General features: G+C 36.4%; 2 protein-coding genes across 2 annotated transcripts; both read left to right on the top strand.

Annotated features, from left to right (window-relative positions):
• Nucleotides 1–35815: 35815 nt before the first annotated feature.
• Nucleotides 35816–39609, top strand: LOC149818555 (peroxidase 4-like). Its single transcript, XM_089985005.1, has 4 exons — nucleotides 35816–36019; nucleotides 36668–36859; nucleotides 37344–37509; nucleotides 38962–39609. The coding sequence occupies exons 1-4, from the start codon at nucleotides 35816–35818 to the stop codon at nucleotides 39351–39353; spliced, it is 954 nt and encodes a 317-aa protein (XP_089841131.1). The 3' UTR covers nucleotides 39354–39609.
• Nucleotides 39610–53084: 13475 nt separating this feature from the next.
• On the top strand, nucleotides 53085–64349 carry LOC149818554 (uncharacterized). The gene is made up of 2 exons (XM_089984167.1): nucleotides 53085–53424; nucleotides 64041–64349. The coding sequence occupies exons 1-2, from the start codon at nucleotides 53095–53097 to the stop codon at nucleotides 64125–64127; spliced, it is 417 nt and encodes a 138-aa protein (XP_089840293.1). The 5' UTR covers nucleotides 53085–53094; the 3' UTR covers nucleotides 64128–64349.
• Nucleotides 64350–72089: the final 7740 nt, after the last annotated feature.

The raw sequence follows: 72089 nt of genomic DNA, 5'->3' as shown, positions 1-72089 counted from the left end.
GAACTCTGTTCTATTTCAATACTTGTTATTGTTTTCACTGTTTTGACAAGTTCTTTCATTTGTTTTTCAGAAAAATACCAAAAATCTAGAGTTTCAGTCCGATCAGAACTCTGTCCCGGAGTACTAGTCCAGTCAGGAGTCTGTTTTGAAGTCCGTTTTTATTCCATTTTCATTTATTTTCATTTGTTTTAAAAAAATCAGGTCATTTTACAGAGTCCAGTTAGTTCAGGACTCTATTTCAGAGTTCGGTCGAGTTAGAAATCTAACCCTGACTGTGTTTTCTGACTCATTTTACCATTTTCTGATAAATTCTTTTAAAAATTCTTTCACTTGGCTTCTAAAACCCAAGATCTCAGAGTTCTAAGAGTTCAGGACTCTAACCCGGAGTTCCAGTTCGCTTGAGACTCTGTTTTCAAAAATCTTGAATTTCAATTATTGATTTTAACCCCTTTTCAAAGCTGTTTTCATTATTTATTTCAAAATTTTCAAAAAAATCGATGTGGGCCCACTCAGTTAGAACCATATCTAGAGGAATTCTGACCCAATTAGAACCCTATTCCATTTCAAAAAATTTAAATTCAAAGTTTACTTTTGAATTTTTTTTGAAAACTTTCTCAATTTCAAGTTTTTAAATCGTTGTTTTTCAAAAACTCAAGTAGGGCCCACTCGGGGTGGCGCCATATTCGAGTAAGTCAGGGCTAGACTAGGGTTAGTCAGTGTCTTGGTGAGTGTTAGAGGTTTAGAAGAGTCAAAAGCTATTTTAAAAACTCATTTTGAAGTTTGGATTTTAAAACTAGTGTTTTTAAAGGTTTTTAAAGAACTTTAAAAACCCAAATGTAGAAAATGCCAAGTGGCATCACATTTGAGGATTTTCTAGAATAGGCTAGGGGTTAATTACGCATTATTTAGGATAATTTAGACTAGAGGTAGAATAGTAACTCCACCCAAAAATCGCCCCCCCTTTAGAGTCCAAAATTTCCAAAATTCCCAATTTTTTAAAACCTAAAAAAAAAATCTATAAAAGGAGTCTATAGGGGGGACGATTTTTCAAGCTCTCTCTTTGGCAATTCTTGGAGCTTATCTCTCCTCTCCAGCCCTTCCTCCATTGCAGCAACCTCATGGTAATTGTTTTTTTTTAATTTTTAGCTTTTATTTAATGTTTTTAATAGTTTGAAATCAATTTTAGCCATTAATACCATCTATTCCATGGATTAAACCACGGATTCAAGTCCAAGAACCTCAAAAGAGGTTCAGAAAAGTGATCTAACTCTGTTTTATGGTGTTTACAGGGATTCTAATTCATTAAAATCAATTTTAGTATTGGTTTTTACATTATTAACCAATAAAACATGTGATTTACCCTTTTAATGGGCTAAATCCATGCTTTTAAAGGTAACATCAAATTACAGCCATTGATTCCCTAAGTTTTATTTATTTATGTGTTTGTTTATGTTTATTACACGTTTTACAGCATAGAAGTAATTTTTATTTTACTGTTTTATTATTTATTTTAGTGTTTTTCATTAGTTAATGCATATTTCCTAAGTTTCTTAGATTTCTGTGTGTGTTTTAGTTTAGAACAGAAAAGAGCATGCTGTTTAGGATTAAAATATTTACTGTTAATTCTTGATTTTTTTATATGTGATACATGCATATGTAATTGAAATACTGTAAAAAAATCAGAGTTTTTGGGATTCGAGAACCCTGTCAGAAAAATCAGACATCAAATCGGGTTTTTAAAACTTTAAAATCGTTGTTAAAATCAAAAGGGTAACTTGCTGTTATGATATTTTTCTCATCCTATATTCGATTTGAAATCTATAAAGTGCCATGAATTCATATTGATTAGATCTATCGACTGTGAAATTTTGAGATGTTCTGATATATGTTTAGTATTTTTCCTTTGACAAAAAGTGTGGTTTTAAATTTAAAACTCGTTAGGGTTTACCAAAACCCTAATCAGACTTGTGTTGTTCATAGATCCAAAACCACAGATCCGATTCATGATCTGTAAAAAACGAGTATTGTTATTTTTCTGTCTACTGTTTAATTACAAAATTTCAAAAAAATTTGATTAAGTTTTCTTTTTATGTATGTATTTTTAATCTGAAGTAGCTGTTTTAACCCCTGTTAGGTTTGTTAGATTTTACTTCAGATTGCCGGAAGGGTTTCTCCCTAACCGGCGATGATTTTTCCAATCTGTAAATTGAGAAATCTTTGTTGTTCCTCCTAGTTTATCTCGGTAAAAATTAACAAGTTTTCATGGAGGATTGACCCCTGATTCAGGTCTAACTCTGAAACTGGTTTGTGACCTAGGTTAAAAATAGCTTATTTTAGGTTGTTAATGCAATTTTCGGATTAAAATAATGTCAAAAAATTATTTTTATGATTTCAATCTGAATTCAGAGACATAACAAGTGCAGGTACCAATTTTTATGAAATTTAGAATTCATTTGATGTCTAAATTAATAAAATTGCAAAACAGGATACTTGAAAGATCCAAAAACACTGATAAAATCACAATTTTGGTGATATTTCTTGATTTTCGTGCATAAGTGTATAGTTTTAGGGTTTTTTCATGTTTAGAATCATATTAGGATGTTTCATGTTTGATTTTGTGCTTATTTCAATCATAAATCTCAAATTTTTATCAAAATCTATTTCAGAAAACCCTGATTTCAAGGCCATAGTCTTGCTATCAGGGGTAATTTGGTCATTCGACCTCAATTTCGAAATCCCTAACCCTAGTTTTCACATTTTTAAGCATGTCATATCATATTTAGTTTGATTTATTTTCATTTGAACCTCAAAACTTGTATTTTACCAAATATCTTTCTGAAAACCCTGATTTCAAGGCCATAGTCTTGCTATCAGGGATATTTTGGTCATTTTGACCCCAATTTCAAATTTTCAAATCTCATATTTATTATTCATTTAGTTTTATTTCATATTTTATTAAGTTTATATCAAGAAATCATGGGAAATGGCATATGTCTAGCAAAATCCAATAATTTCTAGATATTACTGGATAAATCTAGAAAAGCCAACATATTTTCACTAACCAGTTTTTCTAGTTTTGCAGGAATATTGAAGACTTTATTTTCTTTTATTTCCTGTATTTAAATTTGATTAGTGATGTAAATTATAATTAATTTTGGAATAAGAATTTCAATTCCTGCATAGAATAGGATGCATTGCATATAGTTTTAAACTTTGATATATAACTGTTATGCTTGTCATTCATGCACATTCTTTATAAATCCACTATGGTCTACACGAATGGCACGTGCACTAGCTCTTATGGAGTTGACAAACTTGGTGGAATTTGTATTTATGGCCATAGTCAGAATACGAATGATACCCAGATTTGTAATCTTCGTATTAGCTACATTCAGCCTACACTCTTAGGCTAACTTCAAAATGCACTGCATTTCTCAAAAATACAAAAAGGATTTTCTCAATTCCTCAAAATCAAGTCTTTCAAATCCATATTCATTCATTTCATTCATTTGTAAATTCCAATTCCAATTCCAATTCCAAGAAATTGATTTTCTCAAAATTTTCTAAGTCTTACTCAGAAATCGATTTTCTCAAAAACATTAAGTTTTTAAAGGATATTTTAAGTATTTCCCAAGTTCCAAATTCGATTTTCTAAGTTATATTTTCAATTTCAAAGTTTGAATTAAAAGAAATCAAATTTTTCAAAGTTATTGGGGGGTTTTCTCAGAATCGATTTTCACAAAATCCTTATATTTCTTCAGAAATCGATTTTCACTTTCTCAAATACAATATCTCAATCATGATTTACGATTTTCAAAGAGTTTATTTTCCAAATATTTTCCAATCTTTGAATCAAACATCATGTTTTCAAATATGCATTTTCAGAAATTCATAGCACATGCCTGATTCTTTGTGCATTTAGAAATTAGAATATGGTTTAGACAACTTGAACAGAGCAAAGCAGTAGATTGATCCTTGGTTCAATTACCCCTGGTAAAGGCGCCAGAAATGGTTGAACCTCGTACCGACAGGCGAGTCCCATTCTTCGGAATTATCCCGCATTTTAAAAATGAAGGCGAGTTATTTTCAAAATCTTTTTCAAAGGTCAGTTTGACTCACAAAAAGTAAAAATTTTGCGATGATAACAGGAACATAATTATTCTTCGGACCCAAAATGGGTTGGGTTGGATATTGGATTTTAGCTTTAGGAGGATATGATCAAGATCTAAAATCTGTTTGGGTCTGATCTTGACCCATTTTGGTTTAGAACTGGAGCTTTATCCGAGTCTGATGAGGTCTAGTTTGTGTTTGGATCTAAAAATTCTGACTAAAATCAATGAATTGGGCCTTATTCAGAGATGGGATCCCTAGACTGGACCTAAAACTAGTATAAAGTGACTCGAAACTGGACCCACAGGATCCGAAATGGATATGATATAGGTCAAAACCAGACCTACAACACCCAGATATGAGCGATAATATTGGGAGTCAGGTTGGTAACCGACTTCTGACATGAACCGGTTCGGTCAGTCAAACCACGAGTTACCCATACCGCATCAGGAAACCACAATAGGGTTTCCTAGTGCGAGAAGGGTGGATGTTGGACATTGTCCACCATCACCAACACCATCGGTGCCCCCGACTAGGGATAGGCCTCTCCAGTCTGTCCCATCTAGCGAAAACTCATCAGATGGTGGCTGGCCACCGGCGGAAGCGTATATAACCTTCACAAATTTCTCAAGTTTTCTTTGATAGAAAAAGGGAATTTTATTGATGATGTGGCAATTGTTTTGGCATTTAGTTTGATTTATAATAATCACCATTTTTGGTGAATTATATTGACAATTATTTATATATTATATTTAATTATCAATGATATTTAATTGGTATTTATTTAATTTAATTGTTAAATTGATTTAAGGATTTAAGAGAGAGGATGGATCTAAATTATTGTCCAATTATGAGATTTGGAATTTCAAAGTTTTAAAATAGTTTATGGGTTTGGATCTCGGAGAGGATCTAAGAACTTTAACCCACATAGTTTCGTGTTTGAAATATCTAATTGAAGCACATTGAGATCCATTGGATCTTAAAACTAATCAGGTTTGGATCTTGGAGGAGATCCAAGAGAGTTGACTCACATGGGTTTAGGATTAGATCCATTTGGGGGACCCGATCCAAATATACAATGAACTATGTTTGGACCTAAGTGGGAGATCCAAATTAGTCAACTCACATAGGTTTGTTTTGGACCCAGTAGATCTTGAAGTCATTTGTGTTTGGATCTTAGAAGAGATCTAAACGGGTCAACCCACACGGGTTAGTTTTGGATCTAATTCGAGTCGATCCACAATTTGGATCCTTAATCTATTTCTCTTCTTTTAGATCTTTATTTGGGTTGGGTCTGGAGTATAAGACCTAGACCCAACTCAAATGGATTGTACACACATGAGGATGGTGGGTTGAATTTGGGTCCAAAGAACCAAATGGGTTTTACACAAAATCTCAAAACAATTAAATCCCTTAAAACCCTTACCAACCCACTTCTCTTCTCTTATTTTTGTCACCTACCCCCTCTCCCCTAATTCAAGCCTAAAACCCTATAAATATCCCCTCCCAACTCTCAGGTCACTCTCATGTCATGCACTATATCACCCTCTCATCTCTCTTATTCTCTCCCTCTCTTGATGTATGGGTGTCGACCCACACCCTCACCACTGTCTCCACCTATCGATGCCGCAGCACGACCACCCGCCGACACTACCTCCTCCCTCTTCTGATTTTCTACATGCACCACCCAACAACACCCTTTTTCTCCTTCTTTTGGTTCCTTGCCGACGCTGTAACACAACCACCCATTGGCACCACCTCCTCCTGCCTTTTTCTGGTGACTACACCAACCAGAAAAGGTCGCCACTTTGATGACCTGCCTCCCTTCTTCTCGGTCATTTTGAGCTAGGCTCAGCTCAGTCGAGCAGCGCTTAGTCCAGTAGAGCTAAGGCTGACGATGGGCGCAACCCCAACACCACCAATGGCTTGTTCATCCCCATGTTGCCTCGATTGGAGCTCGACAGAGCTTGACCCTCACTACTGTGATGTCACCTGCCTTGGTGCCACCTTCACCTGATTGCGGCTTGGCCCAACCAAGCATCACCCTCGGCAGTCCTTCTTTATCCATTGTTGCTTCATGCCAGTAGCCACCTCCACCTGCAATCGTACCATCGACGGTGCAAACCATCACTGCCTTCACTGCAACCTCCTCTACCTCTTCCAATATGGGACCCACTTAGAAGGTGCTAGACCGCATGCACTCTCGTGCATGCAACATAGAACCTGAGGCACATGCTAGTCCTCACCTGTGTTTAGACCATCGATGAGCATGATCCATATTGTGCATTTCAAAAGGAAAAACCCTATAGGTATTTTCAGGATTTTTTGCTTCTTTTAAAAATGCATTGATTTTAAGGAAGGAAAAATATGATGGTTTCTATATTTGTACGATCCTAATATGTGTATGGTTTATGTATGTGTACATAAATATATATAGTTTTAAAAATATGTTTAAATATATGTATTTATATTTTAAAAATATACATGTCTCATGTTTTGATTTACGTATATATGAGATTTCTTGTTATAAAAAAAATATGCATGCCTCGTATTTTGATTTATGTATGCATGAGATTCCATGTTGTAAGAAAATATGTGTCTCATATTTTGATTTATATATGATGTGATTCTCTATTATAAGAAAATACGCATATCTCATAATTTGATTTACATATGCATGAGATTCCCTATTTTAAGATATGCATGTCTCATATTTTTAATTACATATGCATGAGATTCTATGTTTCAAAATATGCATGTTTCATATTTGTTCATTTCATACATAAGTACATATACATGAATGAAAAGAGTTTGAGACATTGAATACAAGTTATAAAATATATACATGTAGCTTTTTGATATTGTGAAATATTAGTTATGTGTGTTCCAAGTTTCGAATATTGCGTATACGAATATTACATATTTTTAGACATTAATATGTGAGCTTTAAGTTGTTCAAAAGCAGGTTATTAATATATATGCATTTGAAAATTCTGGATTATTCTGACTTGTGATATGAGTGTTAATTAATATAATTTCAGAATTGTTCGTATAGAATTTTTGATATGCCCATGTTGGTTTTGTTTTAAATATGAATGTATTGATTTTAGGAAAAACCAAAATGCTCGTAGTGGATGACTCTTGAAATTTAATATTATATATGGCTACTTTGTTGTATTGATGTATATTATGATATGCTTTACTACTATGTTATATAAAATTATGTATGAATTGTGACTCGTATTGGAGCTTGTGGTTCAAAGAAACAGACTAGTGCCTTGATCATTTAAATTACATAAGTGGCATATGAACTATTATTATTTTTGTATTATAAGACATGTGAAGCATGCCTGTATACTTTGGAACTCATTAATGAGTTGGGGTTTTATGACAACTTCGAGGTGTGAAAATGCACCAAGTTATAGAAAACACATACACACTTAATTTTTTGAATTGCCTTAACAGAAAAGATGCTCAATCATTTTAAAAACACCAAAGCATATTGAATGGGTTATGATAAGACACAAACATGAGAACCTACCCATAATGGATAGATGATGCCTGCCGGTATGAGGTATATATAATATGTTAAACCCTTAATAAAATAGAGCCAAATAGCCCATTCATACTTGGTTCTTACTTGGAGAGATGGTAGGTGGTACAAGCTATGATGGACACTATTATTAATTACTATGATTCTCGAGTGGTAATGACTCGACGTCTCCGGTCATCGAAGTTAGAGAACAGAGCTACCAATAATTGTTCTAAGTGGTAAATCCCACAACTTCTGCAATAAGTTTATGATACATTCTTGTTTATCTCGACCTCTAGGGAATGCTCTCTCGATCAATATATTGTCCCCTTTAAAGTGGATTCAACTAGTCATTCGGGGTATTAAAATACATGGCATGAATAAATTCCTGAATGGCCTCAGTCTATCTCTATATTTTTGTCCTATAAGTACCTGCAGGTAGGATAATATCAAATCAAAGATCTTATATTCACACTGTTAATTGGAATAAAAAACATGCCTTATTTATACAAATCAGCATATCATACAATTGCATGTTTTATGGCATTTATTGATGTATATCATATGATTGAATGCATGATTGTTCGTTATATATGTGTTAGTTCTTTACAAATATGTGACCTTATTGTACCTACCAAACTGGATGTAGTTTGACCGCTTATCATTTTAAATAATGAGTAGACTGCTTGATGCTTAGAGGTGTTACTTGTTATCACTACAAGAAAAATATGGATTAGCAATGGACGCTATCCGTCGCTAATCTATCGCTAACGTGTTTAGCGATGGATTTGAGATGGAAAGTGTCTGTCGTATAATCCTAATCGCTAAAATGCGACAGAATTTATCTGTCGCCAATCCATTGCTAATTAGCGACAGATCATGTCTATCGCTGATTCATCATTTAATAAGGACTGATTTGGTTTTGCAAAGAAATGTATTTTGTCGCTAATCCATCGCTAAAATTTAATGATGAATATATATTTGTCGCTAATGTCCGTCACCAATTCAGCAATGGATTAAATTTCATCACAAAATATCGACTGATTTAAATTAGCAATGGATATTAGTGACGGATAATATCTGTCGCTAATCTGTTGCAAAATTTTTAAAAAAAAATTAAAATATGAATATCGAGAGAAATTTCTTGTTATACAATTTATATAACCTATGTATAAAAAATAAAGTACACATAAAAAATATATATACAAAGCAGGTGAAACAAATTTAACACAAGTTATAAGTTAAACAAATTTAACAACCCAGTACAGTCATTACCAAGTTCTAAGTAGTTACAAGTGAACATATACAAAGAGTTTTGTTTGAAACAACAATCTTAGAGAAACAAAATAAACACATGAATTTAATCCTCGCTAAGATTCAGGGCATCATCCTCTTTATTGTCTCAATCTGCCCCTCCATCCATGCCTCCATTAGCTCTTCTACGTTGATCATCTCCAACATCCTACAAGAGAACCGAAATGTTAATATTGATAAACAAAATATAATGAAATAAATTATATGCAATGCACCTAATCTAATGCAATCAAAGTAAATGGTTGAATGACACATAGACTAGTAATAAAGTGAAGGAGAATAACAGAATTCAAATATGTGTTCTAAGACTGACAAAAAAAGTTTATAGTGATTCAATCATGCAGATATGTATTCTAAGGTTGTCAAAAAAATATCACAGTGATTCACGCATACATATAATGTTTATAAGGTTGTCAAATAAATGTGTTATGTATCACAATTATGCATATATGTGTTACAAGGCAGTAAAAAAAATTTCATAGTGATGAAATCATTCTTATATGTGTTCTAAGGTTGTAAAAAAACCTTCATAGTGATTCAATCATGCATATATGTGTTCTAAGGCAGTAAAAAAAATTCTTAGTGATTCAATCATGCATATATGTGTTCTAAGGCAGTAAAACAATTCCATAGTGATGAAATCATGCTTATATGTGTTGTAAGGTTGTCAAAAAACTTTCATAGTGATTCAATCATGAATATATGTGTTCTAAGGTTGTCAAAAAACTTTCATATTGATTCAATCATGCATATATGTGTTATAAGGTAGTCAAAAAACTTTCATATATGCTATATGTGTTCTAAGGTTGTCAAAAAACTTTCATAGTGATTCAATCATGCTCATATGTGTTCTAAGGCAGTCAAAAAACTTTCATAGTTATTCAATCATGCATATATGTGTTTTAAGGTTGTCAAAAAACTTTCATATTGATTCAATCATGCATATATGTGTTATAAGGTAGTTAAAAAACTTTCATATATGCTAATATCATGCTCATATGTGTTCTAAAGTTGTCATAGTGATGAAAGAATGCTTGTATGTGTTCGAACTACAAAAATAAGAGCATATGAGAAAGTGATGTGGTATGTATTACAAGATGTATTTCACTAGCTTGAGTATGCTTCCTTATCACTTGTTTAACTTTCATATTCTTCTTCTTCTTCCTTCTCATCTTCATCATCTTCGTCTTCTTATTCATTGGACGTCCATCCACTTGGTATATCATTTGGATCACATTATTTCATACGTATGCCATTGGACAATAGAGATGTGACATGCAGACCATGTGTGACATCGTGACTATAAGAGAAGTCATACATATTATCTGATTGATAGTAATCACCTTCTTCAACAATCTTGTCTTTCTGTAATTGATCATACTCGAGGTATAGTTTAGACCTCACCTTGCAAACCGTCCACCATTCATTTCTATCTGACTTTCTTGTATTCAGATATGAAGTATAGTAAACTTGTTGAGCTTGTGATGCTAATATGAATGGTTCATATGTTCCAAACCTTGATTTATGATTCACCTCCACAATGCCTGAGGCTTTGTCGACTCTTATTGTTGTGGGATTAAACCAATGACACTTGAATAAAGTTACTTTGTTATTTAAGCCTAAGTAAGTCAACTCCATTATTTCTTCTATAACACCGTAGTAGTCAAGTTCATTTTCATCGTAACTGCTACCCTTGACACACACACCACTATTCATCATTGACTTGTTTACGCCATAGTCTTTTGTATGGAATCGATAATCATTTACAATGTATCCGTTGTGACATTGCATAACTTTGGTCGGACCATTTTGTAATCACATATTCTTTGGTCATTAACATCACTATGGTGGACCTACACGCATAAACAATGAATGTAAACACGACCAATTAAGTAACATATTATTGTTTACACTGAAAGAATGCATATCATTGTCCTTACCAACTCTTTCAACCATGGTACAAACTTATTTTCACGTTCTTTTTGTAATTTTGAATCAGTGAGATGGGAACGTTCTCTTTGCAAACTCTAGATCAAATCACCTACACTTAACAAATAATTATATTACCAAACCATATAAGTAGAGAACCTAGTGTAACATTGTGATCATCACAAAATTTTTCCTCTCTAGTGGTTTCTCTCTCTTCCTTCTCTTTTCCTTTTCTAACCTCTATTTTCCTCCTTTTTGAAGGGAAAAGAATAAAAGAAAGAAAAGAGAAAGAGAAGAGAAAAGAAGAAGAAAGAAAAAGAGAAGAGGAATTCTTTTGCGCGGTCTCACTTGACCTTAATTTGAAAATATTTAAAAATTTAACTCGCCTCCGTTTTGAAAATTTTGCGGGAAAATGGAGAGACGGGATTCGCTCGTCGGTACGAGGTTCGACCGTTCCTGACGCCTTTACCAAGGGTAATCGAACAAAGGATCGAATCTATGCCTTTTGCTTTGCCTAAATATCATCTAAGAATTTATCCTAAAGATCTAAATGCACAAAGAATCATGCTTGTGCAATGCAAGGATGTATGCTCTTTTTGAAAGATGTTTTGAAAATTTCCAAGTTTTATGAGATGAACTTGGTATGGGAGTGAAGAAGTGATTGAATTTAACTTAGAACTTGAGATAGATCAGAGAAGTTCTAAGTATTTGAAGTAATCAGAGTTGGAAGAATGAATAAAAAAGAATGATTTAGAGCTTTAAAATGAAAGAAAATGAAGTTTCAAAATCAGAAATGGACTTTGAAATTAATCATGGATTTAGGAGAAGAAGAAGGCGAAATTTTAAAGTGATATTGAATTTGAATCTCAGAATGGATCTGAGAAAATCAAATGGTATTTAAAAATAGAAATGGATTTAGGGAGTTCAAATGAGATCTGGAAATGGACTTGGATTTGAAATCTAGATTTTGAAATGGAATTGGATCTTTAAAATGGATTTAAGATCTGGGATCTGAGGTCCGATGTAAAATTAGATTCTAGATCCTAAGATGGATTTGGATCTGAAGTCTGAGATCCAAAGTAGAATTTGAGTCTGGACCCTAAAGTGGATTTGGACCTGAAGTCTGAGATCCAAGAGGTGGAATCGAGTTCTGGGTCCTAAGATGGAATTGGATCTGAAGTCTGTGATCCAATGTAGACTTGGATTCTAGATCCTAGAATGGAGTGGATCTGAAATCTAAGATCCAAATGTAGAGTTGGATTCTGGATCCTAAAGGGGAATTGGATCTGAAGCCTGAGATCCGATATGAATGTTGAATCTTGGATCGTAGAATAGGTTTTGGATCTGAATTTGAGATCAAAAAAGTGGGGATTTATATTTGGAAATCCGGATCCAAGTTGGATTTAGGATCTAACTTTGGATTTGGAATTCCAAAATTTGATTTGAGAATCTTGAACTTGGAATATGAATTTCAAACTCAAATTGGACTTTGACTTTGAATTTTTGAATCTGGAATTTAGAAGATGAATCAAGAATTTCTAAGTTGGAATTGAATTTGGAAAAATGAATTTTAGAAATTGAATCTTGAATATACAGATGAATTTCAAAGTTAAATTGTACTTTGAATTTGGGATAGAATTTGGAATTTGAAATACAAGATGATTCTGAAGTTTCAAAGTCAAATGGGACCTTGAAATTGAATTTCTTGAATCCTTTTGAGAAATAGAGTTGAATTTGAATTTATGAATAGGATTTGACATGAGAAATGAAGGAAAGAATTACTTGGATTTATGAAAAAGAATTTTTTTAAAAATAAGATGCAATTCTATCCAAAATGATGAATGAATTTAAATATTTAAAATTGGATTTTGAAAAGCTATTCCATTCTTTAAATGAATTAAAATAAGATTGAAGATAAAATACATCCTTGACTATGGTCATTGAATGTATTATATAATAATCTATATTTAAATTCAGGTGAAGAATGAAACACATTTGGTGCTTTTATAGAATTTAAAATGAAATGAACTCTCAATATACCCTGACTATGGCCTTTGGTATATATTTTGAGTTAATTTTAAGTTAAATTCTGATAAAAGGAGAAAAATATTTAAGGAATATGATGAATTTTGAAAACGGATCCAGTGTGGATCCAATGTTATTTTATAAAAGATAAAAATCCTAAGTCTTGTTTACATCCTGACTATGGCCGTTGATGTAAATCATTAACTTAGGATTAATTTACCTCTTACGAAATGGTGCACGTGTCATTCGTGTAACCATTTGTGAGAATTTGAGAAATAAAGAAAGAAAAAAAAAATGCATGAAAAACAAGTAATTCATGATATTTACAATGCTCATTCATTCTATCTAAAAGCTGAAAATGTAAAATTTCTCATGATCATCTAACTATTAACTTAAATAAGGAATTTCTAAGCTAAGAAGAGGATTGCATTTTCCATGTATTTCCTGCAAAAGACGGAGTTAGCACAAGATAATAAGCAAAATATAGAAGGAGAATTTGAAATAATGCTATATTAAAATTAAAGACATACCTGGAAATGTCCATTCTGCTGAAGAATGAATACTCTAAATCAAAAGCCAAAAAATGTATACGATATACATTACGCTTAATGAGGAAGTTCATATAATACATGGGATATAGGATGTTGAACTGGAGACATACATACACACACATGTGTTTATATATATTTATATATATATGTGTGTATATACATATATATAGGAACATACTGTAAGAGGTGAATGGTAGGAATGGATGTAATAGGCAAATATAACTGGAAAGAAAATTGGCAGTGGATGATGATTCTGTTCTAATGAGGTTATCAAAAAAAAAAGAAATGATGTTGATGCCTATATTTATTCAAATGCATAACTCATGAGGTGAAGGACAGTATAGAACAATATATGATAATGCAAGACAGTATAATTAATTGATATATAATGACAATGCCAAAGTAAGGATGATGAGCAGGGAGGTGGTTGAATGTGGTTGGAGAAGAGGGGCAGTGGACATACCTTTGTAACCACATTAAACAGGGGAAAGAGATGATTCGGGAGGTTTATACACTCGATATGAAGGTTGATAGGGATGAAGTGAGACAACTGTGAATAAGTGGTAGATGGACATTGGATTAAGGCACAACAGAAAGAGACTGGGGTGATAGCTGGACAGGAAAAATGACTTATGATGAAGAAGACCCCAAATGGTGAGACTATCTCAGCATATGATATGAAATCCAAGTCTAAAAATGACATCAGATCCCAGTCTTTTAACTCAAGAACCAAGATAAGCTACATGAAGCATTTTCTTGATGTAAATATGCCATCTGGATATGGAGAAGTAGAAACAGATGTATTAGCTACTTCAGTTTCAAACACACAGTGCATTAATGTAGGGACCTCTGTTATTTCTGATGATCAAGCTAAATCAGATGTAGAAATTGAATTTCTGTGTGAATTATCCCACAGGGAAAGCTTCTCTGAGTCACCAGTTGTTACTTGGGATGAGAAGATTGAAGATGTGAGGCTTTTGCCACTAATTCAGGTTTCAATGTTCTCAAGGATGAGGGTCAAGTGACAGCAGCTGCCACAGCAGGTTTTTCTGCATTACATTCAGAAGGAAACTTGTTTATACCTGGAAATGTAGTTCAACATATGGCCTTGGTTGATGATGAAAATAAACCAGAGTCATATACTGGTGAAAGTCAGGATAATATAGCTAGTGAGCCAGACAATTACATGGATGCACTTAAACACCATGGAATCTGAAGGTGAGACAGACTATGAGTGTAGGATGAAACAAGAAATGGAATTCCAATCTGCTGGTAAAAAAAAAAAACTAAGGATGAAATCTGGAACAAACAGGCAAGGGCTCCCTCCTTACACTTCAAATAATCCTGTTGTTGTATCTGAGCGTTTCTTCCAAGTTGGCCCTCCAGATAATAATGTTCCTAGAAATCCTGCCCTTGATATGTTTGAAACCGGTGATGATCAGTAGAATAAGGTAACTCCTGTGAACCTTTAATGTAATTCAACTCATAGAGGGCCAGAAAAGATATGTAAGACATAAGCTAATGTAATTAATCTGATGAACTCAATGTCTAATCATGAATAACTAGTGAAAGTAAGAAAACAGGGTAGATGCTATCTAATTTATAAGAATGGAACTAATTATGTAAGTGCAGGATGACATTAAATAAAACCAAACTCATCGTTAAGCTTAACCATCAACAGGGTACTGCTGCCATAATGGATGAGAGAGTGTGAGCTATTCATGGGCTTTAGTAAAAAAAAAAAAAAATTATAATAGTTTGTCTGTTAACGCAGTTACAGTTGAACCCTGGTCTATTGTTCAAAGACCTCAGTAGATCAATTCTATTAGTCAGCTCTTGGCAGATTTACTGGATGAGCCTTGATGGACATACCACAAAATGAGAGTTTCTGATCGGTCAGATGTAATTCATTGACATTCACCATAGCCCTGAGATCTACCCTGTTTCATACCCAAAACTCATATAATCAAAGTTGGCTTTTCATTCTCACGATAGTAGCTGTTTAGGAAAGTCACATGCCTATTGACGTCTCCAGTTTTTAACTTTGAGCCTTCTGCAGGATTCATAATATGTTGGGAGATGCAAAAAACAATATATACATAGACGTTGGAATGGAGAAGGTGTATGGGCTGAGGAGGTTACGTGGCTGTAATATTACACAGGAAATGGCAAGTTTGAAAACCTGCGGTCATGACAAAGATCTGAGCATGTGGATGAAGGCATTTAAAACCCACGATGTAACAATTTGAAGCAGGGGAACATTAGGTTCAGATGATCCGATGCCATTGAGGAAGGCGTGAATGGTCATTACCTACAATTAATGAAACACACAGGGTCATAGCTGAACAACTTACCTGGAGATATGTCTTTGTAGCCACCACTCGTCTGGACAGGGAGGTCACGTCTATGGAGTTTCATCCAGATCACAAGGATATAGTTAGCCACACCATTATTCTTCTATGCCTTCTTATATACTTGACCTCTTAAACTATTTTCAAATTTCAGAAACGCAGGCAAGTTTATTCTCTTCTCATGACCCTATTTAGCCGAGAATCCATAACCATACCAAAAAAAAAACTAAATCATAGGCAGTTGAAGATAAATATCACATATCCCACTCCCCAGTACAGCTTTTGGGATTTTATGAATCATTGCACGACAAAACGCAAGTGAGAAATTAATCGAATAAACAAAATATTATCAGTTACTACTGAAATTGGAAGATCAAGTGTTGATATATATATGATCCAATATAACCCTCAGAGGTAAATAAAAAAAATTCTGCAGAAAGGGAAAATAGAGAACAAAGAGGAGGCATCGAATGGATTAACATTCGAATTATCTAATTATAAAGAAGATTTTTAGAAAAGAAAAACAGGAGATATGGGAATCAGAGATTCCGTTAATATTGCATTTCCATAAACTGAATTTGCTATATGCAAAATCAGGATTATGGATGATGCGTTAATGGGATATAGTAAGAGAAAAAAAAATCCAAAGATAACATATATAAAAAGAAAGAAAAACAGAACAACGAAAAAAAAAATGGAAGATCAAAGCATGGAAATCATGTAAAAGTGTAAAACAGTAGAAATATTGGAATCCGAGGGCTCTGTTGATGTTGCACAGAAGTAGATCGACATGGCCACCGGACAATTCGATGCTACTAAATATGCTTAAAGGGCGTGAACCCAGGAAAATCAGAAAGATCAAAATAGAAGAAGGATAGTACTTACAGTGGCTTTATAAGATTGAAACGAGAGGAGATTCCGTGAAGAAGGATTGATGGTAGCCCCTTGTGAAGGATGGCTGGATACTTGATTGTAATGGAGGACCGATTGCTGGATCTCAGGAAGGACGATGTGCTACTTACTTGATTCTGGAAGGATGAGGAAAAAAATGGATCGTGAGAAGGTGAAGCTGGATCAGAAGGTAATGGGCGAACCAGGAGGGGTGAGAGCGGATGCTTCGTGGATGCCGATCAATGCTCGCTGAAATCTCCTCCCCCCCATCTGGCTCGGATGCCTCGTTTTTAAAGAAAATTAAAGGCTCGGTGGTTGCAGATGGAAGGTGAAGAAGGAAGAGTTTGTTTGAGATCGGACGATGGAGAGAGGAGGGAAGAACGCGCGGGAGATGGCCGTTTTGCCATTTTCCCAAATTTACAAAGAGGGGGCTCCTTTTCTAAAGTTTTTTTTGTAAAATGGTTCAAGGTGAGTTTTTCGGCAAAATCTTCAAAAACCACTTATTTTTCTCGTAGTTTTTCCTAATTTTTTTAGTTTTTTGCATGATTTTTCCATTTTTTGTATTTTTAGAACAAAAATCTAAGTTTTTACATGAAAACAAAGATTAAACACTATTTTTTTTGTATTTTCTTGAGAAATATTTACAAAAGTATTTTTCTGAGAATTTCAGACCATTTCGGGAAATTTCTTCAGAAGACTGGGTTTGGACCCGAGTTTTTAGAAAATGTTCGAGTTTTTGAAGCTCGAATCGAGAAATACACGTGATGGATCCAAACGGATGTCGGATCGATTGTCCGAGCTATTTTAAAAACTATTTTTGGTATTTTCTATAATTTTAATTTAAGATTTGGACAATGAGACTCAGATTTGGATCTGGACAATGGATCCAGATTCGAAATCAATTTAAACATATAAAATGAATTTAATTTCAGTAAAACTTGAGAAATGAACTGGATTTTAGATTTAAAAATGACTCATTTGCTCAAAAAATGAATTTAGGGGCAAAAAGGGAATATTTAAAAGATTTTGAAAATTTTGGGGTGTTCACAGATGCCCCTCTTTGCTACTAAGCCGGTTGAAAGCCGAGCTTAGTGACAAAGATAACACTCCAAATTTTGAAAATGCCCCAGTCAGCAGATCTGAACTGGGTGTGGAAGAATTTATTTGAAACACATGGTTCTTCAAGTTTAAAACTTTATCCTTAAATGGCTTTGGGAAGACGAGATCCTCGAAAATGATATGATTGAGTAGAAAATGAGAAAATCGTGATGGGACAGGAGAGATACTTCAACTGAATGGGGTAACTCTTCTAGAAGATAAAAACAACGCTAGGTTGCACCAAAATGGATATTGAATATTTAATCATTTAACGACCAACGAAGTAGCTGGGACATTTCATTTAATCATTTAATGACCAGCGAAGTAGCTGGGACATTTCATTTAATCATTTAATGACCAGCGAAGTAGCTGGGACATTTCATTTAATCATTTAACGACCGGCGAAGTAGCTGGGACATTTCATTTATTCATTTAACGACCAGCGAAGTAGCTGGGACATTTCATTTAATCATTTAACGACCAGCGAAGTAGCTGGGACATTTCATTTAATCTTTTAACGACCAGCGAAGTAGCTGGGACATTTCATTTAATCTTTTAACGACCAGCGAAGTAGCTGGGACATTTCATTTAATCATTTAACAACCAGCGAAGTAGCTGGGACATTTCATTTAATGACCAGTAAAAACTGGGCCCTTTCATTTAATGACTTTTGATTTAATGATTTGATCTAAGATTTGAGACTTTCTGGGAGACAAACAGCACGAGAACTGAACTTGATCTTTAGATTTTAAAAACTTTAGCAAAATAACCAGTGCGAGCACCGGGTTTTTCCAACCGAGAGTCGGGAAGGAGATCGGCCTATTTAAGATATTTAGAGATCGAAGCAAGAAGAATGGCCGGGGTTTCAGGATTATCCTTTGTATAGACATTTGATGAGAATTTAGAAAGGAATGATTCAGGTTTACTCCTTGACCTGAAAGGGAAAAGAATATACATTTGATGAGAATTTAGGAAAAGAATGATTCAGGTTTATCCCTTAACCTGAAGGGGAAATGAAATAGACATTTGATGAGAATTTAGGAAAAGAATGATTCAGGTTTATCCCTTAACCTGAAGGGGAAATAGAAGATTTTATGAAGAGATAACCTGAGACTTGAATTTAGAAGGGATATGACGAGATTTAGAATTTATGATCTATGATTTAGATGGACCAGGTATGTGACGGAGGATATAAAAAGAATAAACTTTGAGAAGACAAAAGGATATAGAACTTTGAAAAAAATGTAGAATATTTGAGGAAAATTTGATTTTATTTTTGTAAAAAGAATTCTCACAGGTAGCATGGTTGCCCCTATGAGTGATATTCAGGATTATCCCTTATCCTGAATGGGAAAAAGAATAGAATTTAAAGAGATTTAGTGAAGGGAAATTGATATAAATCTAGAAAATCAACAAAGATTGACAAAACTTGTATTTACAAAAGAATCCTCATAGGTAGCGTTATTGCTCCTACGAGGGGTTTCAGGATTATCCCTTATCCTGAATGGGAACAAGAATAGAATTTAAGAAAATTTAGCGAAGGCAAATTGATATAAATCTAAAAAATCAATAAAGATTAACAAACTTGTATTTACAAAAGAATCCTCATAGGTAGCGTTTTGTTGCTCCTACAAGGGGTCTCAGGATTTTCCCTTATCCTGAATGGGAGCACCTCGGGCAATGAGGGTCAGGTTTATCCCTTAACCTGAGCGGGAACACCTCGGACAACGAGGGTCAGGTTTATCCCTTAACCTGAGCGGGAACACCTCGGACAACGAGGGTCAGGTTTATCCCTTAACCTGAGCGGAAACACCTCGGACAACGAGGGTCAGGTTTTTCCCTTAACCTGAAAGGGGTATGAGGTTTGATAAAATTTAATAGAATTGAGGAAAATTCGAAAAAACTTGATAAAACTTGATAAAATTGACGTAAACTTGATAAAAAAAATGAATGAAACTGATAAAGATATCAAAATTAACTGAAGATTTATAAGATTTGAGAAAAGGAGTTTTTCTGATCCTGCCTGCATATGGGATCTTGGAAGGAAAATGTTTATTTAAAAGATAAATGAGAAATCATTTTGGGGGAAGAAAATCCACCACAAGAAGAACGATCAGCGCGAGATCTGATCCTTTAAATCAAACATGAGAGATCATCATGAGGGTTAATTTTCGAAGGCAATGGTTTTGAAATCTAATTTTGAAGAAGAAGATCAACAATAGATCTGATTCTAAAAATAACAGTTTGAAATTGATAATAAGATCAATACAAGGGTTGATCTTTGAAGATAATGTTTAAAAACCAATCTTGGAAGATAAGACCAACACAGGGTCAATTTTTGAATATAATGATTTAAGACCCATTTTTGGAAGATAAGACCAATGCAATGATTGATCTTTGAATATGATGATTTATAACCCATTTTAAAAGATAAGAACAACGCCAGGGTTGATCTTTGAAAAGTTTTGAGATCGATTTTGGAGGATAAGACCAACGCAAGGGTTGATCTTTTGAATAAAAAGATTTGAAATCCATTTTGGAAGATAAGATCAATACATGGATTGATCTTTGAATATAAAAGTTTAAAATTCATTTTGGAAGATAAGACCAACACAAGGGTTGATCTTTCAATATAATGGTTTGAAAAACTTATTTTTGAAGACATGATCAACACGAGGGTTGATTTTTTGTCAAAGGTTAGACCAAGGAATATTTGAACTCCTTGGTCATAACGAAGATTTTTAAAATTTCATGACTTTTGAAAAAGCCCTCATAGGTAATATCATTTCTCTCATGAATGATGTCAGGATTGCCTCGCATTCTGAAAAAGAACGGGAATTAAAATGCCCCTGTATGGCAAAGGGAAAAGAAGCAAAAAGATATAAAAGAAACTGACATTTCATTGATAAGCAAAAGGTTCGATAACAAGACTGAATATTTACAAGAACTTCGAAAAGAAAGGATTCAAAAAGACTGGGCTGACTTGCCCCTACAAGATGACTAATCAAAAGGGAAAATGACAGTGCAGAAAAACTTTAGGCATCCTTAATTCTTTGAGTGATCGGGAAATGGCTCTGTCAGGACTGTTGGGCGCTCTTCTTCCTCGTCCTCTATCAAAATACTTCTATCAATGCAGTCTTGTATCATGTGCTTGAGGACGAAGCAGTGCTCTGTGTCATGCCCCGTTGCTCTATGGAACTTGCAGAATTGATCTTTGAATTTTCCCAAGATTACGGGAGGATCCGCTATCTTAGGGAGTTTGATCATCCCATGCTTTAAAAGGTAATCCAGAACTGCTTCCAAAGTTTGATCTAATGGAGTGAAGACTCGATCTTTCTCCCACTTGATGTACTTGGGCTTCTCTTGCAGATCACCCTTTTGCTGAAGGCCAATCGAAAGCGGTTTATCATTGTTTTTAAAGGTTTTCTCCTTCTGCCCTCTGTTCTGATCTATTCTCGGGCCGCTGCCACTGTTGTTCTTGTTTCCCTTGCTGTTGCTGCCAAGATTATTGCAGGAGGCATCAGCTGATTGAGCGAATTGCGCTTTCTTCTTCTGGTCTTGGACATTCTTGACTAGAGGCGTGCCCTCGTAAAGCCTGCTTTCTATTCCTGCTTCGAGCCATTCAGCTCGCTCAATTAACTTGCTGAAGGATTTCGCCGGGGAAGTGGTGATGAGGCTCTTTATGGGCTGAGAGAAATTGTTGAGGAACACCTGCAATGCGTGTTCCTCAGGAATGGGTACCTTCATCTTATTACAGGTGCTTCTCCACCTGTGAATGAAATCACCTGCCCTTTCATTCTCTCATTGCTTCAGGTTGTAAAGATGATTTAATGTAGGTGAGGCTTCAGTGTTGAATAAGAAGCGCTCGATGAACAGATTTACTACCTTATCGAACTCTCGTAGTTCGATAGGATTCACATGATCAGCATACCATCTGGCTGCTACACCCTCCAGACTGCGGGGAAAGCAAATGAACAGAGCCCTGTTGTCTTTTCTGAAACGGCTGCACTCTACAGAGAAGGTGGCTAAGTGGGCATTAGGGTTGCCAGTCCCGTCAAATTTGAGAAACTTGCAGGGAAGATTCTCCAGGTTATCATCCCCATCTAGACCATCGTAAAAATCTTCGCCAGTGTAGGTCTGCTTGCCCTTACCCTTGGCTTGAATATCCTTAATAGCTCGATTCATCTCCTTTATCTGCTTGCTCATCAGGTCCTCTGCTGGAGCCCCAGATTTGGGCTTGTTGACGGATTCAGGCTCTTCTGCAGCTATTTTTACGGACTGCCTTGGAGGATTCTGCTTGTAGACAATCTGCTCTTCCTCTTCCGATTCTTCCTCGACTGACTCTGATTCCTCAGAAGTAGTGTCTGGCTGTACCTTCTTCCTGATGATTCTGACTTGCTTTTTTACAGTTGAACCCTGGTCTATTGTTCAAAGACCTCAGTAGATCAATTCTATTAGTCAGCTCTTGGCAGATTTACTGGATGAGCCTTGATGGACATACCACAAAATGAGAGTTTCTGATCGGTCAGATGTAATTCATTGACATTCACCATAGCCCTGAGATCTACCCTGTTTCATACCCAAAACTCATATAATCAAAGTTGGCTTTTCATTCTCACGATAGTAGCTGTTTAGGAAAGTCACATGCCTATTGACGTCTCCAGTTTTTAACTTTGTGCCTTCTGCAGGATTCATAATATGTTGGGAGATGCAAAAAACAATATATACATAGACGTTGGAATGGAGAAGGTGTATGGGCTCAGGAGGTTACGTGGCTGTAATATTACACAGGAAATGGCAAGTTTGAAAACCTGCGGTCATGACAAAGATCTGAGCCTGTGGATGAAGACATTTAAAACCCACGATGTAACAATTTGAAGCAGGGGAACATTAGGGTCAGATGATCCGATGCCATTGAGGAAGGCGTGAATGGTCATTACCTGCAATTAATGAAACACACAGGGTCATAGCTTAACAACTTACCTGGAGCTATGTCTTTGTAGCCACCACTCGTCTGGACAGGGAGGTCATGTCTATGGAGTTTCATCCAGATCACAAGGATATAGTTAGCCACACCATTATTCTTCTATGCCTTCTTATATACTTGACCTCTTAAACTATTTTCAAATTTCAGAAACGCAGGCAAGTTTATTCTCTTCTCATGACCCTATTTAGCCGAGAATCCATAACCATGCCAAAAAAAAAAAACTAAATCATAGGCAGTTGAAGATAAATATCACATATCCCACTCCCCAGTACAGCTTTTGGGATTTTATGAATCATTGCACGACAAAACGCAAGTGAGAAATTAATCGAATGAACAAAATATTATCAGTTACTACTGAAATTGGAAGATCAAGTGTTGATATATATATGATCCAATATAACCCTCAGAGGTAAATAAAAAAAAATCTGCAGAAAGGGAAAATAGAGAACAAAGAGGAGGCATCGAATGGATTAACATTCGAATTATCTAATTATAAAGAAGATTTTTAGAAAAGAAAAATAGGAGATATGGGAATCGGAGATTCTGTTGATATTGCATTTCCATAAACTGAATTTGCTATATGCAAAATCAGGATTATGGATGATGCGTTAATGGGATATAGTAAGAGAAAAAAAAAAGAAAAAAAAATCCAAAGATAACATATATAAAAGAAAGAAAAATAGAACAACGAAAAAAAAAATGGAAGATCAAAGCATGGAAATCATGTAAAAGTGTAAAACAGTAGAAATATTGGAATCCGAGGGCTCTGTTGATGTTGCACAGAAGTAGATCGACATGGCCACCGGACAATTCGATGCTACTAAATATGCTTAAAGGGCGTGAACCCAGGAAAATCAGAAAGATCAAAATAGAAGAAGGATAGTACTTACAGTGGCTTTATAAGATTGAAACGAGAGGAGATTCCGTGAAGAAGGATTGATGGTAGCCCCTTGCGAAGTATGGCTGGATACTTGATTGTAATGGAGGACCGATTGCTGGATCTCAGGAAGGACGATGTGCTACTTACTTGATTCTGGAAGGATGAGGAAAAAGATGGATCGTGAGAAGGTGAAGCTGGATCAGAAGGTAATGGGCGAACCAGGAGGGGTGAGAGCGGATGCTTCATGGATGCCGATCAATGCTGGCTGAAATCTCCTCCCCCCCATCAGGCTCTGATGCCTCGTTTTTAAAGAAAATTAAAGGCTCGGTGGTTGCAGATGGAAGGTGAAGAAGGAAGAGTTTGTTTGAGATCGGACGATGGAGAGAGGAGGGAAGAACGCGCGGGAGATGGCCGTTTTGCCATTTTCCCAAATTTACAAAGAGGGGGCTCCTTTTCTAAAGTTTTTTTTGTAAAATGGTTCAAGGTGAGTTTTTCGGCAAAATCTTCAAAAACCACTTATTTTTCTCGTAGTTTTTCCTAATTTTTTTAGTTTTTTGCATGATTTTTCCATTTTTTTTATTTTTAGAACAAAAATCTAAGTTTTTACATGAAAACAAAGATTAAACACTAGTTTTTTTGTATTTTCTTGAGAAATATTTACAAAAGTATTTTTCTGAGAATTTTAGACCATTTCGGGAAATTTCTTCAGAAGACTGGGTTTGGACCCGAGTTTTTAGAAAATGTTCAAGTTTTTGAAGCTCGAATCGAGAAATACACGTGATGGATCCAAACGGATGTCGGATCGATTGTCCGAGCTATTTTAAAAACTATTTTTTGTATTTTCTATAATTTTAATTTAAGATTTGGACAATGAGACTCAGATTTGGATCTAGACAATGGATCCAGATTCGAAATCAATTTAAACATATAAAATAAATTTAATTTCAGTAAAACTTAAGAAATGAACTGGATTTTAGATTTTAAAATGACTCATTTGCTCAAAAAATGAATTTAGGTGCAAAAAGGGAATATTTAAAAGATTTTGAAAAATTTGGGGTGTTTACTAACATATTATGTATACTTACTTGATGTAGAGGTTGATCTCTGAGCAATTAAAAAGGATATAGATTTGTGTCGCGTCTTGCTCTCGATCTTTCAAGAGTCTTGACCGGCAACTGCCAAAGGCATTCCCAAGTAGTTTAAATATCGATAGTTTGTCAACCACAATAACTTGTTTTTTATTATCATTACGAGGTGGGCAAGTGTAACGTGTTGGAATGTGAGGCTTAAAGTACATAGATGAGAAATTTGAAATCTCTTCTAAAGTGTACGCCTCATAAATTGAACCCTCCACCCTTGCTTTATTTTGAACCTTTTATTTAGGTCAAACATGCATCTGTCAATAATATACATCTTATAATACAATAAATTTCCAATAGCATTAGAGAGAAAAATATAAAAAAAAAAATTACCTTTCAAATGGTTACATCCACCGATATTGCATAGGTCCACCAACCCTAAGTTCATATGGCAAGTGTATGATCACATGTTCTATAACTTCAAAAAATGTTGGAGGAAATATCTTCTCTGGCTAACAAATAGTAGTGATGACAGAATCATCTAGATTCTTTACCTCAGTTACTACAACTTTTGATGTACACAATGTTCTTAAAAATCGAATCAACTCGGATAATACCCCCCATATAGGTTTGTCTAACATATCATGGAATGCTAGGGGAATCAACTGTTGCATGATAACATGACAATCATGGCTCTTCAATCCATATAATTGTCCCTCGTCTATCTTCACAACCCGAGCAATGTTAAAGACGTATCCATCTAGAAATCTCAACTGTCTCAACCACTGGCAAGCCTGCTTTACTTGATCTGGTCCAAGCACGTATCTTGCCTTTGGTTTCAGTACTTTGCCATTATACTCTTTGAGTTTCAATTCTAGTCTTTTACATATAACTTTTAAATCCATACAAGCCTTCGGATTATCCTTTGTTTTTCCTTTGACATTCATTACCGTATTGAACACATTATCAAATACATTTTTCTTCACATGCATCATATCCAAATTATGTCGTATGAATAAAGTCAACCAATATGGTAGTTCTCAAAATATAGATTTCTTTGTCAAATTGTGATCCTTCCCAAATCCAAGTAAGAGCCTCGCACTACGGGCATCTGTCAGTGCATATAGAAAGTATCGCATCTTAAAATCTTTATGCCAGACAACCGTGTAAGTGGATCTTCTATTTCAGTTGTGCCTACTTTGAATGCATTCCTTTATCGTCGGAACGGATGGTCGCTGAGTAGAAATCGACGGTGACAATCAAACAAATACGGCTTTCTTCCATGCGTTAATCTAAAAGATTTTATATTCGTCATGCAGTACGGACATGCCAACCTCCCATGTGTGCTCCAACCAGATAACATACCATATGCAAAAAAGTCACTAATTATCCATAGAACAGCAGTCGTCATATTGAAGTTTTGTTTTTTGTGGGCATCATACGTGAGGACACCATCATCCCACAATATTTTTAGTGAATCAATCAATGGCCTTAAATATACATCAAGATTTTAGCCCGGAGACATCAGGCCAGGGATCAATAGAGACAAGAAAAGATTTTGACGCTTCATAAACAAGCTTGGAGGAAGGTTATATGGGGTAACAAATATTGGCCAACACGAGTATGGGGTTGATCTATCCTCAAATGGATTAAATCCATCTATACATAAATCGAGCCTAACATTTCTCACTTTCATTGTAAAGGTCTGATGAGTACGATCAAAGTGCTTCCAAGCTTCCGCGTCAACAGAATGTTTGATCTTGTCTTTATCATATCGAACTTTATTTACATGACATCTCATTAGTGTAGCTATCCTTGAAGACATATACAATCATTGCAATCTAGGTGTGAGAGGGAAGTAGCGGAGCGACTTCTATGATACTTCTTTTGACCTCGTGCTACCATTGCCCTTGTTTTTTGCTTGAATGAAGGATGCCCACATGACAGACATGATCTGCCATTTTCTTGATCTTTGAAATACAACATGCAATGATTTGGACAAGCATCTATCTTTTGATACCCCATACCTAAAGTGTTGACCATAACCTTTGCACGATATAAATTTTGTAGTAATTTCTCATCTTTGGGCAACATATTCTTCATAATAGAGCACAAACGGTCAAAACATGATTAGCTAAAATTATACTCGGACTTCAAATTCATTAGTTGAAGAACTGCAGAGAAGATAGTGTGACTCTCGCAACCATTCCATAGTGGCTCATCAGCATCACTAAGTAAATCATAAAATCTACTAGATGCATCGTTTGTTGTTTCTTCCTCTACCCCAGTTGATACATCACTAGGACCAATAGCAAAACCCAATTCTGGTCCTGGAACATCAAATATCAAATTCACATATGGATTATTGTGCACCACATCCACCCGTGCATCAAAATTGTTCCAAAATTCTTCACAATGAAGTGTCCAATTCTGATAATCACTCACAAAACCCTTCCTGTATAGGTGATGTCTAACAGCATGAGGTTCTACAAATCGATTGTTCTTACACATCGTACAAGGGCACCTGATCCGACCTGTGGGATCCACTGTACTGATACTTTCCATTGCAAATTCAATAAAATTGTCAACACCATCCATATATTCAAGCGATACCTCATTGTCAACTATCCTATGGTACATTCATTCACGATTTGCAGTCATTTTGTCCTATGATGTTACGGATATTATCCTAACCAGTTAAAAGAGAATCATAAGAATGCTATGATGAAGAAAATATCTAATTTATCATGCATTCATGGTGAATGTAATAATTTGATATATCACACACACAGATATATATATATATATATATATATGTGTGTGTGTGTGTGTGTGTGTGCGTGTGTGTGTGTGATGTCATTCAATCACAAGAACTATGATGCATGCATTGATTACTTAATTTTTTCATGTGCAAAACCATTCATTTGAAACATTGATAAATTATCGTTCATTTTCATGTGCAAACTCATTCATAACACGATACATTCATTTAAAGCATGTTTTCATGATATAATTTCACATGAAAGGCATAATCAAATTGAAAATAACTTCATGCAAGCATGGATACAGTCGCATCAAACATTGCAATACATTCAAATCATTCATATCAAAACAATGTCAAGCATGTACTTGCATCAAACACACTCCAATATCCCGCTAACTACTACCATGATTAGCATGGAATCCAAACTCCAAAAATAAAAACACTTATATTTTCATACATTAAAATCATGCTCAATATGATCTCTGAACTCCATCAAAGCAGTCCTAGATATCCACAACTAAGTGAGTATGTGAACAGAAAAGTGTTGCATCTAAGAAATTAAATAACATGTGATGTGCTTGCATCACTTACTCACCACGGGTATTTACCCGATTTGCATTGCTTTTGTCTTTGCATTTTTTCTTATTCTTTTTGTATTGCATTTTTAACCGCATGCGATACTTAGCACTAAGTATCGCGCAATTAGCTCAGCTACGTACCTGCAAAGCACAAATATATAAAACAATACAATACAAAACAATCTACTCACTTGCATCCCGTAAGACAGGGAGACAAGGAGGGGGCTCGGCCCCTCCCTGGCGAAAAAAGAACAGAAAGGGGGTCGAGCCCCTCCCTCGCATCCAGTAAGACAGAGAGACAGGGAGGGGGCTCGGCCCCTCCCTAGCAAAAAAATAACAGGGAGGGGGTCGAGCCCCTCCCTTGCATCCCGTAAGACAGGGAGACAGGGAGGGGGCTAGGCCCCTCCCTGGCCAAAAAAGAACAGGGAGGGAGACGAGCCCCTCCCTCGCATCCCGTAAGACAGGGAGACAGGAAGGGGGCTCAGCCCCTCCCTGGCAAAAATAGAACATGGAGGGGGTCGAGCCCTTCCTTGCCAAAAAAAGAATAGGGAGGGGGGCGAGCCCTTCTCTCGCATCCCGTAAGACCAAGAGACAGGCAGGGGGCTCTGCCCCTCCCTGACGAAAAAAGAAATGGAGGAAAAGAAAGGGGCTCGCCGATCGGCGAAAAAGGAAAGAGAGAGGCGAGTCGGGGTTACCTAAAAGGAGCTGGCGTTGGTGTCGGTAGACTAGAGAGACCGGAGTCGGGAGAGGGAGACTGGGTGAGGTCGGAAGGGGGTTGTCGGATGGGGCTTGCTGGTCGGAAAAATGATGAGAGCAAAAGAGAGGGGAGCGAAGGTGAGAGGGGGACTAAGTCGAAGGGGGAGGTCGACGGACGGCAGGCAATGGACGACGGACAGTGGGCGACCAACGATGGGCGACCAACGAGGGATGAAACAGAAAGGGAAAAAAAGAGGCTCACATTAGGGTTTTATGGGGGAAATTAGCGACAGAAAAAATTTCATCGCTAATCAGCGACGGAAAATTTCTGCTACTGATCCATCGCTAAGTTGCAATGAAGTTTGAGACAGAATTTTTTCGTCATGAATACGTCGCTAATTAGCGATAGATTCGCGACAAAAAAAATTTTGGCGCTAATTCCATAAATAATTTGAATGCTAGCGACGGGTAGTTTTCTCTAGCTAATCTATCGCAAATTTGCGATGGAAAAACTCTGTGACAAATTTTCGTCGCTAATTAGAGTTTTTCTTGTAGAGTATGTTAAACAATTTTCAATTCAGTTATGTTTTGAAGTCCTGTTTGGAATGAATCATCTTTGAAATTCTGCTTTCTTTATTTTAAAATCTATGTGTGTGAGATTGGACTCAGATCCAATAAGACTGGGATTCATTCCTTGATGTTGTATATTTCTTTGTAACCATCCTGAGGTTGCTAACTTAGATCTTTTGCATAATTTTTCGTTGTGTGATCGATTTCACTCTGAAAAGTCATTCATTACAAAAAATTAATTTTTTTTCCTAAATATTTCAAGTTAGAAATTTTGAGGAATTACAGCGTCCCTAGTGCCATCACATAGAATGACGGTCGGTGGTGGCTGCTTGGGACAATGACCATCACTGGCTCTCGTCGGCCTGCGTTGTCTGGCAGGGAAGTGCTGGATGGGCCGGCAACCACAGGGGAGCCATCCTTGTCTTGTGATACTGTTGGGTGTGGAAAACCTAATTGGAGGAAGGGTTGAGACCCACATCTGTTGGTCTCTCACACCATGAAAGACATCAAACCTGACGGCGGGATAGTAGGCAGCATGACGTCATTGCTCACCTAAGCTTCCTCCCTGCTGCACACTAATGAGCATCGATGTTGCACCATCGATCTCTTTTGAGTGGTTCTCGTCTTCCATCAGTTATTTTCTAGTTGTTGCTCAACACTCTCAATTCGTCAATCTATCTCCGTAAATCTATGATTCATCGTGTTTTGACCCTCTTCGAGCCTATGCAATGATTGAACAATTAGTGAGAAATTGTTGTTCATTCGGGAAACCATCACCTCCAACAATGTCAAGCATTCCTTTCATCGATCTTTGCTTTCACTTTCCGACATCGTAAACACGATCAAGACTTTGTCTTTGATACCAATTGATGTAAATGGAGAGAGCTTGATTTACAATAAAATTATGTTACCCTACTCATATGCACAAAAAATGAGAAAAGCTGGAAATAATTGGAAAAATAAGAAATAACTCAATTTAATATTCTCAAATCAACTTCAACTCTCAATTATCTCACACAGAAACCCAATAACAATTATTTATAGCAAAACATTATACCATACCCTACGTTGAATCTTGGATAAGATCCTAATACTAAAACAAAAGTTTAAATCCTAAATACTAACTATGGATCCAATTAGATCCTGTCACTTATGAGCCCTGCTTGTACTTTGATTTGTTGCGACAGAATGACAACTCAATGGTCTTGAGTTGTGTTTGGAGGAGCATTGAATCAGAGGCTACAGTGCTCTATCAACTATCTGCCCCACCACCAGCACTGATAAAATAGTAGAACACCGCCATCGGTGGTGTCCTCCATGTCGCTGTCTCTAGTGCCCTCGTGCCCATTCCCTATGCCATTAACAGAGGGAGAGGGAAAGGGAAAGTTTGTCGCCCTCCCTCCCCCTTCTTCTTCCTTTCTTTTTTTAGTGAACCAGGGGCCGACCGTCGGTGCAGACTTGTCCAACAATTGCTCATTGGTCAAATCTGTCCAGCCGATCATCGAGACCCCTTCTTGCTTGCAACAACTTTTCCTAACACCTCTGACTCACCCAGATACCTTCCACCATCTCTTTGCCTCCCTTCCTCCTCATTTCTAACAGAGCCCAACTGTCCCACCAGGGGACCGTCGTCTGGTGAGCTCGCACCATACGGGACTAACTGACGGGGGCCCACCCAGCCAATGGGAGTGGCATGCGGTGGACCACAGTTCACCGCCTTCACCATCCCTAGGACAACAAGGAGGCAGCATCGTGAGGGCTCCCACCAATAGGCAACCACCATTCGACGAGTTTTCGCCGGATAGGGCAGGTCAGTAGGGAACGCCCCTTCCCGGTGCACCTCTAGTGTCAACAGCGGTGGATGGAAACCATAACCTACCCAACCCATTTCAGGAAACTCTTCCATGGCTTCTTGAAATGGAAAGGGTGTCCCATGAGACAGCAACCTGGAGAACTGATTCTTATACTCGATTTGTCTCTGTAATCGGTTTCCAACCTGTTTCCTATGTACAGGACCTGGTTCTGAAGGTTTTTGGTGTAAATTCAGACCAGTTCTCACCGGTTCTGGACCCTAATGTCCCAGTTCTGGGTACTTTGGGTCTGATCCAAGGTGTCAGACCTTCATAATAGATCCAACCCCTTGATTTTGGTCAAAACTCTCTTTCAAATTAGTTTCAAACCTATGTTTTGAGTCTCACTCCAAAATATCATACCTAAATCTAGTTCTCTTACCCATATGAGCTCTTGAACCCCATTTCTAACTCTTACCCATCCCAGATCCTACAATTCAACTTGACCTAACCTATCCATTTGACCCTAGACCTACCGTAACCCACTTAGGTCCTACTAAGATTAACTTGGATCTGATTGATTCTATTTGGATCCTAGTGCATCTTAAGATGGATCTTCTTAGCTTTATTGATGTTTTACATAATGACCCATTTGGTTACATGCTACACCAGACAGTGGATGGTTGATTTGTCAGATTGTACTTGTTTGGACATTCTTCGGATCGGATCGGATCGCACTAGCACTAGTGGATTTGTGCCTTTCAGAGGTTTCATTAGTCCATTATTTCTTATAGTTAGAGTGCATCTAGAAACGTAAGTAGGATCAAGACTTTAGTGCAAATCTTCTCCAACCCAAAGAGAATGATGAAGGAGCGGAGCGATGTATATCCAAGTCCACTTCATTTATTGGATCATTTGAGATGCATATTATTTAGTTTAGATATTTTTAGTATTCCGGTCATTTTGTAATGGATCTTGGATCCAATATTCGAATTTAATTAGATTATGATAATTGAGATGAATTTTATCTTTTTAGGAGTTTATCGAATTAGGTAGTTTACTTGGGTTAAAATTTGGGAGACCTCATCTATAAAAGGATGAAAGCCCTATGTAGAGTATAGAGTTTAGAGTTGATTTGAGAATATTGAATTGAGTCATTTCTTATTTTCCAGATATTTTTCTGTTATTTTCTATTTTTTCAAGCTTTTCCTCTATATAATCGTAGTTGATAGAATTTTTTTGTAAATCAATCCTTCTCGGTTTATATCATTTGGTATCAGAGTGTTCCCTCATAAATCGAGCCCTCTCCATTTACATCTACTGTACCTGTGTCATTGGATATTCCAGTTCATTTGGGCCTAGCCTTTACTTATGTCTACGGCCTATTTGTATTTAGTGTGTCATTGGATATTCCAGTCCACATGGGCCTAGGCTTTACCTATGTCTACAGCCCATTTGTATTTAGTGTTCTTTATGTGTGCACTTTCTCAAAATGTATTATATGGTGTATGCATATTGTGAGTTTCATGACTATAGCTTAAATCAGATGTGAGGATGGGATTTACAAGCACTTCATGTCACTCACGTCCCTAACCCATTCCAACTGGATATTACATCACATCCATAACCCAGTTTTTTGCAGGTTTTGGAAGGTTTCTGTCTGTAAAATGGACATGAATAGGTCAGGCTAGGTACAAAACCCATATTTTACCTGTCTCAGATATGAAAGCCTGTTGATTTCTGGGAGTGTTCAAATTCTCCCTCATGTCTTCTGATCACCACAGGGAAAATCTCCAAATCACTAGCCTTACATTGGTAGGCCTCTGGTTGGTAATACCCTTGAGCCTCCCCATCCCCCATCCACCGGGAAGTATACACCTTGCTTCGACCATGTGGATGCCTCCTGCAGGTTTCGAACTCGTGACATCTTGTGAGCTTAGTGACATTTACAGGATTCCCCTACCAATTAACGAAGCTTTTGTGGGCAACTAAAATGTTAATTTGACATACATGTTCATGCACTTTCATGTTGTCAAACCAAAGTCACCCTTAGCAAAACTGGTGGCATCCAATTACGCCCAAACTAGGCTGCAGTTGATCCAATAGAAGCACTGATTTGCTTTGATCCTGATACATTTTCATAGAGAGTCTGCTACCAGTAGTCCTCATGTGACATTCTACCTCACCAAGCAATGAAGGAGATAGCCACTAGATTTGCACTAGACCCCTTATTCAAGATAGCACCAAAATACTATTATTAGTAGCAGTAGTCGAGCAGTCATGGGGGGTGGAAGCAGACACAAATTGGGTTGGTAGGATGTGTGGTTAATAAGGTGACCAACCTTATCTTTTGACACCATTGCTGTTTAGCACACCTATCATCTGTCTTCTGACCACAAGACCTTATGCCACAGAAGTCTATCATACAAATTAATTCAACCAATTTGGACATATCCAACCAGGCAATCAATCAACCAGGCATGCAGAAGGACAAACTGTTATTTGTTTTCTCTCTCAACAAATAACTGACTTGTTCCAAGAGAGAGAGAGAGACCAAACCTTCCCAATTTTTCAATTAGTCTACCTTCATGTTTTTATTACAAGTGGTTTTTTCAAGATGTGCTTTTTTCAAGATTGCCAAATTCATAAACTTTGTAGGATTCCATTAGTAACTTGATTTTTTCATATGCAAGCTAGAGTTCCCACTATGGATACTATTGGAAAGCTCGTGGAACATTTTTTCATAAGTTTGTAAAGATTGTTTTGAAGGTAAAGAATTATATATGGACATTAATCTCTCCAGGATTCATTTGTGGTATTAGGTACAGTGGGAACTCTCACCACCAACTAAAATATAAAAGTTTTTTTTGTGCATCACTTGCTTGCGGGTGAGTGCTTCTACTAGTTTATCAGAGTCAGAGTCACCAATGGTGGCTCTTTGATTGGTTGAAAATAACTGAGCTTGGTCATAAAGTGAAATAGCTTCTCACTACTTTTTGAGTTCTAAATGATGATGAATTGCAACCTTCTCAATTTAATTATCTTATGTATGTTTTGGACCAACTTCTACCTTGAATTACATCAAGGATGAGCATGCTTCCAACTTGTTTTAACCTGTAGAAGCCTACGCATTTTATTAGGTATGTAAATGGTTCGGACTGGATACCAGATTCAACTAATCAGATGGTGGCTAAACGGATTCGGACTCTGATAATGAAAAGCATATATCATATCTGGTTTTTTTACGTGTAATTGGACTAAGATATCCATCAAATGCAGATATTGTTGGATTTGGTAGCAAAAAATTAAAACCGTATCTGCATCCGATTATAATCAGATATCATTTTGGCTTAACAAAGCCTACTAAACAGAGCCAGGTTTGATCAGATGTCGAGTAAAATCCAATCCATTGACATCCCTGCATCTTAGGGTAAACGGTCCATTCAAAACAATGGGTATGATCTAGAGTAGGTGATGCGCTTTGATTTCCTGTGTTCAACCATTATTATTGTTTCTTTTTGAGAGAAGTGTTCAACCATATATTATTATATTCGCTAGTATATGTTTTTCTAGAAGCCTTTGAACTCGTGCCTCTACTAGACAACTAAAATGTTTGTTTTTCTTTACAAGATGGATGAAAAGAAAGGTGGCCAACAAATAGACTTCTTCAGAGAATGAGAGTAATAGAATTGGAGAATATGACCACGTAAATTACTGCTGCTAAAATGATAGAACGATTAAATTTTGAGATTCAAATATCATTATTATGGAATAATTGATCTTTAATTAATGCAGGTAAAATGACATAACAAGAAAATACTTTGGTCCTGTTTGTTTTATTCCCATGGAAGTGGAGAGCTTTTCACGGGAAATGGAACAGGTTCCTAAAAACTCTTTCCCGCTCAACTTTCGCATGAAGGCCTTTTTCTATAGAGGTATGAAAGAATTTCCACATGAAAAGAGGAAGGTAGTGGGGGAAACTGGATATACACCATCATGTCACTTGCCTCCATACTGCTTAGATGTTTGTTTCACTCTTAACGAGAGAAAAAAGGAAAGGGACGCCAACTCAACAATTTCCTATGAAAACTACATGTAACAAACACGCTCTAAGTAGAGTAATACCGACATTGTGCATGTTCCATGAGACCATCCATTTCAAAAGCAATCGGTTAAATGATTGCTAGGGTCCCCACAAAAATACTCTCAATCCCATACCTGAATTTAGACTAGCTAACATGGCATTTGGCAGATGTATTAAAAGCCAATTCCATGAAATTGAAATCTAACCATTGAATCCATATTCTAATGAAAAAAAAGCATCTAGTTTCTAACTAATGCCAATATGATTCCCACTTCATGGGATTCACCCACAATCCAAGTCAAGAGCTTTATGTGTTCATATTCTTTACATGTTCTTCAAGGAGAAGCAAAATAAGAGACAATAATCAACTAATCAAAAGAAAAAGCGAATTCCCTCTCCTAGAAAGGTTGAGATGCCAAGAAAGTCATTATTATTTGGTAGGAAAACAACTAAAGTCCACTAAAAGTCCCTATGGGATGTAGTCAACCTGACTTGAATGCTAAGAAGCCTAGCTATTATAAATAGGGCACACCCTTTCATCCATTGCCAACATATCAGGGTACCTTAGTGAAGAAGACCATTACCAATGGCCAACCCAACTGCATTAGTAGCTTCTCTTTCCATTCTTGCCCTCCTCCTAGGGAGCTCATCTGCTCAACTCACCCCTGATTTTTATTGTGAATCTTGCCCTGGTCTCTTTGATGCCATCCAGTCCCAGGTCAAGTTAGCTGTTGCCAGGGAGAAACGAATGGGTGCCTCCGTCCTATTCTTCCATGATTGCTTTGTTAATGTATGTCTCGTAACTTTATCTAATAAGTTTGTGGTTTTGTGCGTGTCAAAGTTTATATATCTAGTAGGGGTGATTTGTGAATGTCACAAGTTCGAAACTCATGGGTGGCGTCCCTTGCCACAAAGTCGAAGCCCTCAAAGGTTTTACCAACCGGTGGCTAGCCAATGTGTGGTGGGTGATTGGGAGGGTGTTTCCCCTGTCCTAGATTACAAGAAAAAAAAAGTGTGGCAAAGTACTTTTTTTAAAAAAAATTATTTAGATACTGTTGACTATGATAGGTAGTTAGGAAACCACTATCGTGTATGAAATTTTTCTAGGGCCAAAATGATGTGATGAATTTGTTTGCCCCACGGTTGGTCTGTCTGGCTTGGGTAGAACATCAAAGGTCTAGAAGCTCCCATTAATGTCACGAGTTCGATCCTCAAGAGGGTGTGCCCATGTCCTTACTAGGAGTGTGATTTTGGGGACCAATTTCACTCCATGGGTTTACCATATAAGGTCTGGCCTAATGTGGCTTCATCCGAGGTGAAGCCTTCAAAAAAAAAGTTTACATATGTATGTATGTGTTCCCTAACATAGATTTGTCCGGTAATCAACCATAGCTAAAGTTGGGTTCACTTTAAGAATTACAAATGATCAATTTTTTAGGGATGTGATGGGTCAGTCCTCCTAGATGACACGCCAACATTCATTGGAGAGAAGAGGGCAGCTCCAAACTTGAATTCAGCTAGAGGTTTTAAGGTCATTGATGCTATCAAGGCTGCAGTGGAGGAGGTATGCCCCGGTGTTGTGTCTTGTGCTGATATAATTGCAGTTGCTACTAGAGACTCTGTGGTTGAGGTGAGTGCATATTATTATCCCTTTTGTTTATTTCTTCTGATTTTTCTTAATCCACATGGACCAAACTAAGCAAATCCCTTTGTTGAATTTGATTTTCTAGGTAGGTAGAGCTGTAACAAGGGTTGCAAACGGGTCGGATTCAGGAAACAAAATTTGCAAATTTTGGCTGTCTCAGATCCGAACAGAGCCAAATCCCCAGTATATTTTGGGATCCCGATCAGTTAGCAACCCTAGCTGTGTAGCATCTCGGCCAAAGGGGTCTTCAGTTCGCACCCCACAAATCTCATCCTTGGCATGCAACAAAAATGAGAATGACTAACCCCAACCACCGGCCATCTTTATTAAAATAATTATTTTAAATATATTTTTGAAGAGAATGTAAGAATATGCCCCCAAATAAAGATGTATTTAGGGGTTTAGCCTTGTAAAGCAAGTGACTAAGCTCATGTATAAAGAAATTAATCCTACTATTGTTGTGAAACAGTTAGGGGGACCCAGCTGGGATGTGAAACTGGGAAGGAGGGATGCCAGGACGGCTAGCCAAGCTGCAGCAAACACCAGCATCCCAACTCCTACCCGCAATCTTGACCAACTTATCTCTAGCTTTCAAGCCCAAGGTCTCTCTGCCCAGGAGATGGTTGCACTGTCAGGTAACAAGCAATACTCTCTCTCTCTCTCTCTCTCTCTCTCTCTCTCTCTCTCTCTCTCTCTATATATATATATATATATATATATATATATATATATATATATATATATATATATATATATATATATACACTGCTCCCAGGCAACCTACTCCCTTTTATTAATCGTTGGATCTTTTGAGATCTAATGGCTGTTATGCATGCAAAAATATGACTTCATGGAGCTACCTTAAATGGTACCTGCATGCTTTTCAAATTTCAAACTGCTACCTTAATGAATCTCTCTATCACACACAAATAGATGCTTGGTTGTGGGTCGTGTTTCTATGCATTCTCTCACAAATAGCTACCATAAATGGTTGTGACCTTGTTTCTATGTATATGATTATCATACCAACATCCATATGGACAATTGATAGATGTATATTTGATGCAGTATCCAGTTATGAATTAATGTTGATATTCTTGAAGATACTGGCCAAACAAAAATAAAGATGTATACATGTTTAAAGACTAAGCAAATGAATGCTCCAAAATATGTCATATCTGAATTGATCTGATTAAGATAAATGAATGTTCCAAAATACGTCATACATAGGTTGATCTGATTAAGCATGAAAAATGGATACAGGTCAAGATAAATGTGCATGTCACATCACTGAACCATTTTCATCTGCATCCCATCTAGGATCTATGATGGATATGGAAGTGGATGATCCTAAACGTATCCATTTTAATTCATTCTCAGCCCTTCTATGAAGACTGATTCATAGGTTACAAGATCCACTTTAACTCATTCTCGCAGGATACATAACCACACACATTGAGGAAGCCTCATCTCATGAACATACATTGAAACCCGATCATGTTGTCACTTATATGATAAGAATGACCTCCCAACCAAAACCAGACATTTTTTCTGCATTAGAGAATCCCATTCTTCAACAACAATGACAATTGCACATGACCCAAGTGGTGACTCACTCGGTTTCTTGAAACTGAGCTGGGCTATGACAATGCTGAACAAAAAAAAAAGAGAGAGAGAAACTAGTACCAGCCAAGAGGATGAGTGAAGCTCTCGTCCAGCAGTAAAGAGAGAGAGCCTCCTTTACTACATTATGTGAACTGAATTTGGATAGGATATTTTCACACTTTTTTTTGCAAATTCAACCTCATGTGTTCAGCATGGTCCATATGCTAAAAAATCAATATTTGGATCATGCTATTTCAATGAAAAAATATAATTTATTGAGGGTTGAATATTTATGAAAATTTTGGATCATTGATTTTGAATCCTTATAAAAACCTATCCACTTATGGAATCAGACGATCCAAGAGCCGAATCTTATGAAATAAAGCACTTAGCTCTCTCTCTCTCTCTCTCTCTCTCTCTCTCTCTCTCTCTCTCTCTCTCTCTTTCTCTCTCTCTCTCTCTCACACTTACTGTGGAAGCAGGGGCTCATACCATTGGCCAGGCAAGATGCACCAACTTCAAGAACCACATATACAATGAGACCAATATAGATGGTTTCTTTGCTAGAACCAGGCAAGCAAACTGCCCAAGAACTACAGGCTCAGGAGACAACAATTCGGCACCTCTTGACATACAGACCCCAACTTTCTTTGACAACTACTACTACAAGAACCTCATTGCGAAGAAAGGCCTTCTTCATTCTGATCAACAATTGTTCAATGGTGGCTCCAGTGACTCCCAAGTTAAGATTTACAGTGAAAATGCTGATGTCTTCAAAAAGGACTTTGTTGCTGCCATGATCAAGATGGGAGACATCAAACCTCTCACTGGCTCCAATGGAGAAATCAGAAAGAACTGCAGGAGGGTGAACTAAGAAGACTTCATTGCTTTCTGTTTGCATTAGAAGGGGCCCCAGTATCGTAATAAAAGTTGGCCCCAATATTCAGTTAAGATGTGGTTTGAGTGTTATCTGTTTGTTTAGTCCTCTTTTGTTGATCTTTGCTTTTTGTGGTATTTTTCCCTTCGAGGTCTTTGCTGATTTGGTTGTGTGCCAACTTTAAATAAATAATAAGATTATATTTATACTATGTTCTGGGCATGCTCTTTTCTTCATCAGCGCGCATTTGCGCTTTTACGAGATTTTTTTTCATTTATTTAGCATAGAGAAACCACGGTTATGGTTTTGGGATACTGATAAATGTGAAGGAAGATCAGGTGCAATGTGATTACACATTTTTAATGTGGTGCTGCACCTAATCACCCTTCATCAGCTGTAGGGCACCACAATTGACAAGTTGGATCCCAAAGATAAAGGGTAACCAGGTGCGGCAGCACACAAAGTGTGCAATCACATTGCACCTGATCCCTCCACGTAACGGGTTAAGAGGCGACCTGAGTGGGTGTTTGTTATCATTGCAAAATTTTACTTTTGCAAGTCAAGCTGACCTTTGAAAAAGATTTTGAAAACAACTCGACTCCTTTTTAAAATGCGAGAAAATTCTGAGGAATGGGACTCATCTGTCGTTACGAGGTTCAACCGTTTCTAGCGTGATAACAAGGGGTAATCGAACCAAGGATCAATCATGTGTTTTGCTTTGCTCAACTGTATAAATCAATATTCTATTCCTAAATGCACAAAGAATCAGGCATGTGCTATAAACTTTAGAAAATACAGATTAAAAACATGATGTATGCTTCGAATATTGAAAAATACTTACAAATGATACTTTGAAAATTGTGAATCACATCGAAAAAATATTTTTGAAGAAAAGAAAAATCGATTTTCGAAAAAAATGAGATCTTTTTGAGAAAATCGATTTCTGAAGGAAACTTTTGGAGATTCTTGAGAAATCAATTTTTCTAAGTGTTGAACTCTTGAATTGCTCAAAAAGATGGGCGTGTAATCCTGTAAAACTATTCATGATGCAATCTAACCTAAATGATGCATGAATGTAATTTGAGAAAATATTTTCAGAAGAATTTTTTAAAATCATTGATAAAAGGATTTTGTGCCTTATAGAATTTAGATGAAATAAACTCAGCACATATTCCTGACTATGGTCACAAATATGCATTGAATATATCTCATTTGATTCTAAAAGAGGAAAATACTTTTAAAACTTTTAAAAATATGCAATGATTTCTGAAGATAGCCTAAGAGTAGGTTGTTTGTAGATTAAAAGATGATGATAAATCTGGATATTGTTCGTATTCTGACTATGGCCACAAATACAAACTCAATCGAGTTTATTAACTTCTTAGAAGCGAGTGTGCATGCCATTCGTGTAGACCATTGTGAATTTGAATATGCATGAATCATCATCCATCACACATTGACATTATTAAATAAATAAACTATATGCAATGCAGCTTTAATCTAAGCAGAAAAGTAAATTCTTATTCCAAATTTTTACAATTTACATCAATAATAAATTGAAATAAAGAAAAAGGAAAAAGCGAATAAAAGAAAAATATAATCCTAAGTGTCCTTGTAAAACTAGCAAACTTATTAGTGAAAATATGTCTGCTTTTCAGGATTTATCCAACAATATTTGAAATTAAGAGATTTATCCAGATATAAGCCTTTTTTCATATTTTTCTAAAATAAACATAATAAAGGATGATAAAGAATTAAAAAAATAATAAAAACAAATAACTTTGAAATTCAAAATTTTGAGAAAATGGCCAAAATACTCTTGAAAATTCACCTTTATTGTAAAACAGGGTTAAAATCAGGGTTTTTCAGAAAATACTTTTGTAAAAAGCTTAATCCAAGGATCAAAGGAATTCAAAACAACACCAAATCGAGTGAAGAGCAATCTAGCATGATTATGAACATGATCAAACCCTAAAAATATAAAACTTTTCATAAAAAATTTAAATTTTGCTCGTGTTTCAGTTGAATCAAGACTCTACAGGCATCCCGTTTTTATGAAATAAGTAAACAATGCATCAAATGAGTTCTAAAGTCTATTAAAATCGACATGGACACTTTTAATAATCCTAAAATTAAAATACAGTCAAAAAATATATTTTCTAGTATTATTTTGATGTGAAAATTGAATAAAAACATAAAAATATGCCATTTTCGCCCTCGGGCACGTACCTGTCACATGGTAGACCTTAATCGGGTATTAAATAGTAATGAAAACTGTAAAATTTCATATAGAGAAACTAGACAAATAAAAAAAACAATCCCTTTTACAGATCAGAAAAAGCATCTCCGGTTAGGGAGATATCGTTCCGGCAATATACGCTTGATTTCGGTGAATGCGTAACGGCTTCATAAAAAATAGTTCTGATTTTGGTTCAAATAAAAATAGCAAATAGAGTTCAAAATTTACAAAAATTACACTGATAAAACTAAACTTATTGCTGAATTCATGGCTTTTTACAGATCAGAAAAACGATCTCTGGTTAGGGAGATATAATCTATCCAAGTTACCCCAAGGCTAAAACGATGCATAACAGTCTCTGAGAAATAGATTCTGATTTCTGGTAAAATAAAAATAGCAGATGACCATGAAAAAATCTAAAAATTTCACATAATATACTAGACATCCTGATGAACCCATTGATTTTTATGGATCATCAATCAAATCTCTAATGAAGGAGATATCACATCGATAAACTATCCTCGATTCCACATAGCGTTTTCATGGTGCAGAAATCAGAGTTCGGTTTCTGATTTTTTTAGCAGGGTTATAGAACCCAAAATAATCCAAAATTTTTATGGAAAGTCATTGACACATATATGATTCAACCCTAAAAAAATAAGATTTTATTGACAGGAAATACATATAAAATAATGTTGTTCCTACGTGGCCAGAATCAAAATACGTGTATTACTGATAGAGCATGAATAACCCTAATCTAAACATGAAAAATAATAAAGAAAAACTAGTTAATAAAATAACTAATTTTGATTTTATGCTTGAATAAGTAATACAAACATGAGCATGATAAAAAAATCAGGAAAAACACGGTTGGAATTTGATTTAGCCATTAAAAGAGGGATTTGGCCTATTGAATAGTCGAATCTCAATCATTTTCGAGCATTTAATATAATAAGCATATTACCAATGATTTCAATGGATCAAAACGTGGAAATTGGCATGGATATTCAGTAGATCACGTTCTTGAATTGTTTTCATGGTTGCTTGAACAAAAAAATGAAAAGAGCACACACATAAGGGGCGGCTATGGTGAAAATGCATAAAAAATAAAGAAAGAAAAGTAAAAGAAGAAGAACTCACCTTGGGGCTGCAACAATAGAGGAAGGAAGAGCTTGAAGGAGAGGCTGCTGGAGGAGAGAGAGGGAGCAAGAAAAGGAAAGAGAGATCAATGAGGGGGTCGACCCCTATGTTCCCCTTTTTATAGAGTTTCATTAGGTTAGATTTTTGAGAATTTTATTTTCTCAAAACTCTTCCTAATTAACTCAATTAAGAGATGGCAATTTTGCTTGGAGTTCCAACCTAACAAGACACTAACTACTGACCTTAATCGAATCTCTAATTAGCTTTAAGAAATCTCAAATGTGGTGCCCCCCTTGGGGGCCCACATTTGGTTTTTAAAAGACTTAATTATAAGTTTTAAAAACAAGGTTTTAAAAAGTACAAATAAAGGTTATGTTTTAAAATCAATTTTGATCTTTTTGAAATTCTAATTCAATTAGGACACTAACCAAACTTGAACTAACCTAGACCCTTTCAAATGTGATGCCACCTACTGTGGGCCCCATTTGAGTTTTCAGAAAATGATTATTAAAGTTTGAAAATAAAGGGGTTAAAAACAAGATTTTCAAAAAGGGTTTAAAACAAAAGATAAAAATCAAAGTTCTAAATCAACTAGGGCCCTAAACAACTTGAAACTCTCGCAAATGTGGCGCCAATTGTGTGAGCTCTATATTTGAGTTTTTAAAAAGGTTAGAATAAAGATTTAAAAGAGTTTTTTTTTAAACAGATGAAAATAAAAACAAAGAGTAAATTCGAGAAAATTAGAGTTCTGAACTGACTGAAACTCCTGATTAGAGTCCTAAAATTTTGAAATTCTTAAATTTTGATTTTTGAAAGACAAATGAAGAGATTTTGAAAGATCTTTTCAGAGATTAGTGAAAATAAATAAAAGACGAAATCAAGGTTAGAGTCCTAATCAATTGGGACTCTAGAATAAAGTTCTAAAAGTTTGAAACTCTGAGAATTGGATTTGATTTTGAGCAATAAGTGAAATAAAAGTAAAATGATGAAATCAGAGTAGAGTTCTGAACCGACCGAAACTCTGGCGCAGAGTCCTAAAATTTTGAAACTCTATAATAAAGTCCTAAAATTTTGAAATTTTATTTTTTAAAAGATAAATCAAGAAGTTTTTGAAAAATTTTCTCAAAAATGAAGTCAGGGTTAGAGTTCTAATCCGACTGAAACTCTGGAACAGAGTCCTAATCCAACTAAAACTCTAAAATTCTGATTTCTTTCGAAAGATTTTCTTGAAAATAGGTAAAAATAGAGGTGAAAGGTAGAGTCTTAATCCGATTGAAACTCTAGGATAGAGTCCTAGTCTGACTGAAACTCTAAAATTTTGGCCAAAATGAAAGAAATGGACAAGGGATAAGGCTACCTCTGATTTAAAACCAAAATGAAAGTTTGAAAAAGTTCAAAAAGGTGAAAAGACAGAGTTTTAATCCAACTAAAACTCTAAAATTTGAGAAATCTAGATAAAAGAAGTGATCCAGAAGCGACACTACCTGAATGGGTCCCATCCGAGAATTGAGATCAGTTAAAAAATTGAGTTTGAAATGAATCTAGATTACTTTCTATAGAAAATATTTTAAAATAAATGAATATAAGATCTTGGAGGTTGATAAATAGCAAATATCGATTTAAAACTCGAGCTTTTGAAATTGATTTCAAAAGAAAAGTTTTAAAACTCGAATCTGGATTAAAGATGAAAAATGAGAGTGTTGGATCTCAAAAATGATATGCAATGCAATGAAATGACATGACATGAAATGGCTTGCAATGACATGCAATGATATGCAAAATACAAACCCAAGATGAAGGATTTGAAGTCCCGAACCCCTGGCAGAGACAAAGAATCAAGCATTCTTGTTCAAAGATGAGAATTGATAACTGAAATTGAGCCAAAATAGAGATTGAATTTTGAAATATTTGAATTTGGGGCAAAATTTGTGCTTTAAATAGCCCTGACTCATATGTCGACCAACTGGTTCTCTGAAGGATTTAGAGAATGGGCCCCAGTGGTAAGAGGAAAAGATTTGTGAGTGAAGGTGAAAATTTTGGGGTGTTTACAGATGCCCCTCTTTGCTACTAAGTTGGTTGAGAGTCAAGCTTAGTGGCAAAGAAAATACACCAAATTTGGGCTATAAAAATGGCCCAATTAGAAGAATCTGACTGGGTATGAAAGAATTGGCTCGAATGATAGTTGTAGATATGGCATGAAGAATGGAGAATAAAGTTTACCTCATCGGAATGAGGCTCAGGCTTAACCCTTATCTGAATGGGAAGAAGATACCTCGTGGAGGAGGCTCAGGTTTAACCCTTACCTGAATGGGAGGCTAGAGTGGAGTCCTCGAGAGAAAAGATTAAGGAAACCACCAAAAAATACCTCATAGAAAATGAGGGGCTGCAAAGAAGGAAATGAAAATGGGATTCCTTAAAAGCTTTGGAAAAGGGAGTGATCTTGGGTGCCTCATTGCTGAAACTGAATAGCTTTTGAAAATTTGTCCTTTTGTTGAAAGATAATTCAGGTTTAACCCTTATCCTGAACGGGAAAAAAAATACCTCGTAGAAAAACGAGGTTCAGGCTTGACCCTTAACCTGAACGGGAAAATACAGAATCCTTAAATAAAGAAACCAGACTGGAACCTTTGGATTTTACATAATAAATCCGAGAGGGATTTGCAAAAAGAAGAAAATGGGGTTTCCTAAAGCTTTGAAAATGGTGCGCCTCATTGCTGAGACTGAATAGCTTTTGAAAAATGGCCTTTTGCTAGAAAATATAAATGTTGGCTCGACCTCAAACTGAAAACAAAAAAATGAACTATCTATGGTGGGATAGTGGAAAACATAGGGAAATGTGCAAATATGAGAGCTTAGGCGCTCAGATCAAAATAGAAGAGAAGGATCTTGAAAACTTGTGTTGTCAAATCCTAAAGAGGGATAAAAACAATGCCAGGATATATCAAAATGGACATCATGCTCTCACTTCATGTCGGGATAGCTTGAAAAGATTATCAATAAGATAAAAATTATAGTTGATTCAAAATGATTGAAATGTAAGCACATTTGTTTGAAAGATATTCCCTCTTCTACCTAGAGTATTAGTTCCAACTGGGCTAACTCCGTAGAATCCATAATCAAAATCAAATTATTGTTGTTGAGTTTCTTCAAGGAAGCTATCCATTTCCTTGATATGAAAAGAAAGACAGATATTCTCAGTTTCATAAAAACATTTTATGAAAATATATTGATAAAAGAATTTCACATGAATAAAGATAATTCTTGAAAGTTTGATACCTGGGGTTTACCCATGATAATCTTTTTGCACTCTTTTAAGACATAAAGATTGAGCTTTCTTGGGGTTTGGCAAGAATTTTATCACATCAGCCTTCAACTCAGCTATGTTCTAATTTCTCCTTGAAGGACACATCACATACTGCTTTAATTTGGAGATGATCTGAGTCTTCTTTAGTCCCAGGAAGTACATTGATAATGTTGTCTCTTTAGATTGAAAATCTCTTTGTGATAACAGTGATCAAATATCTTTTAGGGATTGGCGGGAGGTTCATCGCATTAGCCTTCAACTTGATGATAATTTAAACTTTTCCTAGAAGGACACATCACATGCTCCTTCAACTTAAAGATGATCTGAGTCTTCTTTGGCCCCGAGGGTCTAACTCATCCATCAGTCTTCAACTTGACGATGATTGGAAGATCCCTTTTGCATATAGTTAATTGTAGCTTGAATAATTGAAGAGATATTGAGATTGAGTGGATTCTTTTTATACTCAGGATATTTTCACTACTTTATTACCAGAAGAACGATCTTTAAAAATGTGTCATAATTATGATTAATATCAATTCACTTATGGCTTTTCAACATCATTGAATGTTTCCTTTACCGGTCATATCGAGGATTTTTCTTTATCCTTTTGGTTGACCAACAGAAAAGCTTGAATTTTATTATTTCTTCGCAAGAGTTTTGTTCTTTTGAAAGAGATACTGAAGGTAATATGAGGTAAAATTTTATGTAATAAAGATTTTGAGATCAACAACTTTTATATATATATATATATATATGACATTGGCAAAATGTTCTTGAAATCTTTGGTGAAAGAAATTGCTTGACATCCGATTGACATATCTGTGACTAAATTCTCCTATCCTTTCCTCAAATGAGAGACTCAGGCTTGACCCTTACCTGAACGTGTAATAAAAAAAATACTCCCCTCTTCTCTGAAGAGGAGGTGTTTGCAAAACAAACTTTCGAAGAGAAAATAAGTTTTCATTAAAACTCCCTAACTTTGGGCTTCACTTATGGAAAGGTAGTCGATTGGATAAGATCGATGAATTGTCATAAAGGGGCGAGTCCATTATACTCTCCCCAAAAAAGGGTCCTCGATGACAGGATAGCCTAACAAAAAATATTGGGGGCCACAAGGAGAACGAGCTTTCATCGAAGCTTTTCCTAGAAGAAGGGTTCCTTGTGTGATAAAAAAATTTGTTTTGTAAACTATTCGTGAAGCACGAGTCCCTTCAAACTCTCCCTAGAAAAGGGTTTCAACGAACGAACAATATTTGCATGTGAAAAGAATGAGCTCCTTAAAACTCTACTTGGAAAAAGGTCCCTCGCAAGAAAAATGATTGATAATTGATATTGGGTCAATTGAGAATAAATCTGACACAAAGGTCGAATTTTAGATGACCATTATTAGCGAATGTAACCCGAAGGTTAGAAAATAATTGATTTTAATAGAATTGATAACCCGAAGGTTTGCTTGATAAAAATTGGTGACCCAAAGGTCGGTGTGACAATATGGGCGGCCCGAAGATCTGATTAATAAAAATTGATTGACCCAAAGATCTGAAAATGAATGATTTTGATAACATTGGTAACTCGAAGGCTTGCTAAAATTGATTGATCCGAAGATCTGACTGATAAAATGGGTGACCTAGAGGTCAGTCTGACAAAATGATTGACCCGAAGGTCTGATAGATAAAATTAATGACCCGAAGGTCGATTTGATAGACTTGAGTGACCTGAAGGTCTGATAAAGATTGATTGGCTCGTGGGTCTAAAGATTGGCATTGAGCCTGAATCCTGATGTGAGACTAGTGTTTGGATTGAATTTAAAAGAGTGACCAGTACGAATAGTAGATTTGGTAAGTGAACCAACGCGAAGTCGGATTTTATAAAAGGACCAACGTGAAGCTGGATTTTGTGGGACCAATTCGAAAATTGGATTTTAATGAAGCACCGGCATAAACACTGGGTTTTAAACAAGTACCAATGCGAACATTGGATTTTGAAACAGCACTGGTATGAACACCAAATTTTGAGAAAGTACCAGTATGAACACTGGATTTTGAAAAAGTATCTCCACGAACACTAGATTTTGAAAAAGTACCAGCACGAACATTAGATTTTGAAAAAGTAAGTCGGCGCTTTGAAGATATTTGAAGATTGTGATGGGATTTTTCAACTTTGCCTTTATGATTGATTGTCATAAATGACTGTCGGGGTCTCAGAATTTATCCCTTGTCCTGAATGGGTATGGACTCAATGAAAAATGACGTAAATCGATACAGATGGGTGTCAATCAATGCAAATGAATGCAGATCAAGCAAATAAACAGACATTGCCTGATAATGTTTGATAATAATGCTTGATGAAAGAATTTGTTTGATAATGAAAGGATTTATTTGATCATGCATGCATACAGAACATTTGAAATAAAAGATAAGTTTTCATAACAAAAGATGCCCCAGTGTAGTCTGGGAGGAAGGTGTTTAGATAAAAGAATAATTGATCATTATTAGAGGAAATTCATTAAAGAATACAAAAGATAGAACGAGCATTCTAAGCATAGAATTTCTTTAGATGCCAGGCATTGATAGGATCGGGTAATTCTACCCCATCTGCATTAATCAGACGATATGAGTTATGTCGTAATGCTTCTTTGACCATGTAGGGACCTTTCCAATTCAGTGACCATTTGCCACATGGGTGGTGTTTGAGATGATCCGTTGATCTGAGAACCAGATCATTAACTCGAAACCTTCTTTCGATAACTGACTTGGCATATTGTCTGGCTATCCTTTGATGAAAAGATTGAGTGTGCTCTGCCACCTTGAGTCTTCTCTCGTCGAGTAGATCAAGTTGTACCAACCTCTGTTGCTGATACTGATCCAGCGATAGCTCTAAGAGTGATGTGAACTTAAGAACAAGCTCTTGAACATGAAGAGGTAGTACCACATCGGTTCCATAAATGAGCTTTGAAGGAGTGCCATTGGTTGGAGTTTGAATGGTGGTTTCTGCCTGACCGTTCCCTTGAGGGTAATAGGGAGCTAAAAAATGATGATGAATCTTGAACAAAAGGTCTTCATTCTCTCATTCTTGAAATGAGTGTCATTATCTGAAATAATGTTGTGTGGTATACCAAAACGATAAAGAATATTCTTGTAGATGAATGAGACCACATGTCGGCCTTCCACTCTACGCAAAGTGACAACCTCAACCCATTTGGTAAAGTACTCTATTGCGGCAAGAAAATCTTTATGGCCATTGAAGGAAGGAGTAATTGGGCCCACAACATCGAAAGCCAACATGGAGAATGGCCATAGAGATGCAACTGATTGTAAATATGTAGTTGGCGCATGAATGGAAGGTGTATGCATCTGACATTGGACACACTTCTTCACAAAACGATAGTAGTCTTGTTGCATGGTTTTCCAATAGTACCCTACTCGAATGATCTGCTTAACGAGAGTTTGGTAACTGACGTGGCCACCACAAATGCCTTCGTGTACTTCTCGAATGACTTCTTTGGCTTCATCTTCATCCAAGCATCAGGAATACTCAGCACTGAACCCATGACGATAAAGGACATTGGCAAGAATAAAATATCAAACAGACATGCATTGAATCACTCGTTGCTCTCTCTTTGACAATTCTGGTGGAAGTTCACCAGTTTCAATGAAATTCTTGATATCTTGGTACCAAGGCTTCTTCTTTTGCTCTGTCTGGTTGATTCGCATAATTGAAATGAAGGTAGGTTGATCGAGTCTGCCGATTTCAAAAGTGCGACAGGATTCATCGTATTTGAAAGACATAATGGAGCCTAGACTGGCTAAGTCGTCAGCTATTTGATTGAATTCTCTTTTCACTACAAGAAAATACGTTGTTAGCGACGGACTTTAGCGACGGAATACTTCTATCGCTACTTAGCGACGGATTAACGAGCGAAAAAAATTTGTCGCTATAATGAATAAAGTTTACGAAAATAGCGATGGAATAGCTCCCGTCGCAAACTCCGTCGCTAATTAGTGACAGATTTTGCGACATAGTGTTTCGTCGTAACGGACGCAACATTTGGCGACGGCCTTTGCGACGGAAGATTTTCTGTTGCTACTTAGCGACGGACTGGGCGACGGAATATTTTTCATCGCTAGTTTCGTAAATTTGATTTACGTTGGCTTAGCGACGGAATTAATCCGTCGCTAATTTTCGAATAACCCAAATCCCAGACAGCTTTTCCTTTTCTTCTTTCGCTGCTCCCGCTCTCGCTGTTCACTGTTCTCCCGTTTTGGTCGTTTGCCCACTCCCGCTGTTTGCCGGTCCCACCATCCGCAGGCCCCGCCGTTCGCCGCCGCCCGGAGACAGGTAAATGAGGGGTCCCCCCCCCCCCCCCCGGGCGTTTTCCGGCAGGGGGTAGACCCCCTGCCAGAAACGCAGGGGGTTAACCCCTTGTCGGAACAGCAGAGGGTCGACCCCGGGAGAGGGTTAACCCCCTATCTGTTCCAGCAGGGGGTCAACCCCGACAGAGGGTTAACCCCCTGCCTGTTCTGGCAGGGGGTTAACCCCCTGCCTTTCCGACAGGGGCTTAACCCTTTGCCGGAACAGGCAGGGGATTAACCCCTTGCCGGAACAGCAGGGGGTTAACCCCCTGTCTGTTTTGGCAAAGGGTCGACCCCGGCAGGGGCTTAACTCACTGCCGAAAAGGCCGGGGGTCGACCTCCTGCCATAACAGGGGGTCAGTTAACCCCCTATGTTCTGTAAGGGGGTTGACCCCCTGCCGGAACAGCAGGGGAGTCGACCCTCTGTTGGAAAAGCCTTTTTTTTTTGGTGACTTTATTTTAAAACGTTTTTTTGTGCAGATTTTTCAACGGAACCAGCTTGTGCGCAGCCACCTGTGGTAAGTAAGTGACAAAAACAATGCAAATCGGGTAAATACCCGTGGTGAGTAAGTGATGCAAGCGTATCACATGTTATTTAATTTATTAGATTTAACACTTTATTGCTCACACACTAACTTAGTTGTTGATATTTAGGGTTGCTTTGTTGGAGTTCGGAGATCATGCTGAGCATGATTTTAATGTATGAATATGGAAGTGTTCTTATTTTTTGAGTACGGAGTCCATGCTAGGCATGGTAGTAGTTAGTAAAATATTGAAGTGTGTTTGCTACAGGTACATGTTTGTCATTTGTTTAATATGAATGATTGCAATGTATTGCAATGTTTGATGTAATTGTATCCATGCTTGCATGTAGTTACTTTCAATTTGATTATGACTTCCATGTGAAATTGTATAATGAAAGCATGCTTTAAATGATTGTATCGTGTTATTAATAGTTTGCACATGAAAATATTAAGTTATCAATGCATTGTAATACTTGATGTGAATGATTTGAATTATTTAAATGTATTGTAATACTTGATGCGAATGAATGAGTTGTATTGCAATACTTGATGTAAATGATTTGAACTATTTGAATATATTGTAATACTTGACACGAATGATTCGAATGCATTGTAATACTTGATGTGAATGATTTGAATTATTTGAATGTATTGTAATACTTGATACAAATTATTTGAATTATTGCAATACTTGATGTGAATGATTTGAATTATTTGAATGCATTATAATACTTGATGCGAATAATTTGAATGCATTGCAATGCTTGATGTGAATGACTTGAATGCATTGCAGTACCTGATATAAATGATTTGAATGTATTATAATACTTGTTGCGAATCATTTGAATGTATTGCAATACTTGATGCGAATGATTTGAATTATTGTAATACTTGATGCGAATGACTTGAATGTATTATAATACTTGATGTGAATTATTCGAATGTATTGTATGACATATGTTATTTGTTAGAATATGGTTCGTGGAGGTTACAGTGGTTGCTCATCCAGTAGTAGCCAGGCCCAACCTTCATCTTCATGGGCTCCTCTGATAGGTATATCATTTAACTAATTGGATGCTTGATTAGTTCAAATGCGCATTCTGAGAATTTCTAAGGTATTTTTTTACAGATGATGTTTCGCCTATACACGACCCACCTACACCAGTTGATCACACAAGTCAAGAGCCAACACAAGAAGCAGGGTCTTCTCAGTCTGGCACAAGAAGACTCATTCGAATAGTGTATATCGATAATCGACCATAAGTATTTTGTTTTCAATTATTGCATATCTTATAAATATTTTATATTGATATTTACTGTGTACCAATTCATGTGCAGCACGAGGTTTGAGCCACAAAAAGTAGTACGGGAGATTAGGAATTCACTTCTTCAACATCTACTAGGACCGGTTGCTTAATGGAAAGAGTACCCAAATGAGGTGTTAGACAGATTGTGGTCCTCATTCACGGTATACAGTTGTTTCTCATAGTTAATGTGTTTCATATTTAATTTTTTAAAGTCATGTCTACTAACTTTCTGAAAATATTTGTAGGCTTCGAATCGCTTCGCAACTACGGTGGAAGAAAATGATGCAAGGAAGGTGTGGCAGAAGGTGGCTGTCAATCAATTTGCAGACATGCTGCACAATATGAAGACTGTAGCAAAAAAAGCATCTGGCGTAATAGATGATCCACTACAGTGGAAGGGCCATGGCTCTATTACTATCACGAGAGATTATTAGGATGAAATGTGCGATAAGTGGGCGGGAGATGCATTTCAAAATCGCTCTGCGAAGGCTGCATAAAATCGAACAAAAATGTCCGAAGCCCATCTACACACAGGTGGATCTAAGACATTTGGGAGCCACCTGAAGAAAATAGTAACTCATCAATATATAATATTAATTTTATAAGTATTGTTGCAAAACTTGTGAACTAAATCTTTTGTCCTTTAACTTCGCAGAAAGCAGAAAAATGAGGCATTGTACCATATAAAGATGAGTTTGTTGAAACACATAAAAGAAAAACTACGGGAGTCTTCGTATCAGAGAATGCGAGAATGACAACGGTATGCATTTATTCTATTAATAATCATTGCAATATGCAAGTTATCATAATGTTATCATTAATTATTAATGTATACTTTAAACATTATTTTGTAAGAGGCATATGAGCAACAGATGGTAGAGCGATATGGCGATGACGCTACTCAGCAACCATCATTTGATCTTGCAGCATGGGTGACTGCAGCAGGTGAACCCAAAAAAGGTCGCGTGTTCGGGTTTGGGAGTAATATGAACACTTCACCAGTTATTGCTTCTTCCAGTTACGGCTCACAGACTTCTTCCGCCGACATAAGCTCCAAGCAGCAGCTTATTCTTTTCGGTGATGATGTACGCGATAAGGACACACTGAATGACTACTTCCATGACACTGTTGCCCCCTTTCTCCGAGATGAGTTCAACAGTTTTGTGCTAAACAGGGGATCTTCGATTGCAGGTCCCTCTCAGGTATAATCACATATTCAGTTTTTTGTCTGTCTTAGAACACATATGAGCATAATCGAATCACATATATAACTTTTTGTCTGCCTTAGAGCACATATGAGCATGATAGAATCATATATAGAGTTTTTTGCCTGCCTTAGAGCACATATGAGCATGCTATAATCACATATAAAGTTTTTTGCCTGCCTTAAAGCACATATGTGTTACGACAATGAAGTCATACATGATACTTCAAGTACAAGGTTTTGATGATAAGCAAGTGGAATCAACTGCATTTCAGCTAAAGCTATGAAAAAATTGAAGAATTCAATGAAGAATCTTTGAAGACTAGTGTGCAAATGTTTAATTCATTAAAAGTCTTAGATTCTTGTAAGAGCCTTACTTAGAGTGCATATTTAGGTTGCATTTCACCTTAAAAAAATCTTTAGAAAAACTTTTCTAAAAAGAACCCTCTTGAAAATCTTTTTAGAAAACTCTTTTCTTAAATTTTCATGTTTATTAGTCGACCAATCGACTTACCAGTCGACTAATCCTTTCGCGCCATATTTTCTAAAAAGTCATTTTTGTCAAATTAGTCGACCGAAGGTTTTATCAGTCGACTGGACAGAATGTCTGTTTTCTGGAAAATTAGCAGCAGTCGACTAATGGTTTTATCAGTCGACTGAACAGAACATGTGTTTTCTGAAAATTTAGTAGCAGTCGACTAATGCTTTTATCAGTCGATCGAACATAATGTTTGTTTTTCAGAAGATTTTAGCAGCAGTCGACTAAAAGGTTTTTCAGTCTACTGATGATATTATCAGTCGACTAACTTTTCTCAAGATGACTAAGTTTCAAAAGTTCAGATTTTCAAACGGCTCGATTAACAGATCAGTCGACCGACGATAACTGTCAGTCTACTAATAACTAACTATTAGTCGACTAACTGATGTTTCAGTCGACTAATTTTGTCGTTTTCCTGAAACTTCAAAAAGGCATGTCTTTTCATTTTTCAAACGTTTTGATCATTCAAAATGGACGGTTTTGACACCCTTTCATACCCTCAACGTATGGAAAACTTTAGCTATAAATATGAGTGCATTTTACACTAAAAAAAACAAGAATTCAATCGATTTGAATCATTTACTTATTGTTTTTCACTCCTATTCAGTCAAGTATTTGTTTTCTCACTCACTTGATATTTTCACTTCAGTTTTTCACTCAAATCACTTTGAGAGATAGTGAATTTGTGAGTAGAGTATTTCAACAACCTCAAAAGCCAATTGCATCTCATTTGCATTCAAAAGAAAGGCTCATAGGTTGTATTGTAAGTTGTTATTTCTTTTTTGTAAAAAGGACTCCTTGGCTTAAAGGAGTTGTTTGCTTTCAGTAGGGTTGTTACTGAAAGTGGGACCGGTTTTTGTCTGTGTGATCTTGTAGTTAACAAGGTTGATAGTGGAAATCTCAAGCGGGTTTTGCTTGGGGACTGGATGTAGGTCGGGATAGACCGAACCAGGATAAAATCTTGTGTTCTTTGTGTGTTTGCTTTTCGATTTGCAAAATCCTTCAATATTCTGCAGACAATTTTTAAAAGCACTATTCACCCCCCCCCCCCCCTTCTAGTGCTCGTTGCCTCGATCCTAGTGCACTTTCATTTGGTATCAGAGCACAGGTTTGCTATTACTTTGATTTGACCATCATCTAGCATGGCAACTACAACATCTCAGCAAAAAGAAGGAAGCTCCTTTGTTCGACCTCCTCTCTTCGACGGAACAAACTATGGATACTGGAAAGTAAGAATGACAATATTCTTGCAATCCATGGATCTCGAAATCTGGAGAGTTGTTTCAGAAAATTGTCAAACTCCATCAACTGATTTCAGCCAATGGACCGATGATGAAAAGAAGATTGCTTCACTGACTGTCAAAGCCATGAATGCATTGTACTGTGCCGTTGACAAGGTAGAGTTCAATCGCATCTCTCAATACTCTACAGCAAATGAAATCTGGCATACTCTTCTCGTGACTCACGAAGGTACGTCAAAGGTAAAGGAATCTAAAATTGCTTCTTTAGTTCATAAATTTGAATTGTTCAAAATAAAGCAAAATGAATCTATATCGGACATGGTAACTAGAATGACCGATATAACTAACACTTTGAAATCCCTTGAAAAAAAATATTCACAAGTGGATTTAGTCAGAAAGATTCTTAGGTGTTTAACTCCTGAATGGGAGAGAAAAACCACTGCTATTGAAGAAGCAAATGATCTTTAACACTCTCACTCTTGAAGATTTGGTTGGTAACCTTATGGCATATGAAGTCCAACTTCAAGACAGACAAGAAGAAGAGCCCAAAAAGAAGTCTCTTGCTTTTAAGGCTACTTCTGACTCAGAAAATTCAGAAGAAGATGAAGATGAAGATATTGCCCTCATCACAAGGCAATTCAGAAGATTCATCAAAAAGGGAAGATTTCAAAGAAAGGTAAAGAAAGCAGATTCTTCCAATCCCAATGAAGTTAAATGCTTTAACTGCAAAAAGGCAGGACATATCAAGAAAGATTGTCCTCTTCTCAAAATCAATCCCAAGGACCAATTCAAGAAGAAAAAAGCATTTCAAGCATGTTGGGATGATAGTGACTCCTCTTCCGATGAAGAATCAAATGAAGAAGTCGCCAACATGTGTTTTGTAGCACAAGAAAATTCGGTAAGTCAATTTGACTATGATGAGTTATTTGAAGCATTCAATGATTTATATGCTAAATTTAAGAGTCTAAATTCTAAAAATAAAGAGTTAAAAACTGAAAATTTAACTCTTGACTCTCAAAATAAAGTGTTACTTCAAGAGATAGAAGATCTCAAGAAGGAAAACTCTTGCCAAGCATTTGAAATAAAAGAAATTGGAGTTAGAACCAATCTCTTACAAAAAGAAATATCTAGTCTTAAAGAAAAATTAAATGATCTTCTTTCTATAGTGACCAAATTCACAAATGGTCAAGAGAATCTAGAAAAACTTCTTGGTTCTCAAAGATGCTCGGTTAATAAAACTGGATTGGGATATAGCTTCTTTGATACTCAAAATAGACCATACTATGTGGTGAAAAATCAAAGACATTATTCTCAATCATTTGTTCATATAACTAAACTTTCTAGTTCTAATAGAAATGCATCTAATCATGATGCTTATTATTCCAGACATGATTATCCTAGACATGATTATTCTAGACATGATAAATCCTTTTATAGAAAGAATATTTATTATCAAAGGAAACCAAAATCCAAATGGATATGGGTTCCTAAGACTAACTCTCATGGACCCGAAAATAGAAAGGGGTCAAATGCTCTATTTTCTAATTTTGTTGTAGGTACACAATATAAGGAGCAAATGGATATTAGACAGCGGCTGTTCCAAACATATGACTGGAAGGCCGGAGTTATTTTCCACCCTCCAAAATAAGGATGGAGGAACCGTCACCTTTGGTGACAATAACAAGGGAAAAATAATAGGTATCGGTAATATTGGTAATCCAAAATTTCCCTTGTAGAAAATGTTCTTTTAGTAGATGGTTTAATGCATAATTTAATATCTATTAGTCAATTATGTGATAAAGGTTTTCATGTTTCTTTTGAAAATGATTTATGCTTAATTTCTGATTTTCAATCTAAAAAGATCATTTTTAAAGGTAAAAGAAGGAACAATGTGTATGAACTATATCTAGATGAATTACCCACTTTTAATGAAAAATATCTTATTATTTCAAATGAAATTCAATGGTTATGGCACAAGAGACTTGGACATGTTAACTTTAAAATTATTTCAAAGTTATCCAAGAATGATCTTGTAAGAGGCCTACCTAGAATACCATTTAAGAAAGATCACTTATGTGATGCTTGCCAAAGGGGTAAACAAATCAAGAGTTCTTTTAAAGCAAAAGATATAGTTTCAACAAAACGTCCTCTTGAACTTTACATTTAGATCTATTTGGACCATCTAGAATTCAAAGTTTGAATGGTAGCAAGTATGCTTTTGTTATAGTAGATGATTATTCTCGGTTTACATGGGTGATTTTTTTAAAAAGCAAAAATGATGCTTTTTCGGAATTTTCTAAACTTTGTAGAAGAATTACAAATGAAAAATCTACATCTATTATTAAAATTCGTAGTGATCATGGTGGTGAATTTGAAAATGAATCTTTTCTAAAGTTTTGTGATTTACATGGTATATCTCACAACTTTGCTTTTCCTAGAGCGGCTCTACAAAATGGAGTTGTTGAAAGAAAGAATAGAACTTTGCAAGAATGTGCTAGAACCATGCTTCAAAATAAAAATTTACCAAAATACTTTTGGGCTGAAGCAATTAATACAGCATGTTATGTCTTAAATCGTGTTCTTATTCGACCAATTTTACATAAAACATGTTTTGAATTATATTATGATCGTATACCAAAGATCTCATATTTCAAAATTTTTGGTAGTAAATGTTTCTTGTTAAATACCAAAGATAATCTTGATAAGTTTGATTCAAAATCAGATGAATCAATATTTCTTGGATATTCTTCTAGAAGTAAAGCTTATCGTATTTTCAATAAAAGAACATCTTGTATTGAAGAATCTTTATATGTTGCATTTGATGAGAATTGTGAGCAGGTTATACCTCTAAGCGAAGAAGAAGAAGTAATACTTCAAGAAGAACCCTTGATAGAGAGTACTTCTCAAGAAAATATTCCTCTTCAACCGGTTTGGAAAGAAGTTCCTAAGCATCCACATGAACAAGTTATTGGTGAAATAAAGAGTGGTGTCCAAACTAGAAGGCAAATAAAAAAATATATTGCAAATGTTGCTTTCATATCTAAATTAGAACCAAAGAATATCAATGAGGCTTGTGATGATGAATTTTGGCTTTTGGTCATGTCTGAAGAACTTAACCAATTTACTAGGAATGATGTTTGGGATCTAGTTGATAGACCAAAGGATCATCCAGTAATTGGAACAAGATGGGTCTTCCGAAATAAGCTGGACGAAAATGGTGAAGTCATTCGTAACAAAGCAAGGCTAGTAGCACAAGGCTATAATCAAGAAGAAGGCATAGATTTTGATGAAACCTATGCACCAGTGGCTCGATTAGAGTCAATTCGAATGACGCTTGCTTTTGCTACTTACATGAACTTCAAGTTATATCAAATTGATGTTAAGAGTGCATTCTTAAATGGACACATCAATGAAGAAGTTTATGTAGAGCAACCTCCAGGCTTTGAAAATGAGAAATATCCAGAAAAAGTCTACAAATTGAAAAGAGCTTTGTATGGACTCAAACAAGCACCAAGAGCGTGGTATGAAAGACTACGAAATTTTCTAGAACAATCTGGTTTTTTCATTGGTCGGGTAGACTCCACTTTATTTATTAAAAATCTTAATTCAGATATTCTTATTGTGCAAATTTATGTTGATGACATAATATTTGGTTCTACTAACGATTCTCTTTGTAAAGAATTTGTTAAAGCTATGCAGGAAGAGTTTGAAATAAGCTTGATGGGCGAATTAAACTACTTCTTTTGGACTTCAAATAAAGCAAACTGAAGAAGGAATCTTCATCAATCAGGCTAAGTATACAAAAGAACTTCTCAAGAGATTTGGGATGGACTGATCGAAATCAAGAAGGAATCCTATGAATACAACTACTTCTCTTGATAAAGATGAAAATGGTAAAAGTGTAGATACTAAGCTCTACAGAGGTATGATCGGATCTCTATTATACTTAACTGCTAGTTGACCTGATATTATGTTTAATGTGTGTATGTGTGCAAGATTTCAAGCTAATCCAAAGGAATCTCATTTAACTGCCGTAAAACAAATTCTTCGTTATTTGAAAGATACTTCAAATTTTGGTTTGTTTTACCCAAAATCATCTTCCTTTGATTTAGTTTCATATAGTGATGCAGATTTTGCAGGAAGTAAATCTGATCGCAAGAGTACTAGTGGAACTTGTCATTTCTTAGGAAATTCCTTAGTCTCTTGGTTTAGTAAAAAGCAAAATTTAGTATCACTCTCAACAACTGAAGCTGAATATATAGCGGCTAGTTTAGCATGTTCACAAGTACTTTGGATGAAACAGACCTTAAAAGATTTTGGTTTGAATTACTCCACAACAACTATTTATTGTGATAACACTAGTGCTATAAATCTTTCGAAAAATCCTATTCAGCACTCAAGAACTAAGCATATTGAAGTTAGACATCATTTTTTAAGAGATCATGTGTTAAAAGGAGATATTTCGTTAAATTTTATTTCCACTAAAGAACAACATGCCGATATCTTCACTAAACCTCTTAAAAATGAAGATTTTATGAGAATTAGGAGAGAACTAGGTATTTGCTCGTTTTTAGATTTGTAAAAATGCTGTTTTTTGAACAAAATCTCAAAATCGTACTTTATTAGTCGATCGATAAAATTCTAGTCGACTGATGTTTTAGAATTTTAAATGAATCGCACCATATTAGTCGACCGATATATTTCTAGTCGACTGATGATATTTTTAGAATGAGTCGCACATTCTTAGTCGACCGATAAAGTTTTAGTCGACTAAAATTTAAAAAAAAAAAATTAAATGAAGGGACCTGATGCCCCTTGGATTTTTTTTCACCCGTTCTTTTTAAAATAGACATCGTTTTACTTCGTTTTCGTACCTTTTCATTTTTATTTTAAAGGAACGAAACCCTTAAAACGAAAACCCCCTTTTGGACTCTTTTGCCTCTTTCTCTTCCGAAAAACCCTCGGAGTGTCGTTCGATCCCATCTTCGCCGGGATTTTCTTGTCGTGACAAGGAGACGCTGGAGTCTTCTGGCCGTGATCTTGAAACGCCGGAATCCTCTTGCAGTAACTGGCGCATCTTCAAAACATGTCGGAACTCTCTTGTCGTGACAGTGTATTTTTCCGCCATTGCCGGAATCCCCTTGTGGCCGACTTCACACTCGTCGTTAGCCATTGTGTCCTCTGTTTCTGTTTCACAACGCCGGACAGCGTTCTCCTTCTGCCGGAAATCGTTTGGAAGCCGACATTTTTTTTGGTAAATCTGTTTTTTTAATCATGCCTCGTACGAAGTCTGCATCTGCAAAAGGTTTAGGTTCTCCTCCTTCTACACCTACTTCAAGACATGGTTTTTCACTCAGATTACTCTGAAATCCTCTTTTGTATGATACTTATGGATCAATTTCTGCACTACCTATTTTACCAGGCCGAAATGTTCTATTTCACTTATTTTCTCGTTACAACATAAGAGAATTATTTTCTGGAATTTCACATCTCTTTGATGCTTGTGCATGCTTGTGCAGATACTCTTCACTATCCTTTTCTTATTCACTTGTTTTACACGAATTTACAAATCGATCATGAAACTGGAATTTTGTCCTCTCTTGTTCGTGATGTTGAAATCGAGTTTGATTTGAAACTGCTTGGAGAAATTCTTGAAATTTCACCTTCAGACACTCTTTTCAACACTATTGAATTAAATGATGAAAGAGTTTTTGAACAAATTCTTCTTCCAGCTGCACCTCACTGCCCTCTTTTCAAAAATACTAATCTTCAAACTCGTGCACGCATTGCTGGACGAATCCTTGCCCATAATGTTCTACCTAAAACTGGTTCTTTTGATTATTATTCCACAGATCTTTCTACGGCTCTTTATGTTTTATTTGGAAATATTTCTGTCAACTGGGCCAATGTGTATTTTACAAATTTATGGAAACAAAAACCATTTCTTCCTTATGGTTGCCTTTTAACTCGTATTTTTAGACATTTCAAAGTTCCTTTAACAAATGAAAAATATATTGAGCAAAAAGAGTTCTTTGATCAAACAATTTTTAAAAGAATGGAAACTAAATATCTGCCTCCTTTAAATGTTGATCAAACTGAACCATCTGATCCTACTGAACCATCAATTTCTGAACCTTCACCTTCTGCAACACCTTCATCACATGCAAAAAGAAAGAAATTTTCTACAAGTCAAGACAATGATGAAGTTATGCAGAGACTGGAAGCTTTGGAGTTGCATCAACACACTTTTCGTGAAGATGTGACTCAACAACTATCTTCGATTCAGAAAGAGATTACTTCAATCAAGGATTTGCTCAACTCACTTTTCTGAACTATATTGTCTAAACTTTCATACTTTATGGGTTGTAATATTTTAAACTTGTATCTCAATTTTGCTTATGCTATTTCTGCCCTTACTCTTTTTTGATTCTGACAAAGGGGGAGAAAAAGATAAAAGATAGCATTACATTGAATTTGCAGGAGATCTTGCAAGAGAAATGCGAAAGTAGGAGAAAAAGATAAAATACATGAAGTAATGATGAATGGAAATGCAAACCAATCAATATGTGATATATGTGTTTTAAATGTGCTAACTTTTAATGTTTTGCAGCATATTGATAAGGGGAGTAAAATCTCCATTTATGCATCTAAATGCTTCATCTTTGATTAAGTTTGCCATCATCAAAAAGAGGGAGATTGTTACAACAATGAAGCCATACATGATACTTCAAGTACAAGGTTTTGATGATGAGCAAGTAGAATCAACTGCATTTCAGCTAAGGCTATGAAGAAATTGAAGAATTCGATAAAGAATCTTTGAAGAGTAGTGTGCAAATGTTTAATTCATTAAAAGTCTTAGATTATTGTAAGAGCCTTACTTAGAGTGCATATTTAGGTTGCATTTCACCTTAAAAAAATCTTTAGAAAAACTTTTCTAAAAAGAACCCTCTTGAAAATCTTTTTAGAAAACTCTTTTCTTAAATTTTCATGTTTATTAGTCGACCAATCGACTTACCAGTCGACTAATCCTTTCGCGCCATATTTTCTAAAAAGTCATTTTTGTCAAATTAGTCGACCGAAGGTTTTATCAGTCGACTCGACAGAATGTCTGTTTTCTGGAAAATTAGCAGCAGTCGACTAATGGTTTTATCAGTCAACTGAACAGAACATGTATTTTCTGAAAATTTAGCAGCAGTCGATTAATGCTTTTATCAGTCAACCGAATAGAATGTTTGTTTTTCAGAAGATTTTAACAGCAGTCGACTAAAAGGTTTTTCAGTCTACTGATGATATTATCAGTCGACTAACTTTTCTCAAGATGACTAAGTTTCAAAAGTTCAGATTTTCAAATGGATCGATTAACAGATCAGTCGGCCGACGATAATTGTCAGTCTACTAATAACTAACTATTAGTCAACTAATTGATGTTTCAGTGGACTAATTTTGTCATTTTCCTGAAACTTTAAAAAGGCGTGTCTTTTCATTTTTCAAACGTTTTGATCGTTCAAAATGGACGGTTTTGACACCCTTTCATACCCTCAACGTATGGAAAACTTTAACTATAAATATGAGTGCATTTTACACTAAAAAAAACAAGAATTCAATCGATTTGAATCATTTACTTATTGCTTTTCACTCCTATTCAGTCAAGTATTTGTTTTCTCATTCACTTGATATTTTCACTTCAGTTTTTCACTCAAATCACTTTGAGAGATAGTGAATTCGTGAGTAGAGTATTTCAACAACCTCAAAAGCCAATTGCATCTCATTTGCATTCAAAAGAAAGGCTCATAGGTTGTATTGTAAGTTGTTATTTCTTTTCTGTAAAAAGAAGGACTCCTTAGTTTAAAGGAGTTGTTTGCTTTCAGTATGGTTGTTACTGAAAGTGGGACCGGTTTTGGTCTGTGTGATCTTGTAGTTAACAAAGTTGATAGTGGAAATCTCAAGCGGGTTTTGCTTGGGGACTGGATGTAGGTCGGGATAGACCGAACCAGGATAAAATCTTGTATTCTTTGTGTGTTTGCTTTTCGATTTGCAAAATCCTTCAATATTCCGCAGACAATTTTTAAAAGCACTATTCACCCCCCCCCCTCTAGTGTTCGTTGTCTCGATCCTAGTGCACTTTCAATATGAGCATGATAGAATCACATATAAAGTTTTTTTGACTGCCTTAGAACACATATGAGCATGCTATAATCACATATTCAGTTTTTTGACTGTTTTAGAACACATATGAGCATGTTATAATCACATATTCAGTTTTTTTACTACCTTAAAACACATATGAGCATGCCAAAATCACATATAGAGTTTTTTACTGCCTTAGAACATATATCATTCATGATAGAATCACATATAAAGTTTTTTGCTTTGCCTGCCTTAGAGCACATATGAGCATGATAGAATCACATATAGAGTTTTTCTGTCTGCCTTAGAACACATATGAGCATGCTATAATCACATATTCAATTTTTTGACTGCCTTAACACACATATGAGCATGATCGAATCACATATATAGCTTTTTGCCTGCCTAGAGCACATATGAGCATGGTAGAATCACATATAGAGTTTTTCTAGCTGCCTTAGAACTCATCTGAGCATGATATAATCGCATATAAAAAAAATTTAATGCCTTAAAACACATATAATTCATGATAGAATCACATATAGAGTTTTTTGCTTGCCTTAGAGCACACATGAGCATGATAGAATCACATATAAAGTTTTTTTATTGCCTTAGAACACATATGGGCACATAATAGAATCACATATAGTGTGTAATTTATTTCATTATATTTTGTTTATCAATACTGACTGTTCTTTTCTTGTGTAGGCTGCTAGCGATAATCAGCGTAGCGGAGCTGAAGGGACAGATAAAGGCAATGAACAAGAAGACGCACAAAATCTTGGCGATGATTAGAGAACTGTATTGAAGAAGTTCTATTTTTTTTTTGTTTCCAAATTGTAATTGTTGAATTGTAAATAATTAAACTTGTTAATTTTAAGGTGGAACGCTTAATTGTTGTAGATTCCTTTTATATGAAATTTTATGTTTAGTTTGTTTTTTATTTACAGGAAATATAAATTGTACCGTTCTCGGTATTTAATTTTCAAATAAATTTTTTTATTTTTTTTTTCGTGTTTGCGACGGATTAGCGACGGATGTTTTCATCGCTATGCATATAAATCTAGCGACGGCTTAGCGGCGGATGTAAATCCGTTGCCAACCAAGGTCACCGTTTAGTACCGGCGGATTGGCGACGGAATACGTCGTTTATTATTCTATCGAAATTAGCGACGGACCGGGCGACGAATTTATTTTGTCGCCAGTTAGCGTCGAAAAAATCACGACGTAAGCATACCGTCACCTCGTCATCGCTAATCCGTCGCTAAGCTTGTTAGCGACGGAATGTGGTCGTCGCTAATCCACTGCTTTGTTGTGGTGTTTGATATGAAAAAGTTAAAATTCCTCGAAGCCATTGATGAGAGCTAAGATGATCTTTTGATAAGAAAGTAGCATCTGATCTTTCACCTACTATTTGGCTTTGACCTGACTGATGATGAGCAGTGAGTCGCCAAAGGCATGCACTCTCTTGACACTGAAGTCTTACAGAATTCTTAGACCTTGTATTAAAGCTTCATACCCGGCCATGTTATGAGTGCGTTGAAAATCAAGATTGAGGGAAAAAAGAATCATCTCCTCCTCAGGCACGATCAACAAGATCTTGATCCCTATGCCAGTCATATTCTTGGAACTATCAAAAAATAAACTCCAAAGTGGAGACTATTGGACATTGTGGATGCGCTCATTAGAGAAATCATCTTCGGCTTTTGCATCTTCTGCCAAAGAAAAATTGGCTAACTGGTCGGTGATGGTCTGGCCTTTGATTGACTTCTGAGAGACATACTCTAAGTCATGTTGCATCAACAGAACTTGCCACTTGGCAATCCGTCCACTGAGAAACGGTTGCTCGAGAATATACTTAAGAGGATTAAGTTTTGATAGAATCTTGACTTCTGACGCTAACAAATAATGTCTCACTTTCTGACACATCCAGACCAAAGCTAGGCATGCCTTCTCTATTTGAAAATGTTTCTTCTCAAAATCAATGAAGGTCTTGCTCACGTAGTAGATGGCATGCTCTATTCGACTGTCGTCTTCATATTGCACCAAGAATTCACTACAAGCGGTTTGATTAACTGAGACATATAACAAAAGAGGCTTTCCCAATTCTGGCAGCTTCAGAACAGGTGGGTTGAGAAGATATTTCTTGATACACTTGAATGACTGCTGACACTCTGGTCCCCATTCAAACTTCACTCCTTTTCTGAGTAGATGATTGAAAGGTTCACACCTCATGGTCAAATTGGATATGAATCATTAGATTGATTGCATGTGTTCCTGAAGACTATGCAATTCTTTGAGATTGGTCAGAGGTGGCATATCGATGATAGTCTTTGCCTTAGCGGGGTCTACTTCTATCCTCTTTTTGTTGACCATGAAGCCAAGCAGTTTGCCTGACTCTACTCCGAAAATATGTTTCTGAGGATTGGGTCTCAACTTGAATAGAATAAGTCGCTTGAAGACTTGACCGAGAACATCAATATGGTCTTCTTCTTCCTTAGACTTGACCAGTTAGTCATCAACATATGCATCCATAATTTTATGCATCTGGTCATGGAAAATAACAGCCCTTGCACACTGATAGGTTGCCCCCGCATTCTTAAGCCCAAATGACATGATTGTGTAACAAAAGGTACCTCAAAGCATGGTAAACGATGTCTTGGACTGGTCACGAATGACTAGCTTGATTTGATTATATCTTAAATATTCATCCATAAAAGAGAACATGGCATGAGCTGTCGTGTTATCGATCAGGAGATCAATGTTGGAAAGTGGATAGTCATCCTTTTAGAGTAGCCTTATTGAGATCTCGAAAGTCAATACAAATTTGAACTTTGTCGTTCTTCTTAAGAAATCTCATGATATTTGCTAGTCAGTCTAGATAGTTTATCGCTCGAATGAATCCAGCTTTGAGTAAATCATCAAGTTCTTCCTTGACTTGTTGCTCAATTTGAGGATCCATTTTTCTCAACTTCTGCTTGACTAGTTTAATATTTGGCTTCAAAATGAGGCAATGCTCAACCAATTTGAGATCCAATCCCGACATATCCTCATAAGTCCATGCAAACACCTCTTGATGCTGCTTGAGAAAATAAATGAGCCTTTCCTTTTCATCTACGCTTAGACTCATGCCAATCTTGAGAATCTTTGGAGTATCTTCTGAACCAATATTGATATCTTCGGTCAGATCCTGAACTAGGGATAATGGCTCATCTTGCTTCTGAATTGATGTAAACTCTGGCAATTTTTGGAGGGATGAGTCAAACTCTGCAGACTCTTCTGACTATTTTATTGTCTTACTGTCCTCTGCTCTTGCCTTGACCCGATGGATCCTTGAGGGCTTCAGAACGATTGGAAGAATATTTGGATTAACAACAAGCTTATTTGTTGGTCTGGAAGACATTCTAAAATTTAGGAAAAGAATAGTATTCTGGGAATCGACCATCATAAAACAGATTACAAAAATGAAAGAAATGACAACGAATTATAAAGACAAATTACAAGAAGAGAAAAGATGGATGGCATCCAGACGAATAAGAAGAATTGATAACTTTATTGAAGACTTAAAAATAATGACAATGATAAGAAGTGAAATGGGACATCGTCCCTACAGAATGCGAAAAACAAAGGAAATGAATAAAAGAAAATGAAGATAAATATTCTCAGTGCGTCCCCTTGACGAAAATAGTGTTTTTATGTGATCTACCCGTGAATCCCAGTCCTGCCCTATGTGGATGATGGTCAGGGATTAATGGCTCTAGCCGACCATCTCTGTTCTTGCCTAAGCCCTTGAAAGGTTGGTAGCCATGCTTCAGTAAAAGATCAAATCCCCTCTTAGCTTTTACAAATTGTGGGAACAAAGGATGATCTCTAAAACTGTAGTAATCCAAACAACCTTCGACTTTGAAGAAATGTGGTCCTTGTCATCGGACCATCGCTGCGGTATGCTCGGTTGGTCGTGCTTCTTCCAATTTCAACATCTCAAGGCTTTCGCTGAGAATGGCCTCACCACTTTCTTTGATGCTAGGGATATCAGCTATGAAGGTTGATCTAGAAATCATAGGCAGTGGCAGCCTCTCCTCTAGATCTTCACCCAAGATTGTGGTGATCATGCCGCCTTTGAACCACTTGATGCACTGATGGAGAGTGGATGGCACCACATTCGCATTATGAATCCATGTGCGTCCCAATAAGAGATTATATGTTAAGGGCACATTGACGACATGGAAGAGGACCGTATGGATAGAATAGTTAATAAAAATCTCCAGGAAATTTTTTTCCTTTTACTATCTGTCCATGATTATCAAATCCATAAATGGTGATGGGATCAGGGTGGTACTCTTCTTCCTTCAGTTCCAGAGCCTTAGCAGTCATTTTCGGATAATATTAAGGTTGATGCCTCCACCAACGAGCACGTGGGGTACGGTCATTCCCCTGGTCTGTACTACTATATACAAGGGATTATTATGGAACACATGAAGCTTTGGTAGGTCCTCATCTGAAAAAGTGATAGGAGTGTTGGTCATGGCTTGGTTGACAATCTAGGTTATGTCTTCAGGGGTTGTGCCTGATTTTACCTTGATTTTCTGAAGTAACTTGTTGGTGCTTAGAAGAGGCATGTGCTAGCTCGAGGATCGAAACATTTGAGAGGCGATAATCAGCCTCTAGTCCATATTGACTTTTTTATCTAAGGCCATGCTCTTTTCTTGAGCAGTCTTTATAAAGTGCTTCAGAAATCTTAGAATTCTCTTGGCCACTTCGGCAGATATCTTGGCGGGCTCAGCTGAGACATTTAGCTTGCTGAAAGCTGAGATGAGGTTCATCTTTTGGGCACCAGACTGGGCTTGGTGCAACACTAAGACCTGATGTTGGACATGAATATTTTCACTGGAACACGGCTAAATGTGATCATGTGGTTGAAATAGGCGATCAGATATCATCATTGTTGAATGTTGAAGGAACGACTGATTTAAAATGATCATTTTCTCCTCATCGCCACTTTCTACCAGAAGTTTTTTATCAATATAATCCTAAATGATATTTTTTAGAACAAAATAGTTCTCGGTATCATGTCGCATTGCCCGATGAAACTTGCAGAATCTGTCATTCATTTTCCCATGACAATGGGTGGATCGGCTACCTTAGAGAGCTTGATCATTTTGCTGATGAGCATATATTCGAGCACAGTCTCGAGTGATTGATCTAGTGGAGTGAATTTATGATTATAGCTCCACCCTTCATGATTCACCTTTTGCTGCGGCTTCATCTCTTGCTCGATAGCTTGCTGAGGTGGTTTATTATTCTACGGAGGTGACTTGCCCTTCTGCTCATTCTTGCTAGGATTCGAACCTTCATAACTGAATGACTTTTTATCACCCTTACGATGATTCTTGTTGCGGCCCGTATCGGCGAAGTAAGTGAAATGAGTCTTCTTTTTTGACTCTTGCTGACTGCTATTTTTGGTGAGGGTGATGCCCTCATAAACCCCATTTTCTATACCCAGTTCAAGTCATTCGGCTTGCTTTGTCAGCTCAATGAAAGTTCTTGATGAAGAGGTTATAAGAAGTTATTCAAAATAATTTGGAGTGTGTGCTCTTTCGAGATCGGATTCCTCATTTTATTACAGGTACTTCTTCATCTGCGAATGAAGTCCCTAGCTTTCTCATTATCTTTTTACCTCATATTACAGAGATGGTTCAACATGGGAAGCGCTTTCATGTTGAACAGAAACTGCTCAATAAATAAATTGACCACCTTGTCGAATTCCTTCAACTCGATAGGATTGATGTACTCTGAATACCACTTAGCAGTTGTTCCCTCTAGGCTGTGAGGGAAACAAAGGAATAGATCTCGGTTATCCTTTTTGAACTTAGCATATTTTGTGAAAAATATGGTGAGATGCGTTTTAGGATCGCCAGAACCATCGAACTTAATAAACTTCCTAGAGAGGTTGTCAAGATTGTCATCCCGATCTAAACCATCATAAAAATCTTCACTTGTGAAAACTTTCTTGCCCTTGTCACGGGCCTGCAGATCCTTGACCATCTTGGCCATCTCCTTCAGTTGTGTCTGAACTGGTTCATTCGTTGACTGATCATTGGATTTGTTCTCCGACTTATGCTCCAGAGTTGATCTTTGAAATGCCTGTTGAGCCTCACGCTCTTCATTGGAGTCATGCACTGATTTGGATTTGTCCAAGATATCCTCGTGTTGAACCCGTTTCTTTGAGATTTTCAGATGCTTCTTCATTGTGCGACCCTTGACCTTCTTCTTGCTGGGAATCTTGCCTGAACTAGCCTCTGCCTACTCAGTCAATATCTTGTTCATCATCTTTCAAAACAATGAATACATCTAAGGATCAACATCATCATTGTCTTGTTGGCTCTGATCCCTGGCAGATCATGGAGACGACATTTCTGGTTCAGAGTTGGCTCTGATCCCTGGCAGATCATGGAGACGACATTTCTGGTTCAGATATGGAAGAGTAATTGATATGCTGAATGGGTGCGGTTTTCTTGTCGGACCTTGTCTGAACCATATGAAATTGCAAACGCTCTCTACAAAATAAGATGGATGATTAGACTATGAAAACGATTTGGGATAGAATGAATAGAGGAAGAATATTTGATGAGAATCAGGTTGATAATTTGAAGGATATCCCATTACCAGGGATTGGGTTGTCGTTGGAATCACAACAATTGTGTTGTTATTCTTGTAAAAGAAATAAACAACTAAAATATGCCTTATTACCTAGGCGAGGTCATCAAACCATGATAAAATGAGAGTTGTTAAAGGAAAATGATTTTATTAATAATAATCTTGACAAAGAGGGGGCGGGCAAACGATCTGCCATCACTCATGATAATCGGAAGACACTCGAGGATCAGGAAAAATAGTGAGGGTGACTAAAGAATCTCAGCTATGTTTGGCAAAATAGTATGTTCTGGACCACTGAGCCGACTTCAGATCGAACTCTAGCACAATGCCTGACAATAATCGAGCTTTAATATACTTCTGCCTCTGCGAGAACTGCCTAACACATTGCTCTGACTGGTAATAGACGAAAAAGAAGGGTCTGAGCAACTTGAATTGCTTGCCATACGCATAAGTGTATCAACGGGGTGACTCTTGACGATCGAAGTAGTCCCACATGATTTCTTCTTCATAGAGGTTCTCAATCAAGAATATGTACCGAGAAGTAGGTAGTGGCTTTTTGATGTTGTATCTAAACGAGATGGCTCGAGTCAGCACATGTCAAAAGAATCAAGATTACAATGCGTAGATACACCCTTTTACTAAGATTGAATTTTTGAGCGTGAAACAGATCAATCCACGATATAGGAAGCCAAGTGCGGCCATGGCGATTTAGAGACGGTTAGTCTGCCAACTTTCCCATCTCTGCAAAAGTTGTACTATTTTGATATCAAAGTAGCTCTGTTTGTCTTGGAAGAAAGCTAGTCCTACCGTGCATAAGACCATTGTATGTTGAATATTTTCTCACGTTGCTCGGGATAGGAAGTTGACTTCTTCAAAAGTTTCATATTGTCTGTATAGCTCAAACAAGTCAACACACTGAGTCTCATAGACCTCTATCAGCAGCCAAGATCTGCATCTAGTCATCCAAGCTAAAGCATCTCGAGGGTTCAATCCCTTGACATTAATCAAAAATTGTTGCTCTAATGGATCTTCGGGCTGACCGACCGGCTCAAATAGACCCATAATGTCTGAAAATTCATCCAGTATTAGAGTCATCTCTCCCGACGGGAACCAGAAGGTATAGGTACGCAAATTCCACCACTCTGCTAATGCTTGAACCAAATTATCATTAATGATCTGCTCTCCCACTGATGATGTCGGTTCCAATCCGTAGTTGCTCAGATGGTCCAGGAATATACGGGAGAAGTTCTTAAGCTAGGAATAGTACCATCGGGGAATAAAAGGTTTGTTGTTTAGAGTTCGATGATCAGGGAGACCTTGCCGCACCTCGTAAGAGATATGGCCTTCAGGGAAAACTGAATCAAGCTGACTGTATGCCATCAAGATAGACTGGAAACAAAGAGAACAAGTAAGAACAAGACTTGAGAAGTGCACTCGATTTCTTTTGAAAAACTTGCAGGTAGGATCAAAACATGGCTGAAAATTCGAAACCCAGAGGAACAGAAGGATAGAAAATCGCTTGGAGTTTTGAGAAAAAGTAGAAGATTTGAAAAAATCGTCCAGGGTTTGATAAAATCTTTGTAGAAATAATAAGAATATGAGAAAATAGATAGAAAATAAGGGATTTTAAAAATCATCCAGTATTTTTAGAAAATTTATGAAAAAAAAGTATATAAAAAAATAAAATGAGTAAAGAGGAATAACTAAAATGCATTCAATCACATCCTACACAATCAAGTGTGTGCATACAGCATTCCTTAAAAAGCTGACTCTAGATGCATAAGTTTTGAAATAGCTGTAGAACCCTAACCCTAACTCTAAAGCTCAAATCATTTGTGTCCAATCATGTTATGTCGATATACTCGAACCGAGGCTCAATGTACATGGCATAAAAGAATTTCTCTGGTTCTAGGCCCATAATTTTCAACATCCTTAAGCACCTACCAATATACTTTGGACAATGGCCCTCGGTACGTGGCAGAAGGATCAACCCAAATAGGTGGCTCAGTTGTGAGGCTTTGTCCTGAACTATAGTTCTAAAAGAAATCCCAACAACGTGGTGTCCAGGTAAAAGTAGGTGGGGTTATTTTTGAAATATGA

Source organism: Nuphar pumila, chromosome 13 (genome assembly GCF_984573655.1).
Source record: "Nuphar pumila chromosome 13, dmNupPumi1.hap1.1, whole genome shotgun sequence".
Lineage (NCBI taxonomy): Eukaryota > Viridiplantae > Streptophyta > Magnoliopsida > Nymphaeales > Nymphaeaceae > Nuphar > Nuphar pumila.
The sequence above is the reverse complement of the archived record's forward strand: the minus strand, read 5'-3'. Positions and strand labels throughout refer to the sequence as shown.

What these genes read in the sequence shown, in the direction of transcription:
- LOC149818555 (XM_089985005.1), top strand. Translation starts at nt 35,816, where the DNA reads ATGGCCAACCCAACTGCATTAGTAGCTTCTCTTTCCATTCTTGCCCTC. An exon ending in TCCATGATTGCTTTGTTAAT is followed by an intron (nt 36,020 to 36,667) that starts GTATGTCTCGTA and finishes TCAATTTTTTAG; the next exon opens with GGATGTGATGGGTCAGTCCT. An exon ending in GGAGATGGTTGCACTGTCAG is followed by an intron (nt 37,510 to 38,961) that starts GTAACAAGCAAT and finishes CTGTGGAAGCAG; the next exon opens with GGGCTCATACCATTGGCCAG.
- LOC149818554 (XM_089984167.1), top strand. Translation starts at nt 53,095, where the DNA reads ATGGTAGAGCGATATGGCGATGACGCTACTCAGCAACCATCATTTGAT. An exon ending in CGATTGCAGGTCCCTCTCAG is followed by an intron (nt 53,425 to 64,040) that starts GTATAATCACAT and finishes TTTCTTGTGTAG; the next exon opens with GCTGCTAGCGATAATCAGCG.